The sequence below is a fragment of the Telmatherina bonti genome (assembly GCF_933228915.1).
Source record: "Telmatherina bonti genome assembly, chromosome: 7".
Taxonomy (NCBI): Eukaryota; Metazoa; Chordata; class Actinopteri; order Atheriniformes; family Telmatherinidae; genus Telmatherina; species Telmatherina bonti.
The window spans coordinates 32,123,298-32,195,386 of NC_136625.1; the positions used below are offsets into that span (position 1 = coordinate 32,123,298).

The window sequence follows — 72,089 nt, forward strand, 5'->3', positions numbered from 1 at the left end:
ATAATGTGTAAACACTTATTTAACGCTTACAAACCAAAACTCTCCACCCACTTATAAGGTCTGAAGGCGACTTAAAGGTGAATAAGAGGAAAAACTTCTTAAAGAAGCATGAAAAAGAAGTCCAGTTACTCTGGATTACACTTGCATCATGACCATTTCTGATGGGCGTTCAATGAGCAGCAGATGGCCACAAGCATCTCGCAGGTTCTGCGTCGGCTGTTTTTGCTCCTCTATTGCTTTAGAAAATCCCTTTGGATCCTGTTCATTTGCCATAGATGGTTTCATAGTCCTGAAACTTCTCCTCCTGACCTCCACGTGTCCAGTTTCTTTAGCTTTTTTCAGGACATAATGCACACCATGATGCAAAACACCAACATGTCTTTGACAGTCACTTTTGTTGGTGCAAAAACGTTTTCTTTGGCTTCATGTTTCTTTGCCAAGGCGTCTCTTACGTGCAGATGCAACACAAGGACTCATCTCTGGACTTGGGTGCCTTATTAAAGCTCGAGTAATTCACGTTGGTGTTTAACCTCAGCCTGAGTCATCTGATGCCATGACTGAACTGAAAAAAGCTCCAAATTTCCAAAGAAAAACCAGAGAACTGTTGCTTCAAACCACATAAAAAGCTTACAGGTTGCTTGGAAACGACTGACTGTTGCACAGCCTTTGTTTATTCAAGAAGCTACTGGAACATTTCACTCTGATTCCAGTTTGCATAAGCAGTTAGACTTACCGCAGGCTTCCCTTTGCAAAACTCTCTTCATCATCCTGCAATGAAAGATGTTTCATCTGATCTGAACCTCAGCTGGAAACGGCGACATCTAGTGGAGGGTCTGACAAACTACACCGCAGATGAAGTAAAAAAATATTTATTCAACAAACACCTCTCAAACTCTCTCAGAGCACTAACATCATCATAACACAGCTCACAAACACACATGAATCCACACACATCATCAAGCAGGAATCGCTCTTCACACACACGTGGCTTCACAGCTCCAGTCAGGTCGAGTCATTTTTCCTCTCAGTGGCTGGGTCGGAACGGGAACGGCATCCCTGTAATGAACGGCTGAGCGGGATACTGAGCGTGAGAGGCGGGATGGGTGGCGAGAGGTGCGTGGGGGGTGTGCACAGGGTGTGCGGGGAGTGTGGGGTGGGAGGCGATGGGCGAGTGAGCAGCGTGTGGGCTGTAGGCCAGGGGAGGAGTGTGGATGTTGTTGTAGTACATCACTGGGCCGGACAACACCAACTGGAGCAAACTGGGAAAGAAAAAAAAAACCACACACACAAAGATGATAATGTTTGGGTTCATGTCACATAAATATTTCTCTCAGAGGAAGTTAGACATGCAAAATGAGCAAATGTATGTTTGTGAGGAATGAAGCTGATATCCAAAAATAACAACTTCTCTCCGTTTTTGTTTATCTTTGTTCCCCAGTTTTCATTAGTAGGATTTAAAGCTGTATTTGTATTTTTTTTTAAGAATTCATTTAGTTTTTTATGAAACAAAACAATAAATAACGTCAAATATTTCAAAACCGAATGAAAAAAAAAGCAGAAAGAAGAAAATCTGAAATCAACATGATGACATATAAAACACAGAAAAACATGCTCTATCAGCTCTTACTTGTTGTGAGGGAGGCGGGAACAGATGGCTCGCAGGTCCTCTGCAAAGGAAACATCATGAGTGACATGACCTAAGAATCCAGTTCATACAAAGTTACTGGTTTATAGCTGAACCTGCAGCCAGTTGCACACTGTTCCCCGCAGCAGGTAAAGAACTAACTGCACTGCTGCAGCACAGCAGCTGCAATCAACCTGAGGAAAAAAAGCATCTTTTACTTCTGTTGAAGGGGAACACGTTGCATGTCGACACTAAAGTCTGATATTTAATGTTTTTTTTCCTGCCATGAAAACAAAAGTAACAGCATGTACGGAGTTAAAATGATCAGAATACATATATATGTATATATATATATATATAACTTGTTCAGTATCTTGGCTAAAAACAGGAACCTGTCTGAATCCTGGACAACTATCACCCTTAAAGTTGGGAAAGGTAATCCTGCTCAGAGACATTTTTTCTTTTACTCTGGGTTTATTGGTTCCTCGTCCTGATAGCAGTCTGTACATTTTGTAATCATGAACAATAAGAAATATCGTTAGACCCCTCAGTTTACTGTAAATGTGTAAAAACTCTGACCAATCAAAAAGTTTCTAAGCTTCTTCATGGCTGAGAAAATACAGGAAGGAGTTCCCTGACCCGGCTCGGTTTATTTGCCTCCTCCTGCTAAAGGGCCGAGAGAGAGAAAATCGTTGGTGGAAAAAGCTGCGAACTAGAAAAGCTGTCCCCTACACTGCCCCCTTCTGGCGACATTATGCAGCAGTCGATTCACGTCAAACCAGCAGCAGAAAAGTTTCTGGCCTAAATGTCAGATGGCTCGGCTAGTAAAAAGAGACCACACTAATGCAGACCCTCCCGTGAAAATATGACTTTCAAGGTGGACACAGGATGAGTACATGTGTGATACAGGTGGTTATTATTCAAAAAACCAAGTAAAAACCTTGACATTATAAACAAGCCTCCACATATTAACACCAAAAATGAGCCCAAAGAGGTGACAAGTGGAGAAACTAAAACTATTGGGTGTAAACTGTACAAGTAGACCTCCAACAGCAACTTAAACCTTCTTTTTTATCTGCTTCTCTTTCTCCTGCTGCTGCACCGTTTGTTTCTTCTCTAACTCGTACCTCTCGAGCAGAGTAGCGCTCCACTGGCCATGGCCACCTGCAGCGCCTGAGCCAACCGATCCAGAGCCAGCTGGGATGACTCGTGCGCCTCAGCGGGTGACTTGTGTGTGTGTTTATCAGCCTGGTCCAACAGTCGAGACAGGTCAGATGTCAGCGCAGCCAGGGAGTCCATCTGAAGCAGCGCCAGGCGACCATAGAGCCCCTTCTCATTCAGGATGGTGGGCAAAAGCATGAACACCTGCAGAAGATTGACAGAACTTAGCATGTTTACGTTGTACATTTCGCATAGGTGTGTATGAAAGCTCACACACACACACACACACACACACACCTGTAGAACACTTAGATGGAGAGCGGAGAAGAGGGGACCCGCTTCCGGCTCACTCCCGGTGGTCAGCGCCTGCTTCTTATCCCTCCTGTAGGCCAGCGGCGCTTTGATGCACCAACGTACTAAACCCCCGAGAGGTGTAACATCTAGAGAGCTGATTGGCTGGCTGCCTGAGAGGGGCGTGTTCAGGAAGCTGATCAGGACAAGGCGGGGATCGTCTTGGATCCACGATACGATCATCTGGAGGAGTTCCAGTGGGGGGGTGAGCTCCTCTGAAAACACAAAAAGAAGTTGCTCAGATCTGAGTTTTTTTTAAGGGTCCTGAAGTTTATTTGTGCGGAAGGCGTGTACCTGAGGTGAGGTCATACAGGGTTGTGACAGCGGTGATAAACTGGCAGCAGAAACGTGGACTGGCACTGTGGATATTCTGCAAGGCGGGCACAGAACCGGGCACCATGCTGCAGTAATCGTCCACCAGCACCTGCGCCAGCCGTACGCAGAACACACGATGGGTTCTCTACAACCAGAGGTGCACAGTCAGGCATGAATGTCCACAAAAACTGCAAAATGCAGATTGTAAGAAACCCAGCTGATGCATTTAAATCTCTTCTTCCTGTCTGAAGTGTCAGACAGGGAGCAGGTATGTGCTGAAGTACGAGGCCTTTATGTTTAATCTTAAGTCTCTGAAGAAGGCTGAGACATGTCAGATTATTACTGTGTGTGAGTAAATCCACTGAAACACATGTAAAATGTTCTCTCCTACCAAAAGAAAAGCACATTACTTTTAGAGGAAACCAGAGGACAGCAGCTGAATTCATTTAGGAATGAGTAAAGTAATGTCTGATGAGGAGATGTGCAAACGTAGAAGCTAAAAAAAAAAAAAAAAAAGTGAACCTGATCAGATGTTTTAACAGAGTAGTGTGTTACACAGGTCAGTATCTCAGCCGATACTGATCTCTAAGACTGTGACGATATGCTTTTGTCCTGATTCGATTCGATTCCGATTTTTTTGGGTGCCGATTCGATTTAAATTGCGATTCTCAAAATTCTTCGATATTGCTGATTTTTGTTGATTAAAAACAAACAAAAAAAAAACTGTATAAAACTTCTTTTTTTTTGCTTGTTATTTTTCTTCATTTCAATGAGGAAAAAAACAACATAGCCAGACCATCATTCTGCTGCTAATATGCCCAAGAAGACAAGAGAAAACATCAATAAAAAACAATAAAAAATGACAAAAAATCTATAGTGCATTCATTTTATTTATTTGAAGAAAAAAAAAAAAAAATCAATTTTTTTTGTTCAAAAATTGATTTTAAAATTGTGAAGAAAAAAAAAATCCAGATTTTCGATTCGATTTTCCCACCACTACTGAACTTCATCAATGGTCAGACTAAGGAGGGAAAGTCACCAAGTTCACTCTACACACACCATGATAGAAGAGTGAATCCTTCCCTATAAAAGCTCCTTCATTTCCATGGAAACTACCAGGACCTTCATGATTCATTTCAAACAAAAGCAGAGTCAAAGGAGATACATTAGCAGAGTTTTAGGAGGTGAAATAAAAGTTTTGACCACAACACAGGAAAAATTATTTATGACCGTTTTCTTTTTTTCCTCTTCGGCTGGAGTTTTTGTTCCACAGTAATGAGACAGACATTGTTATCATCAGCAGTCTCTGCTTTCGTATCACGTCTTGTCCATGTGGTTTGCTTTAAGCAGAGGTAATAATTCCTGGTCCAGAAAGTAAAAGTCCTGTCCGGCAGCTGTTCCGACCAGTCACCAAACAAGCTGAATTTAATGAGCAGAGTTTAATTGCCAGGTAAACGAGCCTGTTAGTGAAAAGACATGTTCTAAATGTACAAGTAGATCCAAAAACATGGCAGGACTTTTACTTTCTGGACCAGGAATTGCCACTTTTGGCTTTAAGTGGAGAAAACAACATAAGCTGGATGAGTGTGACGTGGAATGAGAAGTGTATGAGCTGTTCTCATTTTTTTGTTACATGTCCATATTATTGTGTGTGGTGTGAATTATTTCCTGTTTTCGTTAGCATCCTGTGACTTTGGTAAACTACATGTTAGGATTGGTGCTTCCTAGCATGTGTAAACCTCTGTACTGCATGTATGTTTGTGTGTCAGATTCCTCACCTGTAACCAGGTGGCAGCACATTCCAAGATAGGAACCCTGCTCACAGCAACTGCCATGGAAACAAGCTTGCCCAGCAGCGCCATGCGACTTTCATCTGCTGCGTTTCCTTGGAGATTGAAGAGAGCAGAGAACATGAGCTGGCGGACGGTGTCTCGACTCTGCTCCTGAAAACAGCTGCACATGATCTCCAACAGCTGGAGCTCCTGCAGAGCACTCATCCTCTGTGAGAGATAAACGCAAAAATCATTGGCTTTCCATCCTCGTCTATGTTTGTGTGCATGAATTTCAGGATTGGGTCTTACTCTGGGTGGGGCATTTCTGTCCTTGGGCGCATGAAAAATAAACTCCTCGATCAGATCCAGGGTTTTCGAGTCAACCTGAGGAGGCTGCCTCCCAGACTGAACCAGGTTACAGATGTAAATGTCCAGGTGATACAACAGCTCCTTGGCAGCACTCAGCACATCCCGAGGCAACAGCGACTGACGGATGTCACCCATCACAGCCTGACAGACACAGATACACCTGTCATTTTTAAACACAATGTGTCTTCAAAATAAAGTCTAATAACATTAAATTACTGCTACATCCAGGGTGGCGGATAACATTAGTATCCCGGCAGCCAATCCCACACGAACTGATGTACTCATTGTGGTTTTATTCGTTTAACGGTGAAATGGGAGTAATAATAATAATAATAATAATGTAGATTTGGCTTTGCATATAATATATACATATATATATATATATATATATATATTTTTTTTTTTTTTTTTTTTTTTTTTTTTTAAATTAATTAATTAATTTTTTTAAATATTTTTTTCCCCCATATAAATATATGGAAATACAAATGAAGCTTGACCGGCTAAACACTCGCAGCTGTGACACAATATATTATTGTACGTATATTCATACCCACACGAAAGCAAAATGACATTAACATAATAGGAAATGATTTTATAATCTAGTTTGAAGGTTTATTGAAGGTTTATTATATTTGTTGTCGATCACATCTATTCTGCTGCAGCTAGCGTTAGCATTGGTAACAAACATCTGATGTTTTCCGCGCTGGAAACGAGCTAACAGACTGTATCCATCTCACAAATATCAATAAACAATATTCAATCGCATACCTCTTTGAATGACTTTCAAAATCCTACAAATAAATAAATAAAATTAGGAAGAGAGTGGAAGGTCTTGCAAATCGCCACGGGTCTACTTCCTGTTTTCTTCTTCTACTGTTTATGGGGGTTGACGGAAAACCTCGTGGTGCATTTCCGCCATCATTCGGTGAGGAGTGTGAAACAAGACAGCGTCTTAAAATTATATTATGTTAGTTTCCATGATCTGTCTTTCAAAAAGTAATCTGTAAAACCTTTCATACATACATACATACATACATACATACATCCACCCTGTCAACAATCTGAGGCCCATCAAAATCTAAAAATGCATTTCTGTTTACTTTAAAACCAGAATATGAGGGAACCTTTCTGTGTATATAACTGCATCTACTTTGAATTAATCCCCATCTTCACTGGATGAAATCCAGTCATAAATCAAGTAAAAGCTTTCACAGTGTTTTACAGATGGCTGTCAAAACTTAGCGTCACTTCTCTCCTGACATCTTCTTTACAGTATTGACTACAAATAATCTTACTTAAAAGAACTAAAAGAAAAACTTTGTTGTAACATCTTTCAGTTGTCTTCTTTCTATAGATCTTCTTTGAATGTTGGCTCGCTTTTATTCTGGTTTCTGTTAATATGCTCCCACACTGCTTCAATAATGTTGCTGCCTGCTGGGCTCTGGGGACGATAAGTCACTTCATCAAGCTTGCTGCCTCTTATTTACAGGCCAGTTCCCCCTCATCTTTTTTTTTCTACCTGATTTTTTTCCCTAATGATGGCTTCCTGACCCTTCCATGCAAACATTTCCCATGAAGCATCATTAAACACTGGTGGTGTGTTTTGTTTGGCTTAATTTGTTTGTTTTTTTTTTTTGTCAGACCTTTGTTGGATTTGTTTCTCATATTACTGAAATGTCTAATCAGATACTGTTCACCTGCTGTAGATATGTTTTAAACTAGTTTGTCTTCCACTTGTCCAGATTACTTATTTTGACTGAGGACAATGTTTCAGCTAAAAACTTTAACTTGAATTTTATATCTCATAAAAGGAGAGCTATCATTTCCTAGTATTATTTGTAAAAAAAAAATCTAATAAAAATTTTTTTGTGGGTGAGGAGTGGGTCTGTAAGAGCTTCTTAAGACTATTATTATTCATTTATTAATAAATTTATTGAATCAAACCGAGTGTTTGTAACATCTATTAATGAATTCATTTAAATAAAACAGAGCCTGGATTATGTACCTATCTGTCTGTCTGTCTGTTGGTCTGTCTATCTATCTAATCCATTAGTCTGATGAAATTATCTGGTTAAAAATAATGGTTTATTCTTAAAGTTATGATATCCGACAAAACCTTTATTTTTGTTTGTTTTTCGGGGGGATTTATTAATTCTTTTATCAATGTATTTGCTAAATGATCTAAACTGAGTGAATAAGACGTTTGACATAGTTTTCTGATCATAATTAGCTTTTTAAGATGCATTATTTTTCCTTCCCAATCTTCTTATTAGCACTTCTCAGACACTTTCCTTGTTGTAGTTATACATATTATACATGTACTGACATAAAAATAATCCCTAAACTCCACGTGTGCGCGCTCCCGCCAGCCACAGGACAGCTGTGCGCTCTCGCCGCTGCGCGCTCCCGGCAGCTTTTCGGTGTTCGGCACTTCACCGTCCCGTCGACTGATCCCAAGCAGCCCGCAAGATGACCATCAACACAATGGCTAAAGGAGGCTGGCACTGTGAGCAGCTCGTCTGCTTCACGAAGGTAAGACTCGGCTACTCTGTCTTTGTTTTTATTTACTAAAACATTTGCCGTAAACAACCGATCCGACAACATCCAACACATCTGAACGGCTTCCAAAATAAAAGCAACTAAACAAACAGCAGGAGCGCACTGCTCGACCTCAACCATTTTCCATTTAATTCATCTCTCAAAGCTTGTCTTTATCATCTATTATTATTATTATTATTATTATTATTATTATTATTATTATTATTTCTATCACCAGTATAAACCTGCTCATGTTCGCGCGCGCTTTTGCGTGCTTTTCAATGACAGATGGAGAAAGTGATTGTGGCTATGCAAGACCCTGACATGGGCATGAAGATGAGAAACCAAAGGCTCCTCATCACTGTCATCCCACACGCCATGACAGGTGTGTGTGTGTGTGTGTGTGTTTCTGTGGAATCTGTGTGAGCCGGGTGTTTGTTCCAGCAGTCACACACAATGCAGAACATCTTAGAGAACCTTGTGGCTGCTTTGCAGAGAGGCTGAAGGGAGTTCTTGAACTTTTTCTCTCTAATCCATCTGGTTCCACAGGTCACGACATCATCACATGGTTGATCCAGAAGTACAGCATCTGCGAGGAAGGTGAGTTCTGTGTGTTTCATTCTGCCTGCTGAGTTGCCAGGTTATGATGTTTTCTCTCAAGATGAGATGGAAGAGAATACGTGTGTGTTTGGTGGGGGGGGGGAGTACTGTTTCCAGTAAACAGGAATAAGGTTAAGGACATGTGGGACCAGGTATGATTAAGTCACCTGATGATGTGTGTTTGATAAGTGTCCCTGCGGAGACTTTCTCCTCCGGGGAGAAATCTCCATGAGTTAAATTAGGGGTTGGAAAAAAAAAAAAAAAAAGCAAAACAAAAAGTGAAGGCTGGTGGAGAGAGTGGAGTTAGTCAGCAAAGAGCTGATTAAAATGCAGTGCACAGCTTTTTTTTTTTTTTTTAGGGGGGGGGGCTCTCTAACAAATGAGGAGAGACGGAAGATTGATGAGCTTTGATTTAAGAGGGCGAACCAACGAAAACGAACCACTTTGGGGAAAATAATCATTTTCCAGCATCCCTTTTTCCCAGTTTCACACATTGAGCTTCACTCCCAGTAAAGTCAGCAACTCTCATGTGCAGTCACACACACACCACAGTGGTAAACCCCCCCATCCCACGCTACATATCATGTTCATAGGCTCAGCTGGTGTGGGAGCTTTGTTGGCTTTGTGATTGTCGTCGGGATAAAATTTGGACACTTTTTCTGTGGTGTTTTTACAGAGGCTCTGCATGTTGGTGGCATGTTGGTGAAATATGGATATATTTACCCGCTCAAAGAGCCACGGTGCCTCGTGCTGCGGCCTGACGAGACGCCGTACCGCTTCCAGGTCAGACCATCGACCTGTCATGTAAAACTCCACCCTTCTTCCAGCTGTCTTTATCCTAAATGGTCATTTTCTCTCCATTTGTGTCTATTTCCCTTTCCCATCCTCCATTAGCCCACTTCCAACTGTAATCCCATCCGTCTGCTACTCTCTTTTGCCTCTTTTATGTCGTCTATCTTGATACCAGCCTCTTTGAAAGAAGGAAATATCTAACATGTCTTTTCAGACTCCTTACTTCTGGACTAGTACGAGGTGGCCTGCCACAGAGCTGGACTACGGTAAGAGAGCCGCAGGTGGTGGGGAGGCGTTGGAAAGGTAGAAAAACTAAGCCGAAATGCAGAACTAGTGTGTGGAAACTTTGATCTTACAGCTTTGGTAGGAATTAAGACGTTGATGATGAAAGACGATGATCTTTGAGAATTTGTTGCTGTCCATCAGTCTGAGAAAAGTTATAAAGTTACTTCAAACCATCTGGAGTTCATCATTCCACTAATAGAAAGATATTTCACAAGAGGGATTCATTCAAGAAAGCAAGCTGTCTTCACCGGAGTGGACGTCCCAGCAGGTTCAGCCAGGATATACACCTCAGACTCTCCAGGCCTCAGTTTGCTTGTAAAATGTTTATGTTTATGACAGTAATATTAGAAAAATATTAAACAAGTTTCATTTGTTTGGAAGAGTTGCAGGAAAGAAGCTTCTTGTCTATAAAAACAACATGGCAGCGCAGCTTCTGAAGAAACAGCAAGATTTCTGGAACAGTATATACAACAAAGCATCATTTAAATTTTTTTTATTTTATTAAAGGAGCACGTGCAGATGCATTGATTATTCACAGTAAAATAGATATGACTGTACTAGATTTAGTAAGATGCTAATTTCTATCTGCAGTCCTTCACAGAAAGAGACAAGCAAGTGTGAGAGCAGATAAAACATCAACATAGTTCAGTATGAAGCACATAAAACCACAAATCAGTTTAAATATAATACATTTGTCTTATAAATTAAAGGACAAAACTTTTTATTCTACAACATGCAATGTTATGAGAAGCTATCGGATGCTACCACTGTGGATAGCATTTGATAGCTAGATGTTAGTTTGATACCATTAATGCAGAAATGACTCATTAAGCAGATCATTTTTGACTGTGCATGAGAAAGTGGAAGAAACAGGAATAAACCTTTGGGACAAGATGAAGATATCTGATCATAATATGCAGCTTTTTTTTTCTAGCCAAACAGTATATCAACACTAAAACATGAAACCAACTGTCAAGCACGGTGGTGGAGGGCTGATTATCTGGGCTTGTCTTCAAACTACATGACCTGAACACATTGCAGTCACTGAATGCACCACAAACTTTTGTGAAGTCATATGTGAGGCCATCTGTCTGGCAGCTGAAGGGTTGGCAGATTATAAAAAGAAATAAAGTCCAGACTTTAACCTGGGTGAAAAATTGTGATAAGACCTTAACCTTTTAAAGCACAATCCATGACAAAACAGTAAAAAAGAATTACATTGTTATTTAAATATGAGGTCTTTCTTTTGCCTTTAATAAAAAGGGGATCTTTACCATTCATTACTATGTAATATGTCAAAATTATTGTAGTGTAATTGTCACCTTAGCAGGCGAAGATGAGTATCAGACTGTGTTTAACAGGATTTTCAGCAAAAGTTTTACCATAAAGTGATGCATAACGTCTCAGAAAGTATGGATCAAATATGTCATGTTGGGCTCTGCAGGGTTAGGAGAACCGTGCATCAAACGTTGCTGCAAACATCTATGAACTGGTGCAAATTTATGAATGAATATGGATCCAAATTCCTCCACCATGATGTTAAGAATCCACAGAAAACAAACTGCATGTTATTTCTGGGGAAGGCGGTTCTGGAAACTCCTGCATCATGGAGTGTGTTCAGTTTTTCAAACCCTGATTCCACAGTTTGGCTTAGTCTTTGTTCAATAGATAAATACACAGCGTAACGTGTGATGTTGCTCATGTGAGGTTGTATTGACCTGATTTTAGGACCCGGACATGACTGGAGTCTTAATCCTAATATGTACAACAGAAGAAATAAAAGATGTTGCGCTTTAGGTTTTACACGACTGTATATATTCCCATTACATGACTGAAATCCACTTTTAAATGCCGTATTGGGATAAATTAAGCTACTGCTTCAAACACAGTTAAGAAAAATGATGCAGCTGTGGATAGAACCGATTATCTGTGACATGTCTTTCTTTGCTTTCTCTGTTCACAGCTATTTATTTGGCCAAAAAGAACATAAGGAAACAAGGAGAACTGATGGAATATGAAAAGGTGATGAGAGTGTGTGTCAGCATCTTGAGGCATGCATGCGTACAATGTAATGAATTATGTAGAAGGCTGGCGTAAGAGCATAGTCATGACTCTATGCACCCCCATTTCTTTTTAAGGAAAGGTACAGTGTGTTGCACAAGAAGATCAACCACACCTGGGACTTTGTGGTGATGCAGGCCAGAGAGCAACTCAGGTACACAGTCGTGCATGGATGCACACACACACATAAGCTAAAAATTTACCCAGACTTACACTGTGATTCATGTTTAGAGCATCCAAACAGAGGCGGAAGGCGGACCGCATTGTTTTAGAGTGTCAGGAGCAGGCTTACTGGCTCATCAATAGACCCCCGGTACGTTCATTACACCTCCCTCTGCTGTAACATACACACGGCTATATGTCTAGCTGATGTGTTCATTTTAACCTGAAGCTCATTAAAAACCATTTTTATATTACATAAATATGTAATATGTAATATTAAACGTATGTAATAACTTTATACATGTTGCATCTATCTGAACTGTACCATTCTACTCTTTCTATTTCCATATATATACATATATATATATATATATATGTATATATATATATATATATATATATATATATATATATATATATATATATATATATATATATATATATGTATATATATATATATATGTATATATATATATATATATGTATATATATATATATATATGTATATATATATATATATATATAGCATATATATATATAAGCATGTAGAGTATAGACTCAGTTTTACTGCAGTCTTTGAAAACAGAGGCTCGCTAATGTTCCCCCTCGGTTCCTTCCACCTCCAGCATGAAATATTCAAAGTATCTGGTAAAAGCGTCAGCACACAACAGGAGAAACTGGAGGCGGGGGTGTGGCATAGAGAAGAAAAAAGCAAATCTCCACGTTGCTTCTGTTACCGCTTTATTTTTACACGTAGACATCTAAACAGGACGCATAGCAGCAGGGGAGGGACAAACAGGCATGATGGAGAGCAAAGAGAGTAACGCTGGTTAGTTGGAAACAGGAAGCAGGACGAGGGACTCTGTCTCGTCATGACCTTATGAATTAGGGACGAGGGCTTGGAGAAAAAGAAAGAAACCTGGGAATAAAAGTCAGAACTAGTGATGTGGAAAGCTGAAGGAAGGTTAAGTGCTTGCTCACACGCACACACACACACACATTCTGCATTGACACATATGGCAAATCCAACTGTGTCTGCATGTACTCTTTCAGCCTGGGGTGCAGAACGTGTTGGATATGGGTCTAGAGCGACCAAATAACTTCAGTCTGAGTGTGACGCTGGTCAGTAACTTTTCTCTACTCCCTGTTTGAAATCTAGAGTAATAACACACACACACACACACACACACACACACACACACACACACACACTCACACAGTGTCTCAATCTTGTACTGTTTTGCTTCTTCCTCTTGCTTCCGATTGTTAAACAGTAAGTGTCCAAGCGGCAACAAATACGAAAAAATAAACCCTGTTTCATTATTCGCAGACACATGATGACATTTTCTTCCTCTTTTCAGAACTAGAACAGTGACTACTACAAAAGAGAGGTAAGCAACGGCATCACTTTTAAGTGCATTGTTGACATGTGTGTGTGTGTGTATTAGATTTGTGCATCCCTGCTTTTGTTGCCAGATTGAAACCTCGAGGCGTGCTCTTGGAAGAAACCGTGTAAAGTCATCCATTTGTTTAGAGAGGTATGTGTCAGCTCACATGCACACACACACACACACACACACACTCTCACACACTCTCACACAGATAGCAAATAAGATCTAATGGAAGTGCTACTGCCTGAACCAAATTCTCCATCTTCTAGCACGCAAAAACACACACACACACACACACACACACACACACACACACACACACACACACACAAATGCACACTGAGCTTAGAGCTCCTGCTTTAAGAGCCTCTAATGGATACTTCCTGAGGCATGTTGGAATTAGTGGCCATTAAGTGTTATGATCTACTGCACTAATACAATAATACTGTGTGTGTGTGTGTGTGTGTGATTTTCTCTGCGCATGCCTGTGCATTTGAGCAGTTTTGTGAAATACAGCGAGCAGTACCAGAACCACGATCCCATTATGCAAGGCTGCCTTCCCAGTAACCCTTGGATCTCTGATGACACTGCACACTGGACGATGAACGCAGACATGTGAGACCCGGACCCTCATCTGTTTTGTTGAACGTACAGTTAAGGCCTAAATGATTAACGGCCACGCAAAACTTTAGTTTACAGAGAATTTTATTCCATTTTCTTTGGCTGGAAATGATTTAAACAAGTGGAAAATAACAGGAAGACGCCGCGTTGCAGAAGTTAATGACACATTTTCACAACATCTGTGCTTTTTTTGCCATATTTATTTGCAAATATATTTATAATTTATATTTATTTATATTTATATGCCATATTTACTAAGATGGGGTGTCCAAAATGGCCAGCAGTCACTCGCAAATCATTTGTGATGATTTATAAGTCTTTGAAGCTGCCAGGTTTGCCATCACTCTGATGTGAACTCTTTGCCACATTGATTGGATTTGGGTCTGGACCAAGAGCGTCAGAGTCTTTTGTTCATTCAAACCTAACATGAACACTGTCAGTTTGCGATACTGGGATGTTGACATTGATTTATGACCCTACAGAGCTCCAGTTAAAGGCAAGGACTCAACTGATTGAGCCACAAATAGGCACAGTCGGCTCTGGAGCTTGTTTAAGTAACAAGGCTTCAAGTTAAAGTGCAACAAGTAAATAACTCTGACAAGAGAATGGGGTCTTTGTTCCAAAAGGGCTGACCATGCACTTAGCAATACCCAGAAAATAACTGATCACTCAAGTTCAGTTGGAACAGCAAATAGCACCTTAATACAATCACGTAACAAGAAACCAGCAAACAAGGGGAGTCTACAATGGATGGGGGTCACAATGGCCAGAAATGGAAGGGTGGAATAAAAGGACATAAAAAAGATTTCATTCATTCATTATCCAAACTGTTTAGTCCAATTAAGGGTCACGGGGGAAGCTGGAGCCTATCCTAGCAATCATTGGGCGAGAGGCAGGGTACACCCTGGACAGCTCGCAAGTCCATCTCAGGGCGACATAAAAAAGAAGGATTGATAAAAATGATGGTATTCAATTATGTAAGTAAATAAGTAAAGGCTTATTTAAAAAGTGCCTTTCAGGATAAAAATCACAAAGCACTTCACAACAAAACATTAAAACAACATAAAAAAAGAAAACAACAAGAAGAAACAAAAACAAATAAAACTAAGTAAAAGTAAGGTTAAAAAGATATGGCTTGAGCTGCTTTTTAAAACAGATCACCGACTCAGCCGATCTCAGGCTGAGAGGAAGGGATTTCCATAAAGCAGGGGCCACTGCTGCAAAGGCTCTGTCCCCTTTTGTTTTAAACCGCGTATATAAAACCGCCAGCAGACCCTGGTCAGCAGATCTAAAAGACCGGCTGGGAACGTATGGCGTTAAAAGGTCTCTAATATAGCCAGGCGGTTGTTTATGTAAGGCTCTATACGTTAAAACCAGGATTGAATTGCATAAGTAACAGGGGGCCAGTGCAGCTGGATAAGAAGCGGAGTGACAGGGGCGAATTTAGATGATTTATGAAGTAGCCTTGCAGCGTCATTCTGTACAACCTGAAGACGATCCATCGATGTTTTGTAAATGTGTGCCTTTTGCTAACTAAAACGGCTAATTTTGTTCAAATAAGATGCGAGTTAGAAAGTTTATATGCAAAGAGTTGAGCTTTGTGAAGCCATACCAGTTCAGCTCCTTGATATGTTGATCTGTTTGGGTCTCCAGATGAGCTTGTGCACGTTGAAGAACGCTTAACAAAAGCTTGAAAGTCTTAAGTTCTCTTCGTGTTGATGGGTGAAAGCAGCGTTTATAAAAAAAAAATACTCCATTGTTTCGGCCTGTATAAGTACATGATTTGCTATTTTTATGGCGCCACTGCTTCATATGTGTAAAAAATGGCCTTAATTCTTAAACAGGAGCCCTGTTTGTCGTCTTCATCAAAACAGTTGTTAGGGGATCATGGTGAAAAAAAGCAAAAATATTAGCTCACATTAGCATTAGCCTAATTTAAGTGTTGTTGTCACCTTCTCGCTAAGCAGCCACAATGTTAAGCTTTCATTTACTACAACGTAGCTTAAGCTAACAAGAGAAGGATCCTAGCCAGCTGATGTAAAGAGATTAACGAACCTTCACCGTAGTGTTCCCTGCAAACTTCTGCATGCTGTAAGACTTAGCTGGTTTCCACCCGAGTGCAATGCTTACAAGCCATTGTTCCCAACAATCTTTTCATAAAATCATTGGCTTGTTCTCTGTTTTCATTAGAAACTCTGTGGTAACCTCGATCAGCTTGATCATTTGAGTGATCAGAACGAAAAAAACATCACAAATATATGGAATTTCCCAGCAATCAAGAGCGCGTTCGCCTCACCTACTTTGGTCTACGATGAACTAAGCTGACCTACATATGACATCACATGAATATCAGCCCCCAATTACAAGCAGCAGTCCCCGATCCTTTCATTTGCAGGTTGCTGAAGGCAGGTTTGACAGTGTAAAGCTTTACTCTTCTTACCTGATACTACGACATTAATCGGAGAGTAACTCGAAAAATAGTTTGTTCCTGGGGAAGCTCTTTGGATTGTGCAATATAGACTAGATGTAAAAAACTCTCCTTTAACAAAAAGTAATTAAAATCTCTTTTTTTCTACGGCATATTGACTTTTAACAACAACAGTCTTCTGTCTTCGTCAGGTAGTCAAACAGAGTTAGTGAACTCAGTGTGTCCATAAAATGAAATCCCACCAATAACAATTTTTCCTCAGCGGCACTCGTCCCAGAAAACACCAAAACTTTGTTGTAATGTGAGCAGTTATGGTGTATTTTTGTCGACTGTTAGAGCAGGGTGAGCGTCCTGCCTATTTAAATGATCCCATCTTAGTTTATTTAGGTGCTTGAAGTTCTTTGCTGTTTTTTCTGTGGTTCCTATGGGAGGAGGGCTGTTGATGGAAAGTCCAATTACAGGTGGAGAATCCCTGGTGGTGGAATTTCACCATAAAGACACACTGAACTCATTAAGTCTGTTGGACTCCCTGAGGAAGGCCAGAAACACGTTGATGTTTTTAAAGGTCCCCTTGACTATGCCATAGAAATAAAGATATTATAGTTACTATTAAAGGAGAGTTTCTTTTTGACATCTACTCAAAGGGTACCCCTTTTAAACTTGTGTGGGGCCAAACAGTTTTATCCAGAGAAATATACACGTAGAAATGAAAGTAAGAAACATTTCTGTCTCTGTCAGAGAGTAGGAGAGAAGCTCGGTCATCCGGGAAGGGTCGGATTAGAGCTGCTGCTCCTCTGCATTGAGAGGAGTCAGATGAGGTTGCTTGGGCATCTGGTTAGGATGCCTCTCTGGGGAGGTTGTCTGGGTACATCCCACTGGGAGGAAGACCCAGGACATGCTGGGGGGTGGGGGGGAGGATGTCTCTCAGCTGGCCTGAGACAACCTTGGGATTCCCTCAGAGGTGCTTGAAGAAGTGGCTGGGGAGAGAAACGTCTCAGCTTCCTCCACAAACCAACCGCAGTTCCATGTTAGAGAATAGATGGATGGTCGTGGGCTGGAGGGGGCTGAAGCCTGTTGCAGCTGTTAGGAGGTGAGAGGTAGTGTACACCCTGGACGGGTTGCCAGGTCAACACAAAAAGACAAACTGTCTCAGGGATAACTAAGAACCCCAATCATCACTGACATGATCAAGCCTTGAAATAAAATGAGAAATGTTCTCTAAGTGGAGTTTTGTGTGATTTACATATCATATTTTATTTATTTATTGATAAATACATTATTGATACAGAAACAAACTAATAGAAGGAAAAATTTGAGATTTTAACTTCAGTTGCTTTTCTGATAAATAAAAAAGATGAAGACAACAAAAAAGTTCAGCCAGTCTGAAGTGTAATTATCATTTGCAAAGTTCGTTTTATCTTATGTGTTTAACTGGGAGTGAGTTCTATCTATCTATCTATCTATCTATCTATCTATCTATCTGTCCGTCCATCAGTCCATCCATCCATCCATCTATCTATCTATCTATCTATCTATCTATCTATCTATCTATCTATCTATCTATCTATCTATCTATCTATCTATCTATCTATCTATCTATCTATCTATCTGTCCGTCCATCAGTCCATCCATCCATCTATCTATCTATCTATCTATCTATCTATCTATCTATCTATCTATCTATCTATCTATCTATCTATCTATCTATCTGTCCGTCCATCAGTCCATCCATCCATCCATCTATCTATCTATCTATCTATCTATCTATCTATCTATCTATCTATCTATCTATCTGTCCGTCCATCAGTCCATCCATACATCCATACATCCTTCCAGCCACCCACCCGTCCATCCATTCATCCGTCCGTCCGTTCATCCATCCATCCTTCCATACATCCATCTATCCTTCCATCCACCCATCCATCCATCCATTCATCCTTCCGTCCGTCCATCCGTCCATTCAACCATCCATTCATCCATCCATCCATCCATCTATTCGTCCATCCGTCCATTCATCCATCCATCCATCCATCTATTCGTCCATCCGTCCATCCGTCCATTCATCCATCCATCCATCGATCCATCCATCCATCCATCCATCCATCCATCCATTCATCCATCCATCCGTCCGTCCGTCCGTCAGTTCATCCATCCATCCATCCTTCCATCCATCCATCCAGCCATCCATCCATCCATCTAATTTGTTAACCGTTAGTCCAACCCGAAGGGTTGTGGGGAGCTGGAGTCAATCCTAAGAATCCCTGGGCGAGAAGCAGGGTTAACCCTGGACAGGTCAATAGTCCATCACAGGGCCTGATTAAAAGTGAAAATGATTAATTCACTATAACACTAATTCACTGTAACACCGTGTCTTTCCACCTTTTATTCCTGAGTTCATATCATTTTCAGCCAGAAAACTATATGAATGGTGACCACCTTGAATTTGTTTAGCATGCAATGCATCAAAGTGTCTCATCCAGCTTTCTGATTGTCCCCACTGGCTGCAGTGTACCCATCCCCACACGGCTTCGAGTGGAGCGCTGGAGCTTCAGCTTCATAGAGCTTCTCAATGACTCCATGGGCAGACAGGAGTTGATGACCTACCTGGAGAAAGAGTTTAGCGGTGAGAAGGACGAAGGATTGATTCTCATTCAGACATCATATGAAATAATACCAAAGATTTCCTCACAGGATCTTTTTTTATTGCACCTGAACGTGTTTCTCTCTAATTTCAGCGGAGAACCTGCATTTCTGGCAAGCTTGTGAGGAAATTAGACATGGAGAAAGTTCCAAGATCACTGAGAAAGTGGAGGATGTTTACAAGTTAGTGTCACACACAAACCTCGCTGACATGCTGAAACCTGCCAGCGTTTACCTTCATCATAACACAGACACTCTTTTCTGTCCTTTAGGAACTTCCTGGCTCCTGGAGCCTCCCGCTGGGTCAACATCGACAGCAAGACGATGGATAAAACATTAGAGGGGATCAAACGACCGCATCGCTTTGTCTTGGATGATGCACAGATGCACATTTACTTCCTTATGAAGAAGGTCTGAGTCTCACACTCATTCTGTCTGACTGACTTATATTAAAAACGACACTGATAGGCTGTAGCATTATGGCCACTTTCCTAATGTTAAAACAGTTCTGAATCATGGAGATTCAACTGAACTTGGTGTCTGAATCTAATTTCTCATCAAGGCCAGCTTTACTCCTCCATCAGTCTGAGTTACAGCAGCTCTTCAGCTGGATCCAACAACACAGACCAGCTGATGACCCCCATTTTCATCAGTCGCTGCATTTCCATTGCAGTTTTTTTTTCTCAAAAAATAAAAGCAATGTTTGTAAGTTTCTACAAAGAACAATTGCAGTTTGCAGGTTTTTCCATTGAACAGTGTATAAGCTTCAGTTCTCATAAAGTCTTGTCTGGCAGACGAGATTTGACAAGAATTGTGGCTTATGGAAGGTAGGCTCATGTTATTTCAGGTTTTTCTACTTGCTGCAAAGAATTTGGCACTAGTTATCGATGGCTTTCCTCCTCATTTCCTTTTCTAATTCATTTTTTGCGTCATAATACATTTATATTGAAACATTTGAAAAACCACCTTGTGGCAGCATGAAAACTTCTTAGTCATGTTTGAGAGTTTATTTGCAATGTAGGTGTGTTTAAATTAATGTTTTTATTGCATGCCTGTGTTTAGGTTTTGCACAATTTTAAAGGTAAAGGAAACAGTTAATGAGCCCTAGTTGCCTTTAACTCCATGCAGCCATGGAGTTATGGAAAGATGACCATGGAGTTTATAGTTTCATTTCTTGGACCTTTGTTTGGGAGCTCCAGACCACCTTAGATGTTCTGCTGGTGTGTTGATCTCCCGCATCTCGGAATCACATGTAGGATCTCAAAGAAGCTCAGATTTTAACATCTGCTTAACCCTTTATAGGTTACTCAATGAAATACCTTGAAATTAGAAATTTTAACCTCCGAGCACCAAAACATGGCATCCAACAACTGTCTAGTACATCTAGAGATGTACTAGACGTTAATAGATCTAGAGATGTAGATCTAAAAATGTACTAGACAGTACGTTAATGAAGTAAAAACTATTATTATTCTTGCTTCTTCCTGCTAAAATCCATTCTGACAGAATATTTAATTATCACTTATGGTCAAGATGTTTCTGATTGGTGGAGATCTGAACAAATGTTTCTTCTTTAAGCCATTTTACATCAGAGCTAATGACCTTGTTGTGAAATGAGCCAGCTGAGACTTAAAATCAGTTTACTGCATAAATATCTAACCATCAAGGATCCATCATCTGGCAATGTGCATCGGACGTTTACTAAAAACAAACGGATAATAAAATGAAAGCTTCCTCCTAAGTCTGGTATCTAACCAGGTTTTAGTATTTTGTAGCATCCACACTGTTTCCAGGCTGCCGGCAAGAAGAAAGTCGCTAAAAGAAAAGGTCACGCATCATTATATTTCGTTTTAAATTTTGATAATGGCGGCAATCGCAGGTTGCATTTATTTTTCTCCAAGAGCTTGTAGTAATGATGTGGGAGTCCGACCACTATCCAAAACCTTCTCCAGCACATCCCAAAGTGTCTCAGTCAGGTTCAGAACTGGACTCTGTGGGGGCCAGTCCATGTCAAAATGATTGTCGCTAAGCCTTTTCAGAGCCTGATGAATCCTGGTATTGTTCCAGCTTTAAACTTCCAATCAGGTGGATTAGAGCTTTGATTTTCTGCTTCACACAGACTCAGTTTATTTCTGCTCTGTTGTTTTAGACTTAGACTTAGACTTAGACAGACTTTATTCATCCACAAGGGAAATTCTGTTGTCACAGTAGCTCAGAACAGCAATAGAGGAAGAAATAGAACAGCAATAGTAGGTAAGAAAAAAAAAAGTAAATAATAATAATAAAATAGAATAGGTACTATCCATAAAGCAATCTGGAATATGTACACTTTTACAAAGATAAAAGATAAATAAAACTATCTAAAGTAAAATTGGCAATATAGAATATGGAAATTTAGAAATGTACAATATATACAACATGTGACTAAATGCAGTGCCAGTTTACACAGAGGCTTTGAAATGAATGTTAGTTATCTGTCACAAAGTGGGGAGTTATTGTACATCTGTATAGAGAATGGTAAGAATGTGTTCTTGTAGCGCTCACTGTGACAGCGCAGCTGTAAAAGTCTATTGGAGAAGGAGCTCCTTTGCCCCTCTACAGTCCGGTGGAGTGGATGAGCAGGATTGTCCATAATAGAGAGCAGTTTGTCCAGAGTCCCCCTGTCCCTCACTGTCACAAATGTCTCCAGTTTTCAGATCCGTCTCTCGCCAGTCAGATCAGGGATTTTGTTTTTGTGATGAATTAATGGTCATCAGTGAGCCTAAACACACCTCTGAAACATTATTATCATCTAAAATCTCTGTAGTAGTTTCCAGGAATGTCGATATTGCCTTTTTTTTACCAATATCCGATATACTGTCTAACGCTTCATTTCTGATACCGATATCAACAGATACCGATATTTTTGGAGTGAGTTGTGTCAAACAAACAAACAAAACTATACGTGACATCTCTTATATTTGGTCATTTTGAGTTAGAGGAGACGTTGCTGAAGAGTTTGATATGTAATATGTGTATGCTGTGTAAAAGTTGTTGAGTTAAAAAAGTGAAACCTGATGCCAATAATTTGTCAACATCAGCCGATAATATTGATATGCCAATAATACCAGACGTCTCTAGTTGTTTCTCTCCCTCCCATGACCTATGACCTGACCTGTTTACTGTATACGTGTGCTTGTGTGTTTATGTGTAGGACTCTTATCCCAGGTATCTCAAGTCTGACTTGTACAAAAACATGCTGGCCAAAGCGATTGTCCCCCAAGAAACCAAGAAAAGGTGAGATCTCCCACTCCTCGAAGCGCTCTCCTCTCCTCAGATAAAACCTTGGATTGAATTTCTCCCTTCCTTCCTGTCAGTGTCTTTCCCTTCATGAGACGGCAGCGACATTCCAGCCCTTCCCCCGCTCAGGCTGAAGACGGGCGCGCCAAGGGGGCCGGGCAAGCAGGTAGCAACTCTGCAGCCGTCTGATGGAGGGACCCCCTCTTTACTTTAAAAAAAAAAAAAAAAAAGGGGATCAAACTCAATCCCTTCAGTCTCCATTTTGTCCATCATCGCCACAGCAACCGTCCATGGGGCACTCTTTTTTCTCATTAAGTCAGAGCTGCTGTGTCAGCATCACATCATTAACAGAGCTTTAATGTCAGCGCAGAGCGCCCAGCCGGAGAGCAGACGCTCATATCTCAGCTTTTAGTCTACATCCTCATCCACATGTACATCCCATCTCAGCGCAGACTGCGTTGAGTTGTTTAGGATCTTAGCTTTCATTTAAAAGTGTTCCTTTTCTTTCTCAGCCCATCACATCGCTTGGAAATAGATTAAACTCTGTGATCAATTAGCAGGTTCTGGTGAAGGGCTTTAGGTTTATTTGCCTGGTGTGTCCCATGCTGGAGCTGCACACAGTGATTGTTGTTGCTGGTCATTTTGCTCAAGCATGTTTCCATCTTAATAAAGTGTCGCAACATGCAGCCAGTGTTGTGTTTGTCCTCAGCTCTGCATGCTGTGAGTGTCTGTAATCAGGCTTTCAGTCTGTTTATTACAACTTTATTTGCCTTTTCCATACGTTTCTGCCATAAAGATTTCTTATTGCAGGATTTATCAGTTCACAGATGTGAGTTTCCTGAAACAGTTGAAAAAGTTAGTGACAGGTATGTAAAATCAGGAGTTTGATCATGATTTAGTTAGTCAATGGATAACAATCGATGTATTATGACACTCCTATTCAGCAACGTTTCATTCAAAATTCCCAGATATTGTCAGGATTAATTGGGATTAAAGTTTGAAAGACATGTTCATCCACATTGCTGAGAACCACAGAGTCCAGGTATCAACATCACTGACAATCTGCTGGAAAAGATGCTCCTATCATAAATACCAGACTGTGGTGAAAAATGAAATACAACCATGCAGATAAAGTAAAGTGGAAAAAGACTTTTCTAACCAGAAGCAGAGCCGGCCTCCACCAAGACTTGGAAATTTTTCAGTAAGAAGCTCTAATGGCAAAAGTATTCCCACCCCCCAATCAAATAATCCTAATAAAAAGTTTTAAATCCAGGCGGTGAGCTGGATCAACTCCAATTTCTAATTACTTTTCCTTAAATTTTGATTTCCTGAATGTTTTTTTTTTTTTAAACAAAATTCATCCATAACCTTTTGAGTTATCCTGCAGACACACAGACGCCCAACGCCAGTAAATACATGACCTCTGCCTTAGTGAACATGTGTCATAATCAAAGTTAAGGATGAGGCCAAATGGGGGTGTGTCTATCGGGGGTCTTCCCCAGAAACAGAGAAAACTGGCGATTTGGCTTAAAGAAAGTGTATAATGTAAGATCTGGTGAAGGAAAATACTCCATCGGCTATTTCCTTCTACAAATTTAGCATTACTTTAAACATTGCATTACCCTTTTACTTTTAATCAGTTTATTAGTTCATAAAATCTGAAGTTCATTAGGCCTCATACATATGTGTCACCCTGCTCCTAGTTTGTGCCTGGGCCACCCAGTCAAAGATTTTCTAGACGCGCCCCTGATCGTAGTTCAAGCTGGTCCAACAAGATGCTCTACTGACTTCCTTAAACGAGATAAATTTGTCATAAACAGTAGAAATGATAAGAGTTTTCTGTCACGTTAAGCCAAAAGTGTAAGTGAAAATATTTCCCATTTTCTGTTTGTCAGATGGCAGTCTTTCCCTGTTCCAGGTCTGCTCCTGGTGCAGCTGCAGCCTGCTCTGCTGGCTGGATGTGCTTAAACTAACGCTCACATGAAAACTTCTCATAAATGTGTTTGTTTCTTTGAAACGGTTTCATGCAGAGGATGAAAATAAAAAAAATAAAAAAATGGAGGCAAAACTAATAGAAAACTACGTCAAGGTAGGATCTAGATGCTTTTAACTACTTGCTTTAATCTTCTGACGTGCAAACCAGCAACAGCAAAGGAGTTAAGGTCCATCAATTTTACTAATGGAGGAAAGCTCTCTGGGAACACACACACACACACACACACAGATATGTGCATTTCACAGCCTCTTGCTACATATCTGAGGATTAAAATAATCTGCTTTCCTCTACTCTGCCAGCTCCTCTCTGGTGTGAAAGTGTGTTAATCTGCGTGTGTGTTGAAGGAAAGGAGAAAAAAAAAACCACAAAGCCACATAATCATGAAAACATTTCTCCCTGTACAACATATTTATTTATTTACTCTTTTGTAAACTAAATGCTGTTTTGACATTCAACAGATTGAAAATAATTTTACAGATCAGGGAAATAAAAGCAGTTTTTAACAATAAACATTTCAGTTCTTCATAATTAAAACGTAGTATCTGTAAGTGGTGAAGTGATTCTCACGCATACACAGGAAAAACAAGAGACTGACATGTGCAAAATCACAAATACATAGACAACACAAACAGAAATACAGGTCTTATTTTACTTATTGTTTATATATTTCAAGAGCTAAACACACTCGCTCTACATACAGTTCATCCACATAAAACACAAGAGGAGGCACTACACAGTCTTTATATACATTCATCCAGTGCTGTTTCATACACATTTAGGCAAAAGTACATTACGTTGTGGAATCACAAAAGTGCTTCAGAATAAAGCTGGTAAAAAGGAAGAGTTCAGTTTCACAAGAAGACAGAAATAAAAGAGTTTCAGGACGAGCTGGATGTTTAATCTTTAGACCTCCAGACTTCCTCTGAGTGCATGAGGAGGCTACCTCGTCTCATCCAGCCCACATTTAATTAAATGGCCCTGAAGTACAGTTAAGACACAAACATGGAAGAAGGTTAAATGGGATCAAACATCAAAGTGCACTCGCATCTGATAAAGTTGTTTCTGTTGCAAATGATCCGTTTGGTAAAAAACCTGAGAGCGTGCTGCATTCAATGTGCCTTGGAATTTGGATGCGGGAACCAGAAATGAATATGTCTGAGCTGTGAGAGGCGAGCATGGCTGAAAGTCAGAGAGGTGTGTGGTTTAAACATGCCCAGCTGGTTTGGAGATGCTCCCGACTTTTCACCAAAAAATAAAAAAGATTTAACGACATCCACAGCAAGCCGTGTGATCGGAGAGGTTCGACTTCAGGTGCTGCAAATAACAGCCGTGCAAATGTGTGAGTAAATACACGCTTGTCGCTCATGTCATAACAAACAGAAGTCAAGTTAAACTCTGACCAAACAAAGCCACATTTTGTCAAGTAAACATTCTCCTGTGAATTCTCACATCTGTTTCAATCTAATATAAGCAGAACCGATGTGTTGGCAAATCAGGACAAGAGGCATTCTGCATCGTCAATTTAACTTTGTACAAAAACAAAGAAATTAGTGTTCGCTGGATTATTCTGTTGTAAAAATGATTTTTTGGAAATAAATCTCATGCCGTCGGTAAATGGTGCATTTGCAGGGAAGATGCCTGCCAGGATGGCTCGGAGAGTTGAACATTCAGGAACGCCTCGCACTTTATTCTTTGTTCCAGTTTTGATACCCAGGTGCAAAGGAAAGGTGCATGTTTAGCAGCACCTGTGAGCTGTTTGCCATTGGTCAAGAAGATCAGGCCAGATTATAAATAAACTTTCCTTGAAAAAGCGGCTCCATCTAAAAAGGAAAGACGTGATGGTCTAATGAAGCCTCGTGAATGTGTCGAGTCTTTCCAGCAGATTACTTCACCAAAAGTTTCATTACTAATAACTCCATTCAGCAGCTCATTTGGGAGTGCTGCCACCTGCTGGTTACTTGTCGTACAGCAGTCATGTGATACATTACATGTGGGCTTCATGCCAGTGGATCTGTAAACATAACAGTACATGTTGGACATCAGTTCTACCCTTAGTAAGTATTGTAAAGTCAGATTAAATGAATTTGTCCTGAGGGAGGTTTATCAATAAAGCACCAATACCTCCTAGAATATAAAAATCAATCATATAAAAGTTTTGTTTGTAGCCTTTGTCTAGATTTTTGGGAGAACTGACAGACAGCACTGCAGTCTCCTTCCTGCAACGTCCACGCTGAACACTCCTGCAGGATTCTTAGCAACTCGGATCACGTAACAACGCGGTCGCATAATTCCAGAGAAATGGAGTCTTGTTTGATTTATGTCCAACAACACGGGGCTCGATGGGAGCTTCCTTTGGGCACGCCTCCTTAGCTCAACGCAAGCTTCAAGGCTTCTGCTCTGCCATAGCATCACTCGCTCTCCAGTGATATAAGATGAATCCACCACACACTGATTTCCATACTTTTACCAAGCTTACTTCCTGAGGCAACACAGGCCTGAACCTTTTCCAGCATGACATCAGAGATCACCAACTCAGGATTTCTGGCTCCAGTGTCGTCCTGCTTTAGAGGTTTTCCTGCTCAACACTGGATTAAAATCAAACGCACTTCCAAAAGTTTGTCCTGCACAAGGCTCTTAATGACCCATCATTTGAGTCAGATGTGTTGCTGCAGGGAACCATCAAAACCTGCAGGACACTGGCCCAAGAGGTCCTGAGACTGGGATCCCTGGTTAGCTTCTGACACAGTTGTGGTCAGAAGAGTTGGCTTGTCATTAGGGAGGTTTACGTTTCATGCTGGATAAACCATTTAAACTCTAAACAGGTGAGTGAAATACAACATTAAGTTAACTTTTCCATAAACTTTCTTCCTGCCAGCTTTTGGGGACGTCTACCGTTTACCTAATGTTTGCATTTTCCTCTTTTTACAAAACCAAATGTTAAATGTCACCTCTTGTCTGATTCCATTTCAACGCCGCTTTAGTCAACTTCTATATTGGATATCCTCATCAAAACCAGTGAATGTAAGGTGCATTTTACACCTGATTTAACCTGAAACTGTGGAGATGAACCATTCTGTCGCAGGTCATGTGATCAGGTAGAAGTACCACTGTGTGTATTAACAGAATAAAACAACCAACTTTGACCTGAGCGAGGCGTCAAATCATCCACAGCGCCTCTCAGAGTTTCACCGACTGTTTGAATAAAAATAAAGCTTGTTAGTAATGTTGCTGTTCATTAACTCATTGGCTGCCAGGCGTTGCAGCGGAGAGGCCTGTGTGGAGCCTTTTGGCTCGTCGGTCAGGACTGCAGAATGTGGGGACCGAAAAACTGCAAAAGCCATCTAAAGCAGTCGTTGGCAGCCAATGAGTTAAGAGAGATCAAAGATGCTTTGTGTGATAATTTATAAGACCATGAAAAAGAAAGGGTGTAAACTCTGCAAGACGTCTCGTCAGAGTTCATAAAGAAGGCCGAAGTCGGGACTGAAAGCCACACACTGGTTACCAAACAGTGAATCACACTCCCTTGTTGGGTTTTCTGTGATTTCTCCCAATCAGAGTGCAATAAATTCATCAAATGCAGCATTCAAAGATAATCTGAAGACAACGCCTCATCTCTGCCACAGGAAAGAGGCATAAAACAACATCAGCAAAGTCCCATATTACAGTATATTAATATCACTAAAACCTTCAGTTGATCCTTTTCCACTGAGAAGAACAAGTCAATTAGAAGGAAAAGACATGGAGGTTTTAACAGCAATGCAAAGAGATACAGTTTGTTAGGAAGCAAGAAATGTGAGAAACTTTGGCAAATGCAAATAATATGCTACTACCTGGCTGTTTAGGATGGAGCACATTTACAACTGATCAAGTTTGGTTTCTTCAATTTTTACCCAGGCCTGTGAGGAAAAACAAACGTTTAGCGTGAGGAGAGTTTCTATCAGCTGGAAATGGATCATAGTGTGTCTGGAAATCTGAGCATGCGTTGGATATTAAGATTAAAAAAAAGAAAAAAAAGAAAAAAAGAGTTCCACAAAGTGCTATTACTTAGAAATATGTCAAACATTCACGTCCTATCCGACCAAAATATATACATACATGATGAGCGCTAACGGCTGCTTCTGAGGTTACATATGAGGAGGTCTGGTACCCGAGGTCTGAAGCGTTCAGACAAACCTGCAGCAGCTTCAGTTCGGGTCAAATCAACAGTTTGTGCAGAAACTTGCAGAAAGAGTTTGCATCAAAATGTTTCAACGGTTTCACACCGGATGAGCACGAGCACACACAGAAACCGTGGACCTGTGAAGTTTATAAAAGGACCGTTGCGATGTCTGATTTTCAGCGCTGAAACTATCTCATCAGAAAAGTTTAGAGTATTTTGTTCTTTGTTCACGGCAGCCAGATTGCACTCCAACAGCATCGCAGCAGCTTTTAAAACGGTTACTAATAAAAAAATAATCTGCTTTAACATCAGGCGAGTCCAAATATCACAATGTTGTCATATAATATCAATATTTTATTCTTTTCTTATCACAATAATTAGTGTTAAGTATCTGGACACCCCTTGTTTAAAATGTGTCAAAATGAGTTTGACGAGTCAGATTGTGTGGTTTTATCAGGCACACAGTGCTTGTGAACATCGACTGTACGTGAAAGCATCATGCTGTTGTCCAACAATCAATAACTAGTCGCTTTGCCTCTTTACAGAATCTCCTTTTCTGCTACGTGACGGTATAGAGTTCATCTTTGCTGCTCTGACAGAGTGTATATCCACAAACCCGGGGTCTCCAGCTCCAGCTCCAGCCTCTGCTCCAGCCCAGCATGTCCTTCTCCTTCGGCGGCAGCAGGAACACCACGCAGCTGGCCACAAGGATGTGCCACAGCGAGTGTGTGTAGTAGTAGTTGTCCTCCGTCTCTGCAAAACTGTACAGACACACTCCGACGAGAGCGCAGAGCGCTCCGGGGAGGAGGTAAAACACCCAGCGCTGCCAAGAGGGCGGGTAGCAATGTCGGCGGCGGACTCCTCGGTACACCTACAAGAGAAAAAAAAAAAAAAAAAAAGGTTGATTTAAGCTTCCTCCATGCAGAGTTTTACAGACTCCGTGCAACATTTCTTACCCAGGTGATGATCATGAAGAGTATGGCACAGAAGATGGGGCCCAGCAGGTTCCACAGGCCTTTGCGGTCCAGTTGCATTGACATGGCAATCAGCAGAGCTCCAAGCATGAATAAAGTCTGAATTTTAGGTAGGAAGAAAAAAAAACACAAACATATAAATAGAACTTAGCACAAATCTCAGTTCAATACAACTTTATTTAAATAGCGTCAAATCAGGGCAATGCCATCTCAAGACGCTTTACAGACAGGAAAAAAACACATAATGAAAGCCATTTCATGATCTTGAGCCACTCCTCTTTTCTTCCTGCACCGGAAACAAGTGCAGTTATTTTACTGAAGGCGTGAAAAGATACAGACCAAACCAGGCAGCTGCTTCGTGTGTTACGCCATCTTGTGGCACTGCGGTGGCGAGTCGTAAAGATCCTCCATCTATCCGTTTTCTTAACCGCTTAGTCAAAATCAGGGTCGCAGGAAGCTGGAGCCTTTCCCAGTAGCCACTGGGCGAGAGGAAGGGGACACCCTGGACAGATCGCCAGTCCATCGCAGGGCCAACACAGAGAGACCAACAACCATTCACACGCACACACACACACACACACACACTCCCAGGGACATTGTAGAGTAACCAGTTAACCCAACATGCATGTCTGGACGGTGGGAAGAAGTACTCAGAGAGAACACATGCAAACACAAGGAGAACATGCAAACTCCACAGAGAAAGGCCACTGTTCAAACCTCCCCCCCCAGCTGAGGATCGAACCAGCAACCTCCTGCTGTGAGGCTGACCACTACGCCACCATGCAGCCCAACATTATCCTGTATCTGCTAATGCCTGCCAACACGGCCAGCAGCATGGATAGCTGGAGGAACATCATTAGACAGTCATGCGAGGTTACTGATGAGTGTGTCTGCTAATCTCACACTTATTCTGCTGTTTATAGAAGTTCATGTGATACAAGCTGCAACCAGGAATCCATTTAGTACAATAAAACCTCATCATAATAAGCTACCAAAAAAGAAACAGCCTCAACGTGTATCTGACAGTTTGTTGTAGCTAGTTTAAGCTTTGTACATCATGTTTGTGTTTCTGACCAAATCCTTTATATTTTCTGGTCTCATTGTTGCCCTGATGAGGATAAATAACATCAGCACCTCTCTTCTCTTCGCCATTTACTTTAACTAGTGTAACAAGCGCCCCCCCCGATGTAAGACGTTTAGCCAGAAGGTAACACGGATACGAAGAGTTTAGTGTCCGACTGATGCTGTTGGGAATAAAATCCCATATTTCCTGAAGTATTATATTTTATATATTATCATTATTTTATTAAATTTTATATTATATGTGTGAGAATGGAGCACCGCTGGATATTGGGCAGGGTTGGATATCAAATAGGCGTGGGGTTAGGGTTGGGGTTAATCCAATCAAAATGTTGAGGGGGGCGGAGTTGGCCGTCCTCCCCTACCCAATATCCAGCCGCGCCTCATTCTCTAGGTTGCAGCCGAGACCCTCTCGCTGACAAAGCATCGCCCGCCCCCCTTCCCCTGCCAATGCCAGACAGGAACTATCTTCAACATGTCAGGTGCTCTGGTTGTGCACTTTGTTTTTTTTTTCCCCTGCACAGCTGAAGTTTCCTGCTCAAACAGCTTAAAACTCCTTCAAGACTTCTTTGACATCATTTAGGAAATAGTACAACAGTTTCCTCCTCTGCTGACATGCACAGAACCGCCACTGATCTGTCTGCATTGAAGACAAAACCAGCATTGTCCTTCCAAAGAGTTTCTTTTTGTTCTGGCCTCCAACGGGACGACCTGCTTCCGAAACGTTGAGGCCGAATTGTGACCTGCTGCCAGTTCAGTTTAGTTCTTCTGTCTTGTGTTGAAGCTTTCAGCTAGTAGCTCACTGGGAATCAACACGGTGCAAAAGATTTCTTTTATTTTACTATTTTATGTCAAACTGTGTTGTTTTTAATTGACTCAACGAAGGGAATGATGTCTGATCAAAGAGACTTTAAAGGTGGAGTATGTAAGATTTTCAATATTTTCAAAATAAATTAATAAAATAACTACAATCATAATTAGAAAGTTTTTTTTGAACATGTAGGTTCCAGTCTGTCCATATTTGACGTGTTATTAAATTACAAGTTTAATTAATGACAAATGACAAAAAGCACTTTTTTTTTTTTTAAACTGCTAGGCAAACATTTAAGACGGGTCTTTGTCATTAATTAAACTTGTAGTTTAATAACACATCAAATATGGACAGACTGGAACCTACATGTTTTAAAAAAAACTCTAATTATGATTGTAGTTTTTTTTTTTTAGTCAATTTATTTTGAAAATATTGAAACTCTTACATACTCCACCTTTAAGTTAAAAGTTCTGTGTAGATTAAACTCTGACTCATTCCATGAGTTAGGTGTGGGTTTTTTTGTTGAGTGACTTATTAAACAAAGGCAGTCCTTTGAAAATGGCCAGGCACAAGGACTGGACTTGAAGAAGGAAAAGATAAACATTGACAAAAGCGTCAAAGTCTGAAGAACTATTGCTTAGACCACTTTACACAACTGGCTGGAAGCAGAGTGAAGAAACGAGGAGTGCCACAAGACTTTTGATCTTATACAAAAGCAGAAGAAGCATCATTAGAGTCTTACGTATTTGGCTGCGTCTATGATGCGAGCCATGCAGAGGATGGTGACCCAGATGGAACAGATCGACCCCAGGAAGTCACAGTATTGCAGGGTATCGTATTCCATTATACACAGTACGGCCACACCTGGCTGGTCACATGCATGGTAGAACTACAGGAACACAAACAGACATGAACGTTGAGGATTTATGAATGTTTCCAGGATGTTTCAGTCAGCAAAACTGAGGAAAACACACAACTCCTGAGGTTTTCTGCGTTACCGTGGAGAAGAACATGGTGAAGAGGTAGATGGAGGCTTCGGTGATGTAGAAGCGTTTGACGGCCACTACGATGGCGGGCAAGAAGGACAGGTTGCTAAGCGTCAGCAGCAGAGTCGACGTCAGCTGGCGGCTGTATGACTGGGCTGTGGAAGCGTCGGTGCAGCCCCAGCCTTTCCAGCCTACACACACATACACACACACACACACACAAAGTGAAACTAAATGAATGCATGACTGCAATCATTCATAGGGATGCACGATACCAGTATTGTATCGGCTCAATACCAAGCGTGTGTACTCGTACTTGGTATTAATAAAACTGTACCGACACCACACTAGCGCAGAGGTGTTTGATGACACGCTTTGGACATGTTTGAAAAGAAATAAAAATGCCTTGAATGTTAAAATGTGACATTTTTTTGTTGCTCTAAAACACTGATCCTCACTGTTAATTCAACTCAATATACTAAGACAAAAGGAGAGCTGCCACCCGCCCCCAAAAAAAGCGTTCCCACGCTACGTATCCTGCTACGTTGCCAAATCTGTACATCAGTACAAACATTCAGCTTTTTAGCAAGGAATGGTTTTCGTAAATATTACACGGAGTAACAACATTCTTATGCAACAGTATATGGTGAAAATACAATCAGCCTCCAGAATGTCGGCGTTTCTTTTTCATTACATATACGGAGCTACCGACGGAGCGACTCTTTGGCAGAGTTTGGTGCAGCTGAAATCAGCCAAAACTGGCAACTCTGACAGGGTCATTTCAGGCCGTTAGGACAGCAAAGTTTCTGCAAGCAGCCTGCAGCTCTTGTTTGTGGAGAGAACTGCAGCGTTGAGGATCATCGTGACTTGTTTAGATGCATTTTCAGAAAGCCAGTGGCTGCTTCACGAGCCGCAAGTCAAGAGTCAGTGAGCCGCATGCGATGAGGAACACGGCACTAAAAGCTGGATCTCTGTTTCAGAACCACACATTTATAGTTGTATTTAGGTAAAATGTCCCAAATCAGAATAAAACTTGTTGAAATTGTGAGATCTGTAATGTTATTATATGTGTATTGGTGATGTAACTTCAGAAAGGATGGGTCATTTATTACCTAATGAAACCTAATGAAATCTTACACAGTTATAACAGCAATAATAACCATAGTCACAGTAATGTTCACATAAACAGATTTGGTATCGGCACATATCGGTATTGGCAGATATTCAAATTTCAGATATTGGTATCGAAACTCCCAAAAAGTGTTTCGGTGCATCCCTAATCACTCAGTAATGAAAATGAAGATTAAAACAGGGAACAAGCATTATTACGACTTAAGTTAAATGTAGACTGCAAGGATTTTTAATATATCGACACACGGCAGCGACAGCACCGTCACACATCACGCTCTCAGAACGCTTGTCTACACAAGATGTGATTGGTTATGATACTGGAGGGAGTTTTAACATTTTCACTGCAGTACGTTACAGAAGACGCAGGAAGGATGACGAGTCGGAAGATTTTGCTTGATCTTGCTGTTAACTCTACTTTCCAAAAGAATTTAAAAAAAAAAAAAAAACAACGTTGGGGTCATTCTGTTTTAAACGCAAGCCAACATCCTGGTGAATCCCAACATGTGACGTCAGACCTTGAGGCCGATCCAGAGAAATTCATGTTTGACTTGAACGGTCAGTGAAACCCTCGCTGATTGGTTGTAGAGCCATGCCACGGCAACAAAACGTCAACGTTTTCCAACTTTCTTGTGTCGCGTTGCACATCCCTGTGTGCACGTCTATGATGGCGAAGTTTCACGCACATGAACGTCGTCACTTAGCTGTAGGAGGGCAGTCATTTTCAGCTCATTGCAAAACTTCTATTGGAAATGAAAGGAGTGTAAACAACGTGGCCCTCCAGTGCCGCCTCGCCTGAATGAATACTTCCATGTGCCAGAATGTTCCTCAGCGACATGAAGACGAAGCTCATTAAGTTCCCTCATGTCATAAAAGGACTCTGGTATATTAATAAATTTGCCTTGAAGAGAGAAAAGTAGTCTGTGTGAGTGTGTGTTTTCATTTTCGTGTGTCTTACCCGCCTTGCAGTCACAAGCAGCGTACAGGTAGCTGTAGGACCGCAGCAGTCTACAGTCGCCATACGGCCCACACTCCTCTACACAGGCACTGATAAACACCTCCGGGACCACGGACACCACCGATGTATTGCCACAGTTACTGCTGCTTAAACACACACACACACACACATTTGCACATTATTCGACACATCCCAGCAAAGTCGAGATTTCACTCTGAGATGCTGAAGTTCTCCGATGAATCCACATGAACGGACCAGAAATATTATGTTTCTCAAAGCGTGCAGAAACTGAAACTCAAGTAAGTTGCGGCGCAACACGTGTGTGTTACCTGTTACACACGAGCTGCATGGTGAGGTACCACGTTGTGGACTGAGGGAAAGGCAGCCTGACCACAGCTTTAGGCAAACTGGCATTCACGGCAAGACCGTATCCTCCGAACAAAGCTGTTGATGGAAGCAGGGATTCGTGTTACTGTCATGGTCTCAGCGACGTCTCTCGCGCGCGCGCACGCACGCACGCACGCACGCACGCACGCGCACACACACACACACACACACACACACACACACACACACACACACACACACACACACACACACACACACAGAGTTTAGCACAGAAATTCCTCTAAGGTTTGGGATTGGTCGTCAGGGGTTAGCGAGTGCAGCTCATGCATATGTGATTGGTGAATTTATTAGGGGTGTAATGTGTTACGCTTTTGTCCCGATTCGATTCCAATTTTTTGGGTCCTGATTGGATTTAAATTGCGATTCTCACAATTTTTCCATTTTGCCGACTTTTGTAGATTAAAAACAAAAAGAAATGTATAAAACTTTTTTTTCTCGTCCTTTTTCTTCATTTCAAAGATGAAAAAACAAGCTACAATGCCCAAGTAAAAAGATCAATAAAAACAATAAAAATGACAAAAAATAAATAAATCCAGATTTCAGATCTTTCTATCAGACTTTCCCACCCCTAGAATTTACTGATTGTTTTATCAGCTAAATCTTGGTTTGTACCTGGTGAAGCTCTTATAGCAGCAGTCCTGCAGTACCAGCTAATCTATGAGAGGTTGGGATGATCTGTGATCGCTTGATTGGGTCTAGCTTGTAATTCCCACTTGACTGGTCATGCCTGCACGGATCGGAAGGGGGAGCTTTACACACGCATGCTTCATTCACGCCAGAGCGGCTGCAGGCGAAGCATCGTGTCTGAGTCTTTCTTAATATATTCCCGTTCCAGTCTAGAACTCAAGTCCAGACCAGGTACCAGGGGTGTAACACAGACTGAAAACTCAACATGAACAAACTTTCAATTACAAAGCATTTTAAATTTAAAGACTCTAATGACTAAATCTGCAGATCAACTCCTGCAGATGTTTCCCTGCTGCAACACATCTGACTCACATCAACAGACTAGAGCAGCGTTTGATGTAAATCTCTGCACAAGCCTGCTAAATAAGTCTGATGTGTGCCAGGTGTGTTGCAGCAGGGAAACTCCTAACACTTGCAGGACTGCAACTCTCGAAGACCCTCTGAACTGAAAACAGACAAAGCTGATCGATATCAGCCACATCATTAAAGCGCGAGAACATGGAACAACTCTCTGCTGTGTGTTCTCTTGAAATGAAAAAGATTTGCAATAATTCTGTCAGACGGATGTTTTAATTAATCTTTTCAGCTCATAAAGATTAAACAGTGAATGAAGTGAATGATTTATTGTGTGTATTACCACTATTTATTGTTTAAGTTTTATTGTAATGTCATATAATGTCCATTACTTTTCAGAGATCCTGTATAATGTTAGGGTATTATTTATAAGAGGGCTTGGAACAGATAAGTGTTCAACTTCTTCCAAGACCCTTTTCAAACTTAAGAGGCTTGTTTTGTTTGTTGTAATGACTATTTGTTCTGTTATAAAGTTTGTTTTTTGAGTTAGAAATTAATTCTAAAATAAAAACCAGTCAGTAGATTTATAGTAAATGTCATCCAGGCTGAATCCAACAGATCTGAGTCACATTGAACCAAGTATTTTTTAACATGTATAATATTAATGTGGGTTTGAATATGAACATACAAACATAATTTCATGCAGTTTGTGAGTTTGATGGGCTTCACACACACATTAAATGTGCAGGAAATCTTTTATATTCTAGTGAATGTTGCAAAAAATAAACACAACTTTACGATTTAGCTGAATTCACTTTAATAAATCTGTTTTAGGTTGTTTTGGTATTTCTTCCTTGACAGCATTTCTCTTATGAAGATGTAAAAAAAAAAGTGAACAGGGATCAGCCGTGTCGACGTCTGTCTCACTGACTGACTTTTTCCTGCCAGTGATGGTAAAATAACTTCTATTAATCCTGAACACGTGTAATAAAGCTGCATCTAAAATCACAGGTCAGGGTTTTGCCATTTCAACACCAAGCATAAATGTAATTTAAATCCAGTTATTTGTAAGTTACTTGCATATTTATTCCACTTATTTAAGTTTTATTTATGCAGGTGATTCCATTCAGACGCGATGTTGCGTTTCAAGCAGAGATCTCCTTCAGATTAAAGTTACAATAAAATAAAAACAAACAAATACCAGATAATCCGTTGATATGTACGCAGGATTCAGAAATACTGTTTAGATGACTTGGAATTTTTTGGTATTGAGCTTATAATTAATAAAAACGGAGCACTGCAAACAGAGTGGAAAGTGGAAAGGATCACATTCAACAGAGAAACTGTCGACAGGCAGGTTTAAAAAGTAATTTAGCTTTGGCTAATCATTTATTTTATCGCTTATGTTAAAAATGTACATGAAATGAAATGAGATGGTACCTGTGCGACAGGGCTGAGAGTGGTTAAGTTCCAGCAGTGGAGCCCAGGGAGAGAAACAGGCTACCACACGGCTGCTGTTCCCCAGAGTTGCATTAGTCTGTAAATGCATCAGACAGACATTTATTGATGAAAATCCTCCTCAGCTTCTCTGAGTCTCACATCTATCAGCACATGTTCTACGGCACTACTCACAGTGTTGAGTGTGAGCTGCAGGTTGAGTGTACCGCCGGTGGCTTGTGTGTGCAGCGGGTATGTGAGCAGAGTGGGGTGTGTGTCAGAGATGCTGACGTTGGGTCCGCCGACGGGTGTGAATCGGAGTGACAGGACGTCCACCTCCTCGTACAGCACGGGGACGCTCTGCACACACGCTGACCCCAACAGAGTAGCAGATTGGTTGCCAAACGTGGTCGAGTCAGTGGAGGCAGAGCTGTTGCCCGATGACGTCGAGTTGCTCTGCCTGATGTTGACGCGCCGTTTGTTCAGGTCATCGTCTGGTTTAAGGCCCACGCTTTTCGGCCTACATCCCACTGAGGTAAAGATGTCGAAAAGGAAAAGTAAGAATGTAGATATGATGTGAAAAAAACTTTGTTTTTAGCTACAGCTGTGCTCATATGTATTCATCCCTTTTCATTAGAGAAAAGGCTTAATTTACAACAGTGACTCAAATAACTGGAGACTTAAAAAAGGAACAATAACTAAAAATTTGCAAAAAGTATAATTTAGTAATATAAGACACTGTTTTTTCATTTAATTGCATTGAAGAAAGAAAAAAAACCAAACAAATTGGTCCTGGAGAAATTAGAGCACTTTTCTGTTGAACAGTGGGACAAAATACCTGTCAACAGGTGCAGAAGTCTGACTGAGAGGAACAGAAAACACCTGACTGGAGCGGAAACATTAAAGGATTGTTCAACTAAATATTAGTTTATGAGTGATGTCATATGTAATAAATTATCTTATTTGTTTGCTTTTTAAAAAAATATTTCTATTGAACCAGAATTAGAAAATAATGTAATGATTTGCATAAAATTATTTATTATTACTTTAGTCAATTTCAGCTTATTTTATAGGCAGCTGTTTATTTCCTTCTTTAATGAAAGGTTGTGAATAAATATGAGCACAACTGTACATTTGCGTCTTCGTTTACCTGTGTAGTTTGAGGCGATGCTAAAGGTCACAGTGCGGTTGATTTGGCTGACCTCTACGACAACCTGTAACCAGGCGTCCCATGGTGGATTAGAGAGAGTGGCAGAGCAGCTGATCCCTGAGCAGTTTACCGTCACGGGGCCCTGCTGCAGAGACGCAGAGCCAATCCTGAGGAGCAGTGAACAGTTTCCTATCGCTGCTGGCTTCCCCGCAGAGCAGTCAACCACGGAGACGACGAGACGGGAGGCAAACTCTGGAACATACAACCTGAGACAGAAACAACTCCATTCAACGTGCTTCCAGCATATGAAAGAGGAGGTAAAGGATAATAAACCTTGACAGGAGCCTTTTATACATGAGGTGGCCGGTGAGTGGATAAGACTGTCATAACCACAATCATTTCCTACCAAGAAAGGAAATGATGGCGTTTTTCTCTCTAACACACTAAAGACACGTTCACATCAGACTTTTTGATTCAAATCAGAGTCCGTTTGCTCAGAAAGTCCGCTTAGTTTGGGGAAATGTGAATGCGCCAAACAAGTTCTTATACAGATCAAAGAAGCGGACTCCGTCCGCCTACAAACGCAGGTCTCAGTCTGATTCAAGCAGAACAAATACAGGAAGCAGACTACAAAAAAAAGTAACCCTCTGCAGTTGGCGCAGCATTGCATTGTGGGTAAATACACAGCGATGGCCTAGTCTGTTGTTCATACTGCGTCCATTGTTTCAGTGTATTTCTGCAGGACACTTGCATAAGACTAAATAAAAAAAACCCTAAAACAACGATAGCGTCGTCTCCATGTTCAACTCGCAAGAAGAGTTTTCTAAATACCAGTGCAGCGCCAGCTTTGGTGGCAATGGGGATATATTATTGTAAAGGTTTGATGCGTTTGACCGAAGTGCAGCGTGAACCTGATCTCTGTCTGCATGGACCCCTAGAACTGAGCCGAGTCCTCAGTCAGACCGAGTCTAGCAGATTATCGCGATGTGAATGCACCTTAACATACACTGCTGTGGCTACTGTGGTCACATTAGAGACATGAGAAATAAATCAGCTTTATATTATTAATAATCTGGATCACCAAGCGGAAACATCAAGTTTAAGAAGTTGTCCTCGAGGCGCGATATGCGGGGCTTGATGTGGGGATGACTTCTGGTTTACTGTCTGATGGTGATACACTGGATCCTCATTGGGCGCTGTCAGAGCAGCTGATACCGATGCTGGCGTCTGTCTCGGCTGATCTGTGTCCTTCCTCTTTACAAAAATCTGAAATATCTCCCTTTCTATTTATTCTTAAATCTTCCAACACTAAACCAGACTGGTTACGGCCTACTAGGGGTGGGAAAATCAAATGGAAAAACCGAAAATGTGGATTTTTTTGCGTCACATTTTTTAAATTGATTTTTTGTTTAAAAAAAAAAAACAAAACAACAAAAAAACAGTTTTGGGGTTTTTTTTTCAAATAAATAAAAATAATTATAAAATTTTTTATAATTTTTTTTATTGTTTTTATTTATCTTTTTGCTTGTCTCCTGGGGCATTATAGTAGCAGAATGATGAACTGGCTAATGTGTTTTTTTTCTAACTGAAATCAAGAAAATTTACAAGCAAAAAAAGTTTTATACATGAATTTTGTTATTAATCTACAAAAATCAGCAATATCAAAAAATTGTGAGAATCGCAATTTAAATCGAATCGGCACCCAAAAAAAAAAATCGGAATCGAATTGGGACAAAAGCATATCATCACAGCACTACGGCCTACATTTGTCCACATTATAAAAACCAGTAGCAGCCTTGCTAGTGTCCTGTTTACCTCCACATTTCTCTCAGCAACACTGGCTCATGTAGCTCTAGCTTAGTCAGCGCTGAGTAACTTGATGCTGAAATATTATTCATTGAGCATCTTTAGAACTTATTTTCAGCTCCAGTGAGAAAATCTTGCCTGAGTTGATGTGTTGTCCCCAAATACACTCACTGAAAACTAAATATCACAGTGTTTCCTCACATTAGTTTAAAACTAATGGAGCGTTAATAACAAGATTAGCTTCATGCTAACACTTAGTTGTTAGCCTTCGATAACATTAGTAGTTATAGTCTTCCAGAAATGTGCGGCCATTTCTTTTGACAAATTAGGAATTTACTTCAACATTTAGTTCAAACTGGGGATGTGTGTCCCTCCTCCAGTAACCAATCAAATAACCTGAGGTAGCTCCTGGTATGTCCAGTCAGAGTTCACAGGTGGCCGTCGCCACCGTGCACACACCCTGAGCACCACGGCTGTATTAAACATGCAGAAACACTTCTTACTTAAGGCGTGCAGGTCTGTCAGGGGCTGCGTTCTGTTGCAGGAACGTTCCCTGCTGTAAAACAGGCGTGTCCACTGCTCTCCTGATAGAAAGCTGAGGCTGGAAGAAGTAGGAGCAGGATGGAAAACCCTGAAAAACAACCACAATACAAACCAATTCAACATCTGGAAGTGGGCTGAGGAAACTTCTGAGAGTGAACAACAATAGAAAATCAGAAGAATACAGATTGTAGATAAACTCTACTGGCTGTAAACCTGCAAGAAAAACAGAGCTAAAAGAATGTGGTTTATCTGTTTTACATACAAAACAATCCGCCTGTTCCTGTTCAGCAGGTTGGGATAAAAAGGAATTTCCAAACTTGAGGAACATGGGAACGCCACCAATTTGTTTTTACTGCTGCAAAATCATTCTTTCATCCCTTCCCATGCATGCAAACACAAATCCAAGTCCTACCAAAAGAAAATTGTGAATTTTTTTCTACAAACACACGATTCTGATGTATTCTGAAAGCAGATCGAAATCTAAGAGATAATCCTCGGGGTGACCTGAAGAGGGCTGTGAACAAGCGATGTCCCCACAGTCTGACAGATTTTCAGTTGTTCTTATAGGTCACATTAAAAGGTGGAAAAGTGGTTTATCGTGGTTTAATTTTGTTTTATTATAAAGATCTTGTATTTTAACAGGGGTGTGTGCACTTTTCCTAACCACTGAACACGAGCTTTCCAGAAAGCAAACCACAGAGCGATCACTCTGTCTACCATTTCCCTCCCATCCCTGTCATGACAGCATGGCTCGACTACGCAGCTTCAGCTTTGCAATATAAAACAAATGGAAAAACAAGAGAATAAAGTGAAAGCATCTCCTGAGTACATGTAGGACTTTGGTAGGACTCTCGCCATATGGTTGCTGAGATATACTCCAGCTTCCCCGCGACCCTTATTTGGACTAAGCGGTGTACAGAATGAATGAAAGCAACCATGCAGGGAATTTCACTGGTTATCTGAAGTCAGAACGAGTTATTTTCCTTCTGGTTCTGTGTATATACAGCAGAAGACTCATACTGTGGACGTTACATAAAGTTTCCACAGAGTGAAGTGAGGCATTCATTAAAAGCGCAGGATGATGGTTATATTCTAAAATCACCAGCAGAATACAGTCAACAAACAAACTTTGACTCTTTTTATCAGCAACTATTCATCAGTTAAAGTTATGGTACATATTGTGATTTTTGCTTCAACCGGACCTGCTGTGTGGTCTAATATAAAATGGTTTCTATCAAGCAAATCTCAAGAGCCTCAGCTTGCATGTGGACCCACTTGCACACAACAGATGTGTAGAAACAGTCATAAAGGACTGGCTTCGTGGCAACTGGCCGCTGCATCAGGCAGGAAAAAGCAGGACCAACGCAACAGTGAACATCTCTGCACAAACCTTCTGCTCTATGCGGCCGTCGTCCTCAGGCAAGTGAGCAGCAACGTACCAATCACCTGGAGCCGGGTCTGATAGGTTCAATGTTGCAGAGTTCTGTGAGGTTACCGGCAGAGTCAGAGACAAACAGGAGCTCCAAAGTGTTGCATTGGGAAACACCAAACCAGTTGGGTTTATGACCGGAGGGGCGCCCCATCGAATATGGCTGGAAGAGAGAGGAATGTGGAGTCAACAAAATAAATAAACTATTTAGGAGAGAGTAAGAAGAGCTAACTCAGAGTCACAAAGTGGCGAAAAGAGACAAATATGGGAAAACTAGTTTGATGTTTTCATGATGGAAAGCTTCAGTGTCCGTCACGTCTTACATGGTGACGTTGTGCTGTCCGCAGTGGAAGCTGTGGCCCTTTGTCACTGAGAACAGCCAGCGTGCGATGGCGGTCTCCTCCGGTATGTGGAACCTCTGCAGCCTCACGTTGCCGTACCAGCTGTACTTTGACAACTTCTGAGCCGGTCTGGAAGAAAGCTCGGAAACAAAAGTCACCTGGTCATCTGTAAGGCGAAAAACAGAAGCAACTTTCTTAAAGTTGGAGATTATTCTGTAACTAAACCGAGGCCTTGTCCACACGTAGCAGGTTTCTCACAAAACAAAGATATTTTTCTCTGATTTGCCTGTCATCCACATGAAGACGCAGATTTATGCAATCTTAAACCACTTTTAAAAACCTCCGACCAAAGTAAAGATTTGCGAATAGTTCATCTGCATGTCTGACATATATAACAGCGGTTTTAGGTTTTCAAACGTCACACTATGCGACAAAAAATACCATGACGTCACGTGTGACCTTTGTTTGGACGTAGTCAAAACTTAGCGTTATCCGTCGTCCAGGCGCTTTGTGTGTGTTTTTACACTGCCGTCAGTCCCTCTTCACGTAGAAAACATTAAGGACAGCTACTTTCTGTCACCTAACCATATCACGCTAGAGGCATGTTTCCTGTTTTGTGGAAGTGGCGTTGTGAGACGGAAGGTTATTCTGATTGGATAGGACTAGGAGCGCTACTGCCACCTATAAGTTTGACATGCTTATGAATGTGCTTAACAACGTGGTTATGCATGGGAACGGGGACATTCAGTTTTACATAAACCCGGCTACGTGTGTACAAGGTCCAAGCTCACATGTAAGTTATTTATTGTCATTATGTTTGAAATGATCAATAAGGATAGCTTGAAAAAGAAAAACAGGGACCAAGTAATGTGTAGCATCACTCAGAAGGTATAGAGGAGGTGACAGAGATGAACCTAAAGCAATGATATTGATGGTGTGCACATGATGAATATGAAAAAGATCATCGGTTCAATCAAAGGAGGCCAAGATCAAGCAACAGACTCAGATGAGGTCCAACATGTTTTGTATGAACGTGACCAGGACTATATCAGTGGAGCTGCATCCTGTCTGCATTGGAAATCAGAGCTGGAAAAGACCAAACAGCCAGGCTAATAATGCTCCAGTTGTGTTGTGTACTGGGAATCCACTCATGTTTGCTTCACTGACCAGACAAGCTCTGATTAGCTTTTCAGACAGATAAAAATGCATAACGCTGTATATCAAACAAACGCCTTTACAATTAGGCCTGTCACGGTGAAATAATTTGCCATGCGATTAATTGTCTCAGAAATGATTCTCATACACGATAATATTGCACTAAGCAATTATTGTTGCCATTTTGAGACCATTTTCAACTAAAACAAAACAACAATAATGCCACAATAATGCAAGTACACCCTTTCACAGATCAACATATTTTAATTTCTAAAGAACATTTAGCTCGATGTGCAGACTAGTTTATGCTCCTCCAGTCTCCAGTCTGCTGAAAACAGATCAGGATTTCTGCTGGGGTTTTGGCAACGTGGTTATCTGGAACATATGGTCTCTAAACACTTGTAACACAGTTACATAGTCTATGGTAGGGCTCATATAAGCAGACATGTTTGGACTTGACCAGAGGTGCGATGGTAAAATTGAATATTTTTGATCATATTCAGTATGTTTTCATGTCACTGTAAAGTTGTGGATTTGCCGTTTGTAACATGTTTGTTCATCCAGGCAGATTGCTAATGTCTTTTTTTTTCTCCTTGCTGGGATAAAACTGCAGTTGATGGATGTGTTTCAAGTGCAGATGGAAGCTTGTTGTATTGCCGTGTTTAGTTAATATTATCTTAAAACAAATGCAGCACTCGCTCAGAGTAAAAAAGACAAATGAAAGTTATTGCGTCCGGCAAACTTATTGTGCGCATTTTTTCTTGTCGTGCGATTAAATGACTTATAGCGACAGGCCTATTTACAATTGCATTCGCTTGCATCGGTGGGACAGAAGTGTGAACAAGGCTGGTTTAATGAGATGTAAAACTGGGAATCTCTTTGGAGACTTACCAGTTAAACTTTCTTACTGGGACCTTAAAATTCCTCCTTCTGAGCTCTAACAAAATGCTTCGTGAATGATAATACCAAACCTGTGAAGCACAGAGGTTTGATATTATGACGTTGGGCTGCAGGATTTTTCAAGGTGCTTCAGTGAAAATACAAATGACTTCAAGACACTGGCAAACAAGACGACTTAAGACCTTTTCACAAAGCAGCTGTGCTTTTTCAGCACATAGAAACAGATGTTCAGCTGCCACTGGTAATTCAGACAAAAGAGGCACAACCAGCATCAGTTTGTGAATGCAAAGTAAAGCAATGTGATGAAACTCCTGGGCGATGACAGTTTTATGGGTTAGAGCAGTGCATTCTGGGATACCTGCTCATATCGTTATGGCCCTGTGCCAACGACCCGAGTTGCTGGCTCAGAGAAAGTCAAAGAGAAAAATACATGAACCAGAAATGTGTTCTGCATGACTTGAATCTGACTGAGCACCTTTAAAGTATCCAAAAATCCTTTGTTCCCACAACCTTCTTAAGGTGGGACTGTTATGTTTTATCCCATCTAAACGGGGAAAAATGGGAGAAATCTGGTGAATCTTTGAGCCGGTAGCTTAAACAATCACAGACATCTTCATTCTGTAGAAAGGAGATTTTTTTTAACCTAATTAATTAGTACCAGACAGTTTCCTTAAAAAAAGAAAGAAAAAAAAAGCAGCAATACTTGAGAGGCAATTCAGTTGTGAATTTAAATTTAATTTCTATTCATTTAAAGCATTTAAACACTTATATTTGATAATGGGGTTTTTTTGTTTTTTGTTTTTTTTTTATTTGCAGTAACTGTCGGAAATTACTTTAATTTTTAAAAAGTGTAAATATTAAATAAATTCAATTTAAATTCAATAATATAAAATGTGAATATAATATAAACTGTTGAATATTACTTCAAAATCAAAGTGTAGATGTTTTGTGATACATTTTAAACCTAAATGTTTTTTGTTTGTTTTTATAAATGATATTTCCATTTATTTCATTAAATGCTCCTAAAAGGACACTTTAAATCCCCAGTGAACAACATTTAAAAAGAATAAACTAGCACTATATATTTTAAATTAAATACTGATGAGAAATACACTATAGCAGGAACTGTCAACATTGTTATATTTTGACATCCTGACATCAGTATTGTCACCTCCAACAGAGTCAACGTGCAGCTCAGCCAGAAGAAAATAAAGAGGAAAAGTCACAGGACTACAGTTAGAAACTTTCACGAGACTTTTTTTTTTTTTTTAATGAACACAAAGCGTGATGTTTCTCTGTAGCTGAAGTAACTCCAAACCATCATTAGCACCTGTTAGCCACCATGCTAACAGCCGACCTTCGTGAGCCCGACTTACCGTCTCCTGACGTCCAAGCCGTCAGCGCGACGAAAAGGAGACCAAGCACTAACCCGACTTCCATGTTTCCTCCACGACCGTCCAGTTGATCACATCTTTCCGTGTCCACCTGTTCTGTCCCGCAAAACCTTCTGCTAAAAACGCGTCATTCCTCTTTACGTGCGAAACGCTTCCTGGTTTATAAATAGATACGTGACGTCACCAGGCTCTCAGGATGTTGCGTTTGGAGACTGTCGGAAATAAATGGATCACAGACAACTTTATTCAAATCGATCATCTTTTAGTTTGAATAACTGTAAAGATAAATAAGTTTATTACGCAAAGCATGATTTAATAAAGTGAATAAATAATTACAGCAGGAATAAACTATTTTTATTCGAATGTTTATGGCTGGTTTATGAGAGTATCAAAAGACACTGAAATGCACCCACAGTTCCAATTTAATCCACATCAGGATTTTTAATCTGTTCTAATTTCAGTCCAATTAAATTCAGACATTTATGCTGCGTGTCAGTCACGTGCAATAGGAAGGATTTTCATTTTCATGTTTATTTTACAGTACATATCTGTCTCAAAAATTCTTAAACAAAAATCTGAAAAATTGTACGATTTTCCACAAGTCCTTAGATTTTTCTTTTGTTCCATTATTTCTAATTCACAGAAACAATTCAAGATGGCCAACAAATTATAAGCACATAAATGAAGTAGTATTTTGTCATATAAAAAATTATGCAAGACAAAAAAAAAACAAAGCTTGATGTAAAATTAGCAAATTAAAATTTATCAATATATAACTTCATTCTCTTGCTATTTTCTAGTCTGCAATATGTTTTTAAAAAATCAGTTTTCTTTTGATAGTCATAAAATATACAAACAAAACTGTCAAACACAATCAACAAAAGCATTGACAGACATGTCACATAAATTACCTGGAATCAATCTCATCTTAACCACAGGGCATCAAAGTTGAATTCTTCTGCTGCATCACTGACAGTCTCCTGTTGATGGGAGTGGCTTTAACTTAGATATTATAAATCTAAGTTATTGCAGAAGATCATAAAAATGTCACATCATCCTGTGACTCCACCCAGCGCCACTGAGCATCATAGCCTAGCAACACCGTCTCTTCAACGGATGAATTCTCCTTCTCCGGTGCTGTGTTGCTCCGAGATGCCACCAAACTCTCCTGAGCTGGCTGTGGTTTGCTTTTCTCTTCTGACTCTCGACTGATCGCCATACTAGCAGAATCCACCTTGAGTTCTCTCCGTCGGCTGGATCTTAGCAGAGCTCTTCTGATGGTTTCAGCCCCACTTTTGATGTTTTGCAGCTGAGCTGCATTGGAGTTCGGCTGTTCTGGCATCAGGTCATTGGCGCTAACCAAACTGCTGGCAGAAGTAACTTGTCCCTGATCATGTGAAAAATGACTCGCTATGAACTTGGATGTGGAAGGATTTGGAGGTCTTATTTTGCTTGAATGTGAGCTCAACATTTCAAAGTGCCTTGAATCATTACAGTCGGTGTAAGGTGGTCTTTGATCTGATGGTTTCTCACTGGTGGTCTCCTTTAAATCCTGAGGGAAGGCCGGACTTGGGCTTTCTCTGTGGGTGGGAATAATTAAAAGTGTTCAATCACATTAAAACAAACTCAAATGCTTAATTTTTAATTACACTCACCTTATTCAGTTTTACTTAAATTTCTCTACAAGCAAATATGTTAAAAATGTTGAACTTATTTTACCATTAGAAACACGTCACGTTACACATTTGAAATAGATATAATTTTATGGACATTTACAAGGATTTATCAAAGTTAAATTCAAGTCCAGGTTTATCTGTCCTACTTTTTGCTAACTTTCATTGCAGCTTGCACAATGTTCATTTAATTCTAGCTTCAGTTTAGAAGAGAATAATAAAGACTGGAAGTGAAATGATTTGCTGATTCATTGTTCATGATTCCAGACAACGCGCTGTGAGAAACTGGTGAAATTACAAGTTAAAGCAATGCTACATAACTTTCTGACTTTGAAACTGTGCTTATGATTGGTTCTGATGGCAAACTGGTATTTATTATGTGCATTCATCACTGCCCTGCAACATCCTGAGGCTGAAGAGCAGCATTCCACAACCTCCTGTTCTAGCCTGGAGCGTCACTGCTACATTGGGCTTATGGCACATCACAGCAACTGGATATCAACTCAATACCCTGGCTGGTTTGGATGTGCACCATGATTAATTCAGTTAAGAGACCCAACAGGACTTTAGCAGAGTAAGTGACAGAGTAATACATAAAGACTCATCACTTGACTTAGTTTTACTGGCTGGAGAGTTGTGACGTCATTCATGAACAAAGGGCTGATTCTTTGTAATGAACGAGAAGAACTGACTCCTGTCTAAGAGAGCCAAATCATTAGAAGGGTCAGGACTTCATCTTGATGGGCACACCATGAGGTCAATTCCATATGAGTAAAGGCAAGGATCATGCCACTATGTAAATAAGGAAAAGGTCTCTTTAAAAACATGGGGAAAGTTGTCTAGACCAGGTGCACAGAGCGAAAAGCGAGCAAAGTTTAAATTACGAAATGTGTCCGGAAAAAAAATGAAAAATTAGCAAATCACAGTGTCTTATTGTTCAGATTTTGGTCTTTATTTACTTGATTTACACAGTGTGGTTTTATGTTCAGTTGTTTGTTTAAAACATATGATTAAAAAATTAAATTGACAACATTTCTTTAAAAAAAAATTTTTTAAAAAGCACAAAAATGAGGCTCTTATGATAAAAAAAAAGAAAAAAATCTAAGCAAAACAAAAAAGAAACAAAATTAGACAAAAGGTTTAGCACTTAGTGATACTAAATGAAGATCCATTTGGGAGCTTAAAGAGCGGACTCTTCAAAGCCAGTGTGCCGTGATAGATCATCAGGTGTGCCCTGAGAAATTATCCAATTTCACCTGATTGGTCTAAAAAGGAGCTCTGTGTTCATCCAAAGAGGCCCTGGTGACGCAAAATAAAATTCCTTTTGTTCTTGTGTTTATCTTATTTCTATTCAAGACACTTTGACAAGATGTCTTTATATTAACAATATGGCTTTTTAGAAAAAAAAAAATTGGTTTGTGGTGTGCCTTGTGAGTTTTCAGTGAAAAAAAATTGTGCCTTGGCTAAAAAAAGAAAAAAGGTTGAAAAACACCGTTCTAAGTGACCCAAGTAAAAAAAGATGAATCTTTAAAATAAGCAGAACTTCCCATCACTACTGGAAAGAGAGTAGAGAGGTAGCTGGAAGCAAGACAGATGCTAACTTAGCCAAAGTGTCAAAACCAGTCAAAGTTCGTACCCAGAGGTGTATAAAGTAGAAGTAAAACTAATTCAGAGTCCTGCCATGTTTTTGGGTTGACCAATGCATTCAGAACAAGGGTTTTCACTAGCAGGCTCAACTACCTTGCAGTGGAGCTGAGCTAACTAATTTCACATGGTTTAGTAACTGGTTGGAAAGAGCCGCTGGACAGGACTTATATTTTCTACTTCTACTTTATACACCTCTGTTCGTACCTCAAGAAGTTAGCAGGAAGCTAGCAGCTGCTCAACATGGCTAAGCTAGGGGCTCAAGCAGCTGCTAGCTACCAGGACTCGGTCTGGACTGGGTGAGCGCTTGCTGCCTGCCTCCAGGATGTGGCCAAGCAACTAGCAGCAGCTGCTCCCATAATCACTTGGAGTGAAATGCTTGCTCAGAGCTAGCTCTTAGCTAGCTTCTCCTTATAGCTTGCTTTCACCTCTTTTTCACTGGTTCTTCAAAGCCACTGGGACTTGGCCCAGTTGAGGGATTTGGCCTCAAACCACATGAACACTTTTATTTATCCTGAATGAGGAAAATGGTGTTAGGCAGTCATTTTAAAGTCTCAAAAGGTTTTTCTTGAGATGTAAAAACTTGAGTTTTTCAGGAATTAATAATGGCACAGGTGGGACTTTACAGGTGAGTTACAGGAAGAGGCGCCATATGGGGGGGAAAAGTTAGGAAGATTCTAAAGGCCCCATGACTTGATAGGGGCCCAAAAAGATGTACAAACTATCTTAGAAAATCATTTAACCTTCATTAAAAACATTAAATTTAAAAGTTGTAATAAAATATAGCAGTAATATAAACTGATAAACCATTAACCTCAAAATAACCTAGTTGCACTGTGATTTAACCCTCAAAGAAATACCTTCAAATTAGAAATTTTAACCTAAAATTGTCCTTCTGGTATGAACCAAGATATCCATTCTGTTACATTAACAAAAACAAAGTTTCATGCTAAATATGAAAGGAAACAAAGTGATCAAAAATAGTCACTTGCCCCATAAAAGGTTAAACACAGCCCTAGATCTTTATTATTCCAACGAAAAGCTTTTTTTTTTTTTTTTTTTTTTTTTTTTTTAAGTCAGCTTGAAGCAATTGAAGCAAAAACAAAAATCTAAATTTGCAAAGTGGTGAGGTCTATGCCATTGTCTTTCATAGGGCCCAAAATTCCTGGCGGCGCCTCTGGTTACAGATGCTTAGTTTTAATCAACCTGCTGTGATTTCACCTTTATTCTCAGATATATTTTACTATCCACATTATAAAAATGACCCACCTCTCTTCAACAGTTAAGTAAAATTAAAGCAAATCATGATTTCACTTCAATATTTCTTTAGTTTTTCATTAAAATGCCCATGTACACCTGCCAGGCTCACGTACCTGCAGGGAGACATTGAAGGCCCATGCTCCTCCACAGTCACCAGGCTGCTCAGGCTTCCCATTAAGCTGCTGCCACGACTGGTTAAAGTGCCTCTGTCCTCCATCAGCCAACGCATGGCCTCGATGCCTTCATGCACAGCCACCAGCTGCCGCAGGATCCTCACATCAGCAGAGCGAAGACACCTCTGTGTGTGTGAGACACAACAAGGTGTGTGGGTACACTATGAACTTATTTACAACAGATGTGGCTTTCCTCAGGATCTCCAAAACAAAACCTTTACTGTCTGTAGAAGTGAGTCTTCTTGTTTGTTCATTTCACTATAACTCAGAGAAGATAAATATTTTGGAAGGAAAAATGAAAAGGAATCCTGCCAGAAAGCTGAATGAACTGAATGGAGGAGAAGGAGGAGACAGATGAGGGGTGTGCTGAGGAGACAGGTGAAAGCATCTGTCATTAGAAAAACAAATGAGCAGGTGAAGTGTATCCTGACACTCAGAGGACTTGACGTTTCTGCAGCTCAGCGCAGCAAAGCAAACAAAGTGGCTGCTATAACAAGTCTAGCAAGTTGTGACTTTGGTAAAACATGACAAGATGCACGACTGAGAGCAGGTCCTTTCAGCAGCACAGCGTGTACAAAACACGCAAAAATAGAAATTTAATGTACAACAAGCTTTACCATCTCTTGTTTCAAGTTGCTGATTTTGTCAGATAAGCTGTAGCAGAGGGAGTTGTGGTCTTGTCTGTCCTGCGCGTCAGGCTTCCAGCCGTCCTCGCAGTCTGCTGCATCTCTCATCCAGACCAGAAGACTTTCCGGTGTTTTCCTCCCAATCTTGCTTTCCAGCTCATTTAAATCCGGGAAGGGATCGTTCAGGATTTCTTCTGCCATCCCAACTGTGCGGAAAAACCACCGTGTCCCGATCTGTGGACGAAGACGAGCTTGCGCGTAAAGTCTCTCAAACCTTCCAACGACCTCTGTGAGAAATTAGACCCCCCGACGAGGGAAAAAGGAAATTGCACATCCACATATCAACCCCCCCACGCACACTTTATCGACTTGCAGCAGAGTCCACGCGCTGTATTCCTGAACGATCCACAGTAAAAAGGTAAAAGTTGTCACTGCAGCGCAGAACGAGCCGTGAAAACGCTGGAAAGGTGAACGAACAAACCGCGCGTAGCTGCTGACTCTTGTCACCATTCATAGGGCTCGTGTGTTGCTGGTATGTGTCCCGAAGCATGGTGCTGGAAAAGTGGAAATGCTCTGTGTGAAGTCCTGAAACAATGGTGGGAGTTCCACACTGGCAGTCACGAGGGGGAGGAAACACCTGTGCGCACCAAGCTGCTGGTGATGCAAGTTAGTGCGCACGACATTTACTGATTACATAAAATGACGTGACCACTGGTTATATTTATCAGATTAATTTGATTAGCCTAATGGAAAAATATTGTTTGTAATGACTGTTTATCCAGAGTTCAGCAGGCTGTGTTCAGTGGGCAGTAAGTTCCCTTATTTCTTCATTTTAATGACAAAATTTTTCATGTACAGTCTTCCTCAGATTTATTCCTACCCCCTGTCAAAGAAGGAAAAATGCTGATATGAAATAAGCTGAAATTGACTAAATTAATAATAAATAAAAATGTTTTTTTTCATTATTTTCTAATTCTGGTTCAATTGAAAGATTTTTTTTTTACAAAAAGCAAACAACTATGATAAAATAATACATGTCACATCAGTCATGAATTAATATTTTATTGAACAATCCTTTAATGTTTCCACTACATTCAGCGGTTTTCTGTTCCTCTCAGACTTCTGCACCCTTTGACAGGTATTTTGTCCCGCTGTTCATTAGAAGAGTGCTCTCATTTCCCCCCCTCATCAGTTAAATGAATAAACAGTGTCTTGTTTCACTAAATAACTATAATTTAGCCTCTTTTTTTTTTTTTTGTTACTGTCCATTTTTAGTCTCTAGTTACTTGAGTGACTGTTGTAAATTCAGCCTTTTCTTTGATGAAAGGGTCTGAATAAATTTGAAGACAACTGTACATAAGTAGCCTACAAGTGAACCAGTGTATAACCATGTTAAAAATAAAATTTATTAAAGATTATGGACTCTGTTGAATTTCAAACAGCACAAATATAGTACAAAGCAAAAAATAACTTATTACCATTTAGCATTCAAACACTGTTCTGGGAAAACAAAGAGGTTTATAATCTCAGGGGAAAATTTAACTTAAAAACACACAGGGTGAGAACAACGCTGATGGGATTCTGTGTTTCGGTACGAGGGGTAAAGTTATGGAATGGGTAAAACAAGAGTTGAAGCAATGTCCAAATATAATAAAATTAAAAAAAAACTGTATAAAACCTAATATTTGCCAGGTACATGGCTGCAGAAGAAAGTCAATTTTGTTGTTGTTTGTTTATTTGTCTCTTTCTTTATGTACAGATGTAAAGAACAGTTAAAAATTTGGAAATATTATTTAACACATGTATGTATATGTATATGAATACATACAGTAAAAACTGATAGCAACAGGGGGGGTTTAATAAGTCTTTTTTTTTTTTTTTTTTTTTTTTTTTTTTTTTTTACTTCTGCCCACTCCTTTTCGAGTATGTCTGGTTTTGTTGTTTCTTTTTACAGTTTTTATTTTGTTTTTTGTATGTTTTTTTTTAAATTTTATTTTATTGGACATATATCAAAATAAACTTTCCAACAATTTAATTTAAAACAATTTAAAGATCACTTCTAACGTTAACGGGCATAAAAACTGGCTACTTTATTAGGTTGACTTTGCTATTCCTTTTTCCTACAGAGCTGTCTTAATTCTTGATGTCATGGTTCATCGTAGTGTTGGAAACGTTCCTCAGAGATATTTCTCCATGTTGACATGAAGCATCACACAGTTTCTGCACATCCATGATGAGAATCTCCCGTTCCACCTCATCCCAAAGCTGCTCTGCTGGATGTAGATCTAGTGACTGTGGAGCCGTTGGAGGACAGTGAATTCATCGTCATGGTGGAGATGATGTGAGCTTTGTGACATGGTGCATCATCCTGCTGGAAGTTTCCATCAGAAGATGCTACACTGTGCTCAGAAAGGGATGGACATGGTCAGCAGCAGGACTCTGATAGGCTGTGGTGGTTAAATGATGCCAAGGTGGTACTTGTGGTAAAATGTGCCAAGAAAATATCTTCCACACAATTTCACCACCATTACCAGCAGCCTTAAGCTGTGATACAAGGTGGGATGGATCCAGGTTTTTTTTTAATGATGTTTCAGTCCAATTCTGATCATCTGAATGTGGAGATAAAATGAAGACGGTTCAGTTTTTAATGTGTGTGTAAATTGTAGCCTCAGTTTCCTGCTCTCCGCTAACAGGAGTGAGATCTTTTGCTGCTGCAGACCATCTGCTTGTTTTGTGTTCGGAGATGCTATTCTGCATACAATAGTTGGAACCAGTGCTTATTTGACATCCTGTTGTTCAACCAACAGCCATGCTTAAAATCACTTAAATCCCCGTTTTTCTCTATTCGGGTGTTCGATCTGACCTTGTCTTCATACCTAAATGCACTGATTTGCATAAATCCAGGTGGTAGGTGAGGGTAAAATGAATTTAATTAACTTGTAAGTGATTTTCTCCAGAAGAAGAACTATTTCAAGTGTTGTAATTCATCCACTAACCTGTTATTCAGTGACAACGACGTATCAGTTACTTCCATAAAAACACATTTACCTGGAAAGAGATTTGAGAGGGTCTAGTACGTTAGAAACCTACATGGAACAAAACAAATGATTTATATCCTTGATTTATTTCTTTTAATCAAGACCTGGTTTAATTAATGAAGTTTTACCTAAAGAAAAGGGGGTAAAACTGTTTTTAGTTTTACTATAGAAGAACCAAAAGGTTTTGGTTTCATGGAAAACCCAAAGAATCATATTTTTTCTTCTCTCTGCACCAGATGGTGTTCAATAACCACAGTTAACAGTATTAAACAGTATTAACAGTATTAAATCAGAGAAAAAAATTCATCTTGAAATTTTCTGTCTGAAGCATGTACCCAACTCCACCACTCATTCCACAGATGCATTTTCCTGACAAATGTGGGACAATTTAATTCATGTTTTAAGTCAATGGTTCTCAAACTGGAAGAACGAGACAACAAATAACCTTCATTTTTAAAAAACTAAAAAAGTTATTACTCATATATCAAAAATCTGTTTTGTTTTTGTTTTGTTTTTTTTGGGTTTTTTTTGTATTATCTCACTGGGAAAGCTGATATTGGGGAAGTATATGTTCTTTGTCCAAGCAAAGAAACAAAACCACCATAAACCGTTTTCTCCAACACCAGCATGTGTCATTCCTGGGTGTCATGGCTCAAAATGTTGGTGAACCACTGCTTGAAGTAATTATTTCTGTATGAAGGTAATGCAGAATCAGTTCTGCTCTATTAATACTAAAACTTTATTCAACTGAAGTAGTCCACAACACGGTGTCACCAGTCACTGCCCATATATAACATGAAATGATGTTCTTAAGTCATTCTTGGCAGATAATACCGGTCCAACCCCTTCAGCTTCTGAAAGGTTTAGTATAGTTTATAAACATGTAGTTAATCATGCTAAATGATGCAGAAATTTCAGACATAATGATTTATACCAGCAGTTTTCAACCTTTTTGCAACACTGTGCCCTTGTAAAATATTATTTCAGCCAAGTACCCCCCAACCAAAATACTTTTGTACCAAAAGTACTTAAGCAAAGTACTTTTGGTTGAGAAAAAACATGAAATAGAGCATTTTATAATTTTGTTTTTGGTTTATTAAACTTTAACTGTGCAAAACTTGGCAATTCTTTTGCACATCTATATGCTTTGACCAGGACTCCATTGTTTGTGTTGTCAAGGCAACGGTGCCGGATATCATTTGGCTCGTAACGGGTGGGGTTCAATTCACGTCGGAATGTGGGATGAATGAAATGGTGTAAATCTAAATGTAAATTCAGTTTATGAATGTTCACTTACATTTAATGACACATATTTATATTATTTTATTGAAAGATGTTTTAAAGAAAACAAAAAGATGTATGTTTTCAAAAAAATTTCACGTACCCCTGAGAATGCCTTGAAGTATCCCCAGGGGTACGGGTACCCCCATTTGAGAAACAGCGATTTATACCATCCCTGTACATTTACACAGAATCATTTGCTCTGTTTGGTCACTGGGCTGCATGACAGTTTTAGTGATTCTGAAAGACTAGACTAAACACACCTTTAGCTCCTGAACATGCATTAAGTTATACAAGTCATACAAATATTTAGATGCAAGCAACAAATGAATAACTATATAAGTCCATAAGGCCTCTGTGCTGTGCAAATATTTTGGAACATTTCTGTTTGTCATAAAGCCTGCTTCCTTTATGCTTTTCACAGAGAGAAAGTGGAAAGAAGTGGGTTTGTACAACTGATAATGGCCCATATTCAGACACAGACATGTGCCAAACAGGCAGTGAGGACGCTGACATCTGCCACACACTGAAATAGATGATTTATTTTTATTTTCCTGTCATCTTGGCCCACATTAGTCAGAATCAGAGCACCGTGGAGGGGAGCTTCGAGCTTCTTCATCACTGAGGTTAAGACCTCACGCTTGTGCAAGAAGTGCAATACTCAGGAAGAATGAAATACTTCAACGGAACTGCAGTGGTTTAATAAAAAGAAAAGTAGTTTTCAGAAAGCGTTATTAAATTAAAGTTTATGATCATGGATAACTGTAGAGGGAGACAAACACTGCAGGCACAGCGAGTGGAGATGTAATTCAATAGGCTACATGATGCAATTACAGCAACGATGTAATTATATCATGATTATGAGGTTTATTTGCAGAATATAAATATACACAAAGGAATGAATTTGTGCCCGATGAAATATGAGTTTAACAAACAAAAGCAGGAGCAGGACTGGTTTGTATGAACTTGTAAATAAAAGAATATAATGCAGCTAATGAGTAATTAGTTTTTTTTTTTATAGTGACACTAGTTTAATTAATTCTGATCTCAAACATGGTTTAAAACATGACACTTCGTACTCCTCTGTTTAGATGCTCCTAGTATTTACTATGAAATTTAAAACAGAGAAACAGAAACTGCAGAATGTTTTGAATGTTACTGCAGTGTAGCTGGCAGGACAATACCGATGTTAAAGCAGGAAGTTCCTTTAGGAAGCTACCGAGGTCAAAACATTCAGAACACTGCTGAGGAAGCTCAGATACACTCAGAACAGGAAGGAAGTCAGAAAATAGAAGTTAAAAAATGATCTACATTTTTATCAAGTGAAATCAGCTCATCCATCCATCCATCCATCGTTGGGTTATGGAGTTCGGTTCAGGAGGGAGATCCAGGCCAGGGGAAATATATAATCCCTCCAGTAAGTCCTGGTTCTGAGTTTCCTTCTCAGAGCTAAATAAACTTAGCAAACTGATAAAGATGGCCAGCTGTTGAAGACCGCTCTGGAACTGATCTGTTGCTGTTCAACACAGTGTCTTCTATTTAATACAGTGATAAAACAGTAAGTGTGTTCAGTCAGAGGTTTCTTCTTTTCCACTGTGTCAAAGAATAGTTAGAGGTCATAACTATTAGCTATAACTATTGGTTATAACTATAGGTTTGTGATGGGCCGAGCAGTGAAGAACACAGGTTTAAAAGGTAGAGTATGTATGATTTTCAATATTTTCAAAATAAATTAACTAAAAAAAAAAACAAACTGCAATCATAATTACATAGTTTTTTTTAAACATGTAGGTTCCAGTCTGTCCATATTTGTGTCATGGTGTGAAGATGTTGGACCCACATGCACGATCAAGCAATCTGGAGAATGTGAAAATAGTTTATTGGAGAACTGAGGGGATGGTTCTGGAAAGACCCGAAGGTGGGGTTCTCTGCAAAGATAGATTTATGAGTAATGGAATGATGGAATAAATCTCTGGGAAGTGAAGATGTCCTACTTGTTTCGGAGTTGCCGTGAATTTGGGTGGTGTCAGGAGGTCCGAGAGGATTGACGTTGGCAGTGGAAGCCAGTGAGGGTCCTTTCGGTGGAGGGCGGATAGGCAGCGACAAGCTGATCGGATCCAGAGGATAGCCAGTGGAGAGAATGCCAGGTTATTGGTAGGGAGTGGTTGCTGGAGATGATTGGCCGCTGGGAGGAAAATCACAGGTAGCTCGGGAGAGTCCACAAAGGAGTGTCTCTGGGGGAAAAAACAAGAATTCTTAAAGTTTCTCAAGGGTTAGCGAATACAGGAATTCGCTGGAGGGCTTAGGTTTTAGCACAGAGGCTCAACGCTCAAGCGACGAAGGCCTGGCAATCAGCTCCAGATATAGTGCTGGTAGATGATCCCTAATTCACCACAGGTGTGCAGACCTGCACACCTGTGGTGAAAACACCCTCCAGAAAATGGTTCCTCTGGCTCCCTCTGGTGGAACCTGAAAAATGCTTCAAAGAACCCACACCCCCTGACAATTTGATGCGTTATTAAATTACAAGTTTAGTTAATGACAATGACTCTTCTTGAATGTTTTCTGACCAGTAAAAAATTAGTACTTTTTCCACCAGTAGGGGGAGTATAAGCCCATTTATTGCAGAGCGGCTCTGAGCTACTGCTCACAAGCGATTCCTGCCCTCATTGGAGCTGGCAAGGAGGAGGGGTGAGGGGTCAATTTTGATCATTACTGCCAACCTGTGGTCGTTTGTGGAGGTAGCAGTTTTGTGGTTTTGCTCACGACCTGGTGTTTGCCACCTGGTGGTGGAAAGAATCACCTTGAAATCTTACATACTCTGCCTTTAAAGATCAAAAATAGTTTTTTTAAATTTTTTTATTATGACCCAAAAAAGAAAAAAGTTGTTTTAACATAAATGAATAAATCAGGCCCATAAGAGAAGTCAACTTAACAAAAATATAATCAAAGAACTTGTAACAGAAGTAACTCAAGCAAAGAAATGAAACCAACTGATCGAACAAATGGCACACAAGTGGAAACTTAAATAGTGGTTAATCAGCCCAAACAAAAACAGACAAAGGAAATGACACACAAAAACCTAACTAAATTAACAAAAGAAAACCCTTAATCCCCCTCTTTTATAGCAGCAAATGGTCTGGTCTAATTATCTGCTCCACCACGTGGCCACCTGCTGGTTCCCAGCCAAGGGACTGGAGCTACCACAGACTGTATATAAAGATACAGTCTATAGGAGCTACTGAAACTCAGAGGGAAAAGAAAACAAATGAAAAAAATCATATCATCACAACATAAACTAAAATGTGCGCTATTTCAGAATTGTTGTTATGCTAAATGAAACTAGTGTAAACTAATGTCTAACAAAAATATTGTCTAAATGAAATCCTGGTTAAAAAAAATAATCTAATTGTATGTGTGATGTATTTTAATATCACCCAAGTGTGGCTGTAGGCACAGCCATCACAAGGCCATAACTATAGACCTGTGGGGGTCAAATCCGTTTCTAAAAATGTGATTTTCATCAACACCTGCATATCATGCCCTCATTTAAGTACTGCTGTCTCTAATAACCAATTAAAGTTCTTTATAGCAGATCAAAACTCATGATGCATCTGTTTGATTGCTTGTCAAACATGTCAGCTTAAAATATAAAATAAAGGACTATATTTAAGAAACGTTTCCTTTAAATGGCAAGGTTTAAAAAAAAGCTAAGCTCAGAGTTGACATTAAAATGTGTCATAGCGCCCTGCGATGGATTGGCGACCTGTCCTGGGTGTGCCCTGCCTCTCGCCCGAAGGCTGCTGGGATAGGCTCGAGGTCCCCCGCTACCCTTCATCGGATCAAGTGGTTAGGACAATGAATGAAATGAATGAATGAATGTGTTATGGCATGCCAAAAACAAAACAAAATAAAGGAGATGTACATATGTTCAGTTATTTATCCATCCATCCATCCATCTTCTGCCGCTTATCCGGAGTCGGGTCGCGGGGGCAGCAGCCTAAGCAGGGAAGCCCAGACTTCCCTCTCCCCAGCCACATTTGCCAACTCTGCGGGGGGGATCCCGAGGCGTTCCCAGGCCAGCCGAGAGATATAATCCCTCCAGCGTGTCCTGGGTCTTCCCCGGGGTCTCCTCCCAGAGGGACGTGCCTGGAACACCTCACCAGGGAGGCGTCCAGGAGGCATCCTGACCAGATGCCCGAGCCACCTCAACTGGTTCCTCTCGATGCGGAGGAGCAGCGGCTCTACTCTGAGCCCCTCCCGGATGACCGAGCTCCTCACCCTATCTCTAAGGGTGAGCCCGGCCACCCTGCGGAGGAAACCCATTTCAGCCGCCTGTATACAAGATCTCGTTTTTTCGGCCACAGCTCATGACCATAGGTGAGGGTAGGAACGTAGATCGACTGGTAAATCGAGAGCTTCGCCTTCTGGCTCAGCTCCTTCTTCACCATGACAGACCGGCGCAGAGCCCGCATTACTGCAGACGCCGCACCGATCCGTCTGTCGATCTCGCGCTCCATCTTTCCCTCACTCGTGAACAAGACCCCGAGATATTTAAACTCCTCCACTTGAGGCAGGACCTCACTCCCGACCCGGAGAGGGCAATCCACCCTATTCCGGCTTAGGACCATGGTCTCAGATTTGGAGGCGCTGATTCTCATCCCAGCCGCTTCACACTCGGCCGCGAATCGCTCAAGCGAGAGCTGGAGATCACGACCAGATGAAGCCAACAGGACCACGTCATCCGCTAAAAGCAGGGACCCAATCCTGAGGCCACCAAGTCGGATCCCCTCAACACCTCGGCTGTGCCTAGAAATTCTGTCCATATAAGTTATGAACAGAATCGGTGATAAAGGGCAGCCTTGGCGGAGTCCAACCCTCACCGGAAACGAATCCGACTTACTACCGGCAATGCGGACCAAGCTCTGACACCTGTCGTACAGGGACCGGACAGCCCTTACAAGGGGGTCCGGTACCCCATACTCCCGGAGTACCCCCCACAGGAGCCCCCGGGGGACACGGTCGAATGCCTTCTCCAGGTCCACAAAACACATGTAGACTGGTTGGGCAAACTCCCATGCCCCCTCCAGGACCCCAAAGAGGGTATAGAGCTGGTCCACTGTTCCGCGACCAGGACAAAAACCACACTGCTCCTCCTCAATCCGGGATTCAACTATCCGGCGGACCCTCCTCTCCAGGACCCCTGAATAGACCTTACCAGGGAGGCTGAGGAGTGTGATTCCCCTGTAATTGGAACACACCCTCCGGTCCCCCTTCTTAAAAAGGGGGACCACCACCCCAGTCTGCCAATCCAGCGGTACTGCCCCTGATGTCCATGCAATGCTGCAGAGGCGTGTCAGCCAGGACAGCGCCACAGCATCCAGAGCCTTAAGGAACTCTGGGCGGATCTCATCCACCCCCGGGGCCTTGCCGCCAAGGAGCTTTTTGACCACCTCAGCGACTTCAGCCCCAGAGATAGGAGAGTCCACCCCTGAGTCCGCCAGCTCTGCTTCCTCATCGGAAGACGTGTTGGTAGGATTGAGGAGGTCTTCGAAGTATTCCTTCCACCGACCCACTACGTCCCGAGTTGAGGTCAGCAGCTCCCCATCTCCACTGTACACAGTATTGACGGAGCACTGCTTCCCCCTCCTAAGCCGCCGGATGGTGGACCAGAATCTCCTCGAAGCCGTCCGGAAGTCTTTCTCCATGGCCTCGCCGAACTCCTCCCATGCCCGAGTTTTTGCCTCGGCAACAGCCGAAGCCGCATGCCGCTTAGCCCGCCGGTACCCATCAGCTGCCTCCAGAGTCCCACAGGCCAAGAAGGCCCGATAGGACTCCTTCTTCAGCTTGACGGCATCCCTCACTGTTGGTGTCCACCAACGAGTCCTGGGATTACTGCCACGACAGGCACCAACGACCTTACAGCCACAGCTCCGGCCGGCCGCCTCAGCAATAGAGGCACGGAACACAGCCCATTCGGACTCAATGTCCCCCGCCTCACTCGGGACATGGTTGAAGCTCTGCTGAAGGTGGGAGTTGAAGCTCGCTCTGACAGGGGACTCAGCCAGACGTTCCCAGCAGACCCTCACAACACGTTTGGGCCTGCCAGATCTGACCGGCCTCCTCCCCCACCACCTGAGCCAACTCACCACCAGGTGGTGATCAGTTGACAGCTCCGCCCCCCTCTTCACCCGAGTGTCCAAAGCATGTGGCCGCAGGTCCGACGATATGACTACAAAATCGATCATCGAACTGCGGCCCAGGGAATCCTGATGCCAGGTGTACATATGGACACTCTTATGTTGGAACATGGTGTTCGTTATGGACAATCCATGACGAGCACAGAAGTCCAATAACAAAACACCATTTGGGTTCAGAGGAGGGGGACCATGCCTCCCAATCACTCCCCTCCAGGTCTCACTGTCATTGCCCACATGAGCATTGAACAATGCTCATGTTCCAGCAGAACAATGGAGTCCCTAGAAGGAGCACCCTCCAGCACTCCCTCCAAGGACTCCAGAAAGGGTGGGTACTCTGAACTGCTGTTCGGTGCATAAGCACAGACAACAGTCAGGACCCGTCCCCCCACCCGGAGGCGGAGGGAAACTACCCTTTCATCCACCGGGGTAAACCCCAACGTGCAGGCACCAAGCTGGGGGCTGATGAGAATGCCCACACCTGCTCGGCGCCTCTCACCATGAGCAACTCCAGAGTGGAAGAAAGTCCAGCCCCTTTCGAGGGTACTGGCTCCAGAGCCCAAGCCATGCGTCGAGGTGAGTCCAACTATATCTAGCCGGAACCGCTCAACCTCGCGCACAAGCTCAGGCTCCTTCCCCACCAGAGAGGTGACGTTCCACATCCCTAGAGCCAGCTTCTGCAGCCGGGGATCGGACCGCCAGGGTCCCCGCCCCTTGCTGCCGCCCAACTCACACTGCACCCGACCCCTACGGCTCCTCCCGCAGATGGTGAGCCCACGGGAGGGTTCAGTTATTTAGGTCTGTACATTTAAGCCTTATGGTTAAAGAACAATAAAAGGAACCACAAAGGAAAGAAGGAAGACTGAGAGGATAATGTCGTGCTGCGTATAAAAAGATGCCTCTGACTGAACACACACTGTTGTGTCTGCACTGTGGGTGCTGGACAGTCAGCTCCAGGTGTTATCCCCAAAACAGAACCAGCCCGATCAGTTTGATCAGTTTCTTTCAGTCCCTAATTAATGCTGCTGAACACTTGCTGTAAAGCTGTTTCCACTTTCCTCAACAGACTCATAGAAGACATGAAAAGTTTGGTACAGATGTTGACGGATCTCAGCTTCATTAAGAAGTGGAATCTTATTAGTTCATTCTGAGATGCCTTCTGTTGACATTCCCAGTTAAACTGGTTACCTCCCAGCTTTTTCACAGGTAACACAGTATCTTGCAGTGTGGCAAGCCTCCACCAGGATCAGAGCCTCAGCTGCGACTGCCTGTACTTTCCAAAACGGCCTGCAGATGGAAGCAGACACCTGACATTTGGAAGCACTCTGCAGATGGACGACTTCTATGCCCAAACACTTCTGATTCTTGCTCCTCCGGGATTCCATTCATTAGGTCTGTTTTTCTAAGAGTTTGCATCAAGTTTCACCAGCGGGAATGTCATACCCCAAGCAATTCTGAAAACAGAGCCTAAGTCAACACGCTGAGGTCATCTAGTGAACCTACGAACCTGAAGAAAATGTGGTTTTTGTAATCTTATAGCTGACTTTCAGTGATTGAGTGTCCAAGTCTTGACAAACATGATCAACTGCTGTTAATTCTTTCAGTGATTTCATCAGCAAATTTGTCATATTTGACAGGGCATTCTTGTCATTTCTTTAGGGGGGGAAAAGCAAATGGTTGGAAGCATGAGCGGATAAAAATCTGATTATGTGCAGGGTGGGGTGGCAGTGTAAAATATTACCCCCGTCCAGGCGATGTGAAGCTGATCCTGAGGTCAGTGTTACATGAAGACGAAGGCAATCATAAAAATGCTCCACACTGAGACAGAGTTATGATTTTAATGGGGCAGGGCCTCTGACTTCCAGTTTTAGGGAAATCATAAACTTACGCAAACATAAAAAAATGGTTAAAATGTGGACGTCACTGAAAGGCCACCATTATGAGCCGATAAGATTTTACTGCATTTGCCAGTGCAATTAAATCAGATTTATTATAGATCTTAAAGAGGATGTAGTTTATTACTAGAGTTGCCCTATTTTTCTTTTTGTCAAACCACCTGAAACATGACGACAGACATAAAAACCTCCCATGTACATGTGAAAACAACACGTGACTCATTGAAAAGGACGAGATATTTTTACATCATCATGGTTTAGCCTGATTCCCCTGAGAATAGGTCTTATGTATTTGTCTCTATGTAAATGCTTGAGTTTAAATAAATTAAAAACAGCATTATAAATGAGGCCAGCGGGCAAGGAAATCCTTTAAGTTCACATGGCCTGTGGAAGGGACTCACATACAAACAGTCAATCACGCAGGCTTGGAGACCCCTGGACTTTTATGGCACAGTCAGACCAGAAATTACTCATTCCTTCGTGCAAGTTTCCCAAGAAAAATGAGCCCTCAGGTGTAGAAATCAGCACATGTTGCCCAGTATAGAAGCTCAGAGAAAGGTGGAAAACAGGTGTCATTAACACTAATAATGTAAAGGATATGCTCTCATCTGTTTTTTGCATTACCTAAATTTGACCATTTAATCTGACCATGAAACATTTAACAGACCTCTTTTTTTTTAGTTATTTCTTGGCTTAATTTGAACTTTTTGATTTTATCCATTGGTATTTTTGTTCAGGTTTCTTAGTCTTGGCCTTTTTCCAAACACTTGCCACTCCTGGAGACTTCATGTTAGCTCCAGCTCTGCAATAAGGATGGAAAATAAAAGATTTCTGTTTATTTCATGGTTAGTTTGCACCATTCTGGACATGCTGCATTGCATTTATCCCAAAACTATAAAACTCACCCCCTTGGAGACATCAGAGAAGCTCTCTTAATGTTAAAAACGACAACAAAAACAGCTCCAAAAAATCTCTTGCAATCATTCTAGACTGCTTGTGCTTGACATGTTAAAGTTAATCATGCTTCAGTCTCTATCATTCATAGCTATTGGTATTACTTGAAGATGATCTTATCTTTATTTTATGACTTTAGCCTTCAGTGCCTTTCTTTCCTTTGTGAAGGTTTTTGAGCTGCACTTTCAAACGTTGCACTGTTCAAATGTTTTTGAGTTCAGCAAAAAAAAGTAAGAAAATATGTGTTCTGTTATTTATTTCCTTCAATATTACCAACTGGCATGGTAGTATGTTTCTGGAAAGCCTAATTTGTCAACTTTGCAACAAGGTATAACTTGTAAGAATCACGTTTTTGTAAATTGAGCAACACAGCTAAACATGTGGGACATGCCCTAAAAAATGTATTGCAGGACCACCCATCTTCTCTCAAACTCTAGAGGTTCTGGGATGATCCTAGGTCTGGGGAAGAGTGTTGTCATCTTACAGGATTATGTTGTGCCCATAGTGGAGATGTGGGCTTGCCACTGGTTCGGTTCCAGAATCTCATCTATCTCTCTATTCCATTAGAATCTCAAAACAAGATTGGATATCAATAGGGGAATATTGAACATGATTTTATGTCTTCGCCGGAGGCACAAGTTTTGTTATGTTAGCTTCAGAAATAACTAAATCATCCTTGCCAATAATTATCAGCTTTAAAGACCGATCAGGTTTTGTAACAATATATAACACCAACTAATATTAATGAAAGGGAAAATGTTGTTTTATTTTTTTGACTAATGTTGGATTGTAAAATGAAGGTTTACCAATATGAAGTTTAAGCCATTTTTAACTAGACTTGTAGCACAAATACATAAGACTCTGTGGTTACTAATTAAATCAGTAAACTACATGGTTTGTTAGAAAAATAGAAAGAGAAACTCAAAATAACCACATTACTAATAAGTTCAGGGTTAACAGTGTGAAGCTAATGTTGATTATCTATAAGCTAACAGTTAGCTGACATTGTTAGCATCATTTTGTTATCCTGCTCATGGTTTCTAATTAAACATATTTTTAACAGTAGCCTATAATTAATGCTGGATTGACTGAGAAGAATTCTTTTTCTGCTAGTTTGTTTTACGGTCAACATTGTGATAGTATTTTATGGATTTTAAAAAGTGTATTTAAAGATGATAATGCCTACGCTACAGATGTGAAGTAGCGAAAAGTTAGCTTGAAGGAGTTAGAAAAGAAAAGCTTCAGGAGCCTGACATGATAAATACAGGAAATGCACAGATGAAAAGTACAGAAAGTAGCTGCAATGATAAATCTTAATATTTTAAATGTTCAGTTTACTGTTTCTTACTGATGTTACTAACATTCTAAACACAGCTAATATTGAGACGCTAGCAATTCATTAGTGATGGGGCTGAAGGCCTCAACCCATCAGTTTAACTATTCTTGATTACTTTTTTTCCACTGCAAGGATTTGGTGAAGAATCTCAGTGTGTTTTTCAATCAGTCTTTTGTTTGAATTGACAATTATTTCAACTAGAATAATTGTATAGATGAGATGCTTGCCCCTGAGGTTAGCTGAGGCTCTCATCCAGACTTTCTGACATCCAGTTGAGTTATTATAATGCCTTTACAGGTAGGATTGCCTAAGAAGGCATTTAGAGGTTTGTAGATGGCTGAAAATACAGCAGCTTATGTTTTCATAGGTTCGTTTACCACCGTGCTTGTACACTTTACTAGCTTCTGGTTCAGATTATGACAGATTTTAAAGTGCTGCTGTTACCTTATAAGATATCAAATGGCAGAGGACTGAGTTATTTAACTGACTTTGTGAGGCCAACATGTACTCATGTGGTCTCCGTGCCTATTGGACACTGGTCTTCTGGAGGTCATAGGATGAGGAACATATTGCTGGGGAGCTAGTATTTTCATATTGTACATCAATCTTGAGGATTAGCCTTTGCTCGATATGAGATTGAAAAATCTTAATGGAATTTACCAAAAAAAAGCTGTTGACCCACTTGTTTTTCTACTTTATACAAGTCTTTGTGTGTTTTTCTTTTGCGTTAAAGTCTTATTATTCCAGATTGTCTTAAATTGTTTCTCTTACGGTTTAGTTCATCCATTCATGACTTGCCACAATGCAATGGTGGAGAGGTTTGATGACCTTCGTGATCCTAACGACTGTGTTGGTAGGGTCAGACTTAAAAAAACAATTCAAAGACCTGAATGGACTGAAAACTCGTATCAGATACCTCACTGGGAGAAGCACGACTGAAGCTGCAGAGAGGGATTTCAAGACTGTGTGCAATCTGAGCTTGGGACTTGGCGTGCCATTTCAGGGCTGGGGAGAGGGGTGTCTGAGTCTCCGTCCTGAACTGGTTGGCACCTTGACCTAAGCATGGATGGATGGATGGATGATCTTTATTTTTCTGTTTCTGAAAAGCACAAATCAGTGCCCTTTACAAATATCATCATCATCCTCATCATCGTCTTCCTCATTATTATCTGACAGGGTGTTACGCTCATATTCAAGAAGCTAACATTGCTAAATTGATCCTCAAATCAAAATATTTGTATCATCTCAAACATCCAACATGTCCAACAGACACAAATAAGTCATAACATTACAAACACCCAACTAAGATGGAGCCGCTTCTCATCATGGCACTGAATTAAGAGCATCTGAAGATATCCTGGTGTATATTCAGAGATGTTACTAATATATCTACACTGGCCTGTAGGTTGTTAGATGGGGTCTGTAAATGTTTAGTCAAGTGGCAAATATAAAAGCAGTGAAGACAGAGCTTTTAATTTTAACAAGATGAACACCGTTACACATTTTACCTTTGTGGTTTTAATGTTTTGACAGATCAGTATGTGTAAAAAAATAGCTGAAACTAGTTCTACTTAAAGACTGTATTAAAATTTTAACCATTGTCTGTAAAACTCTGACAGACTTGAAGCAACAATTATGCTTTTTTTTTTATCCGCAGTTTTCTGTGGATCTTGAGCTCATCCAAACAGCAGCTGAAACAAAGAAAAGCTTAAAAACAGGAAGGTGTGGGGTCAGATGGGAGATAAACCTCCTTGCAGCCTCCAGCTAAAGACATTTTCTCCCTTTAAAAAATGCCTGTGACAGTACCATAAAATGCCTGTAATTTATCAAAGTCTTTTTTTAACTTTAATACCCGTGTCAAAAAACAAAAAGTTTTTTATTTAAGATATTTTCATATATAAGTGGAAAACTGTCGTATTATATAGTTGACTGTGTAAACATTTTTCTGGGGCTAACTTCTGATCAATAAATGTACTGAAATCAGTATTTTTCTTGGACAGAAATACACACGATGAAGCATTTGTGTTGTTAGGGGGGCGAGTTTTTTACTTCTGGAAACATGTTGGTTCCTCTAGTTTCCGGTATGGCTGTTGGTGGGAGCCTCATTTTTATGTACAAAAACTGATATTCTAAGCAAACCTCATCCAGCAAGATCGGTGCTAACTTTATCTAAACTCAGTAGGTAAGATGCAGGATTCATATCAAAATTAAAACAGTGTTTACAGATTTGAAAGAAAGGTAAATGATGTTTACAAATTCATTGGTATTGCAGACATAAGGTACTTTATCTCTCAGAAGAAGGAAAGGCTTTAAAGGCACCATGTTATATATTTTACATCAATTTTATGTGTTATCAGAGGTTCAAGAACAATATTTTCAGTGTTTCACTCCAAATTCAGTCTTGTTCCTTTCATTTCATTCTTTCCAAAAGAGACTATACTGAGCTCTACGGAAAACATTCTGTTTCTCTGTCTGAACCTTCAGATGACCATCAGCAGTGTCTTTTCACGCCCACGCCACTTGTCTCTAAAAGAAAGTGCCCTTTGCCTGTGTCTGCTCAGTGATTTTAGAGGGTGGCCTCTGTGGGTCAATCGCATTATCCACTACCAGAGGGGGAAGTTATTCCCCTTCATAAGAAGGTAAATTTGACCCCACATTTGCTATATTGGGCCAAGCAAGTAAGAAAGTTGAACATATGACTGTTTAGAAAACCTTCAGAAAGGAATTTTAAACAACATGAGCCCTTTCAACATAACTTAACAGAAATTTTGCTGACTTACCAAACTTTCAAATTCCATCAATCTCATCCCGTCTCTGCCTATACGTCCCATTTACCCACATCTAAATTTAATTTTGGCTCTATTTAACACATAAATCTGTAACATGTGCTGCCATAATCTGTCATTAATTTAAAAAATGTTTATTTTGCATGAAAATGCTCAACTCAACCGAATTTATCTCTTTATTAGATGCAGACCAACCAAAAGTGCTTTGCAAAGCAAAAAATAAACAATTAAAAATAACGCAGGTTTAAGATGATTCATAAAAGCAAGTTGCAAATAGTAAAAAAACAAGTCTGTGATGAAGACATTTTGTAACTTTTGGCTCTGATGTTAATTAACTTGATCAGACACCAAGAATCTGGAGCGACCAATGAATTTTAAAGCTTGGCCCTGACATCCTCCCACTCCTGTCTAAAACTTGTCATTTCTCAGAGCTGAAATTTGATCTTTTTGTGGACTTTTTATATAAAACTTGAATTAAAGGCAAGGAAGCTGTTTACTGTTGCTGCTCAAGATACATCAGTAAAGTGATCCTGCTGCCACATGCATCTGTTTCTGTTTAGAGGCCTACAGGGAGAATAAATGAATGTGGAAAAGCAGTGGGCCTCATGTGTATGGAGAGGCCCATTTACATCCGCTAATTGTATTTTGTTTATTCAAGCTGTGACATAAAACACAGATCGTGGAAGTAAGAAAACTCAGAAATACATAATTTATAACATGTGACAGGCGGCTAATAAGTCACTGAATTCATACTGAAGGGCTTCACTGCAATGTCAAATTGAAGTAACACATAAGCAGAGTTTCATACGCAGATAACTCATGGTGTCTGACTGCAGGGTCATCAATAGATTCCTGCTGCATCAATCTTTGTTGTTTAAACAGATGGCAGCGGCACCAAAGAGATTGTACTGCTCCTGATCGAATGCTTGATAGGAAAACTCTGAGGAGCCTGTGTCAGAGGCCACAGGGGCCAGTAGATTCTAAGCACATTAACATTCCTGAATAAATAACCCCAGGGAATGTAATTGTGGAGACGTTAAACAGGATTTTCCTTCCAGAGCTCAGGAGAAAGGCCAGACATCACTTCGGCACCTCTGTTGCCCCGAGGTAGGAGGAGCTCAAGCACCCATGCTAAAGAGAGGAGATTTTTTTTCTTTTCCCTCCTTAGAAAACACTTTAATATGTGAAAACTGCTGCAAACTGCCAACTGAAAGATGCCTGCTGATGCTGGCAGGATGTCTGTCTTGGCACAGCTTAGCTCGTCTCCTCTTCATTTTCAACAATGATTCCCAGTGCACATATTTAAAACATTTTTAGCAGCAGGTACATTTAATATTACAATTTCTGTTGTGTTAATAAGGTTATTACTATATACAAATGTAATTTATCACTTGCATTTCTGCAAGCATTTTCTGATATTAAACACAAGATCGCTTTTCTTCTCTGAGGCACCAAGCAGATGTTGCATAATATGAAATTACATCTCAGTTCTTACATACAAAACAAAATAATAATACTGGTGCTCAGTTTAAATGTATCTTTTATTTAAACCTGCAAATAGTTTTCAGTTTATTATGAACACAACATTATAAAACCAGTGTAGTCTGGTTAGCCAGAAAGACTCTTGTAAATCTGCTATATTAACTAAAAGCTGTGACATAATTTCACTGTGCAAATTTCCTTTAAAAAGGAAGTAGATTCAAAGTAAAGTCTCTTGCAATTTTATTCAACGGAAATTGTAGAAGCCAATAAAGGCACATTTTCTCCTGTAAAAACTTTGGTGCATTTATCACTTATCATAAACCTACAGTTGGAATATTCAGTTAATCTATGAGTTTTTTTTTTTTTTTTTTTTTTTTAGAAAGCCTCAAAATGTCTCAAAACATTAAAATAATATTAATATACAATAATATATTAACATAAAATGACTCTTCTCCATTTTCTCTGGCCTGTTTCCACCTTCAGTCTAAATAAAGTCACATTAAATATTTATTAGATACTGCTCTAATCTTTATATTACAGCATTTTACTGGAATGGTAACTTACCATTGAACAACTTTAAAAAAAATATATTTTAAGATATATTCAGAAGAAAACCAGGTTGCAGAGGTAACAAATGCAGACACAACTCCACCAGATCTCTTCGGTGATCCCACAGAGCTTCTTCCAGTGGTGAGACAGAAGACATCCTGGCAGATGCCAGTATCACCACACCCATGACTGCATCAGACAAGTGGAGGCATTGGTGTGGAATCAAACCATGACAAGTTCACAAACCAGTGTCTTACCACTTGTTTACCCCCCCACACCACGACCATATCTGAACAATCATGCCAGACATTTAGTTTAGACCAATAACAGCATGTGTTTCATTAGATACCCAACACTGACAATAAGCACTTAAGTGATAATAAGTCATTTTTGAGCCATTATAGGGGTGACTGGTGAATAAGAAATGCCATTTATTAAATTGGTCATTACCACAGTGAGAAGTTTTGGTTTTGTTCTGCTTTTCTCTATGTGAAATGCTGCTACTACTGTTCATACTGTACATATCTGCATTTCTGTTTATGAGATTACTTTTACCTTTACTTTTTGTTATACATTTTTAACACACACACATTTTTAACATATATGTATATATATGTTTTTAACATAACATACACATACACATACATTATATATATATATATATGTATATATATATATATATATATATATATATATATATATATATATATATATATATATATATATATATATATATATATATATATATATATATATATATATATATGTATTTATGTATGTATGCATATATATATATATATATATATATATATATATATATATATATATATATATATATATATATATATATATATATATATATATATATATAATACATATATACATGTGTGTGTGTGTATATAGATATATGTATATATATATATATATATATATATATATATATAATATATAATATATATATATATATTACATTTTTAACATATATATACATATATGTATGTATATATGTGTATATGTATGTATGTATATGTTACTTTCTCTACATATAAGGCAAGGTGACACCTTAGTGTGTTTATGGTGTGAAAGTCTGTTAAAAATATTCATCTATCTGCAGTTATACTGTTAAAAAAATTGTAAATTGTTGACATTTCTGGAGCCAATACTGTTTCA

General features: G+C 40.4%; 4 protein-coding genes across 5 annotated transcripts; 1 reads left to right on the forward strand and 3 right to left on the reverse strand.

The window, feature by feature from the left end:
- Positions 1–900: 900 nt before the first annotated feature.
- On the reverse strand, positions 901–6,460 carry ints15 (integrator complex subunit 15). 2 transcript variants are annotated; one of them, XM_079244070.1, is made up of 8 exons: positions 6,361–6,460; positions 5,533–5,733; positions 5,230–5,451; positions 3,431–3,596; positions 3,083–3,351; positions 2,752–2,989; positions 1,628–1,667; positions 901–1,259 (listed from the first exon to the last, which is right to left on the reverse strand). In XM_079244070.1, exons 2-8 carry the CDS (start codon positions 5,725–5,727, stop codon positions 1,025–1,027), a joined length of 1,365 nt encoding a protein of 454 aa, XP_079100196.1. In that variant the 5' UTR covers positions 5,728–5,733; positions 6,361–6,460; the 3' UTR covers positions 901–1,024. The 2 variants fall into 2 exon arrangements, 1 of the variants encoding a protein (XP_079100196.1); XR_013771390.1 differs by lacking the exon at positions 901–1,259 and adding an exon at positions 1,741–1,818 and having other exon boundaries at positions 1,633–1,667.
- Positions 6,461–8,418: 1,958 nt separating this feature from the next.
- On the forward strand, positions 8,419–22,578 carry rgs11 (regulator of G protein signaling 11; the record flags this gene model as incomplete). The annotated part of the gene is made up of 16 exons (XM_079243195.1): positions 8,419–8,515; positions 8,680–8,730; positions 9,407–9,513; positions 9,737–9,788; positions 11,771–11,829; positions 11,946–12,022; positions 12,100–12,181; positions 13,084–13,152; positions 13,398–13,421; positions 13,507–13,568; positions 13,923–14,036; positions 18,978–19,093; positions 19,206–19,293; positions 19,383–19,521; positions 22,304–22,386; positions 22,467–22,578. The coding sequence occupies 16 exons, from the start codon at positions 8,419–8,421 to the stop codon at positions 22,576–22,578; spliced, it is 1,332 nt and encodes a 443-aa protein (XP_079099321.1).
- A 2,294-nt stretch (positions 22,579–24,872) lies between these two features.
- Positions 24,873–46,163, reverse strand: pgap6 (post-glycosylphosphatidylinositol attachment to proteins 6). Its single transcript, XM_079243113.1, has 13 exons — positions 46,008–46,163; positions 42,559–42,742; positions 42,197–42,398; positions 40,767–40,894; positions 38,458–38,723; positions 37,503–37,837; positions 37,311–37,407; positions 34,811–34,925; positions 34,482–34,624; positions 32,408–32,586; positions 32,152–32,298; positions 29,501–29,617; positions 24,873–29,415 (listed from the first exon to the last, which is right to left on the reverse strand). Exons 1-13 carry the CDS (start codon positions 46,069–46,071, stop codon positions 29,104–29,106), a joined length of 2,289 nt encoding a protein of 762 aa, XP_079099239.1. The 5' UTR covers positions 46,072–46,163; the 3' UTR covers positions 24,873–29,103.
- Positions 46,164–47,061: 898 nt separating this feature from the next.
- Positions 47,062–51,602, reverse strand: LOC306758540 (uncharacterized protein; the record flags this gene model as incomplete). The annotated part of the gene is made up of 3 exons (XM_079243867.1): positions 47,062–47,605; positions 50,716–50,900; positions 51,393–51,602. 3 exons carry the CDS (start codon positions 51,600–51,602, stop codon positions 47,062–47,064), a joined length of 939 nt encoding a protein of 312 aa, XP_079099993.1.
- Between the last annotated feature and the right edge of the window lie 20,487 nt (positions 51,603–72,089).

What these genes read in the sequence shown, in the direction of transcription:
- ints15 (XM_079244070.1), bottom strand. Translation starts at nt 5,727, where the DNA reads ATGGGTGACATCCGTCAGTCGCTGTTGCCTCGGGATGTGCTGAGTGCT. An exon ending in AGCGCTACTCTGCTCGAGAG is followed by an intron (nt 1,668 to 2,751) that starts GTACGAGTTAGA and finishes TTTCCTTTGCAG; the next exon opens with AGGACCTGCGAGCCATCTGT. An exon ending in TCCCGCCTCCCTCACAACAA is followed by an intron (nt 1,260 to 1,627) that starts GTAAGAGCTGAT and finishes TTTCTTTCCCAG; the next exon opens with TTTGCTCCAGTTGGTGTTGT.
- pgap6 (XM_079243113.1), bottom strand. Translation starts at nt 46,071, where the DNA reads ATGGAAGTCGGGTTAGTGCTTGGTCTCCTTTTCGTCGCGCTGACGGCT. An exon ending in ACGGCCGCATAGAGCAGAAG is followed by an intron (nt 40,895 to 42,196) that starts GTTTGTGCAGAG and finishes GTTGTTTTTCAG; the next exon opens with GGTTTTCCATCCTGCTCCTA. An exon ending in TCACCATGTTCTTCTCCACG is followed by an intron (nt 32,299 to 32,407) that starts GTAACGCAGAAA and finishes GTGTTCCTGTAG; the next exon opens with TTCTACCATGCATGTGACCA.